The sequence below is a fragment of the Lolium perenne genome, chromosome 3 (genome assembly GCF_019359855.2).
Source record: "Lolium perenne isolate Kyuss_39 chromosome 3, Kyuss_2.0, whole genome shotgun sequence".
NCBI lineage: Eukaryota > Viridiplantae > Streptophyta > Magnoliopsida > Poales > Poaceae > Lolium > Lolium perenne.
This window is the reverse complement of record NC_067246.2, coordinates 88,209,595-88,281,683: the sequence shown is the minus strand read 5'-3', so window position 1 is coordinate 88,281,683 and position 72,089 is coordinate 88,209,595. Positions and strand designations below refer to the sequence as shown.

At 45.6% G+C, this 72,089-nt stretch overlaps 3 protein-coding genes across 5 annotated transcripts; 1 reads left to right on the top strand and 2 right to left on the bottom strand.

Annotated features, from left to right (window-relative positions):
* Positions 1 to 29,536: 29,536 nt before the first annotated feature.
* Positions 29,537 to 31,577, bottom strand: LOC127321331 (cytochrome P450 710A1). Its single transcript, XM_051350360.2, has one exon. It carries the CDS (start codon positions 31,354 to 31,356, stop codon positions 29,710 to 29,712), a length of 1,647 nt encoding a protein of 548 aa, XP_051206320.1. The 5' UTR covers positions 31,357 to 31,577; the 3' UTR covers positions 29,537 to 29,709.
* Positions 31,578 to 45,872: 14,295 nt separating this feature from the next.
* Positions 45,873 to 46,226, top strand: LOC127336691 (uncharacterized). Its single transcript, XM_051363533.1, has one exon. It carries the CDS (start codon positions 45,873 to 45,875, stop codon positions 46,224 to 46,226), a length of 354 nt encoding a protein of 117 aa, XP_051219493.1.
* A 5,800-nt stretch (positions 46,227 to 52,026) lies between these two features.
* Positions 52,027 to 57,309, bottom strand: LOC127321312 (phospho-N-acetylmuramoyl-pentapeptide-transferase homolog). 3 transcript variants are annotated; one of them, XM_051350338.2, is made up of 8 exons: positions 56,980 to 57,309; positions 56,341 to 56,418; positions 56,023 to 56,246; positions 55,287 to 55,737; positions 55,136 to 55,200; positions 54,458 to 54,651; positions 53,406 to 53,614; positions 52,027 to 52,636 (listed from the first exon to the last, which is right to left on the bottom strand). In XM_051350338.2, exons 1-8 carry the CDS (start codon positions 57,133 to 57,135, stop codon positions 52,454 to 52,456), a joined length of 1,560 nt encoding a protein of 519 aa, XP_051206298.1. In that variant the 5' UTR covers positions 57,136 to 57,309; the 3' UTR covers positions 52,027 to 52,453. The 3 variants fall into 3 exon arrangements, with proteins under 3 accessions (XP_051206298.1, XP_051206300.1, XP_051206308.1); XM_051350340.1 differs by lacking the exons at positions 56,341 to 56,418; positions 56,980 to 57,309 and having other exon boundaries at positions 55,287 to 55,597; positions 56,023 to 56,163; XM_051350348.2 differs by lacking the exons at positions 56,341 to 56,418; positions 56,980 to 57,309 and having other exon boundaries at positions 55,287 to 55,594; positions 56,023 to 56,161.
* Between the last annotated feature and the right edge of the window lie 14,780 nt (positions 57,310 to 72,089).

Below are 72,089 nucleotides of genomic sequence, written 5' to 3'. Positions count from 1 at the left end.
CACCAAGGTGCGCGACCCGGAAGCTAAGACCTCCCAGTGCCACCCCGGCGGAGCCCAGTCCCGGACCTCCCCCATCTGCTGCATCTCCTCTAGAATAGTCATACCACGACGCGGCGGCTGTCGCGGCATCGTAGCTACGAAACAAAATCATATATGACTAATATAAATAAAAAAACATGATATTGTGCTAAATAAAAAAACTTCACTACCTTTGTACTAATAAATATTTCTAACATATAATGTCACGACCGCGTTCGGGCCGGTTCGGGGTCGACGCCGCGTTCCACGACCCCGGATCGATCGATCCGGATCGGGGGTCGGGAACGACAGCGGGAGCGGTAGCGGGAATTGAACGACCCTGTTTTGGGGGCGTCGGCAAGGGCGCCGGCAGTACCGGCACCGCCACGGACTCGGCGCTCCTCCTCGCTCGCTCTTTCTCTATTTCGCGACCCTAACTCTATGTCGTGGCGGCACCGCTATGGACTCGGCACCGCCACGGTCTAGGTCGTCGGCGTGCGCGGGGGCGGTGCCGACACAAATGAATCTAACTATTCTGTAACTTTTTTTTCTAATTAATAACTACACTAATTTAAATCAAACTAACTATTTCTAACTAATTGACTAACTATTTTTGTAACTATTTCTAACTATTTCTAACTAACTTACTAACTATTTATAACTATTTCTAACTATTTTTGTAACTAAACTAATTAATCTAACATAAAAACAAAAAAAACAAAAAAAAATGCAACTAATTGGCCGCGGCCGCCGGTCGGCCGACCGGAGGAGGGAGAGGGAGGGCGCGCCATACCTGCGGTGGCGGCGGAGGACGGCGAGGAGAGGCGGAGGCGCGCTGTGGCGGCGGCGGTCGAGGAGAGGCGCGGCAGACGCGCCGCGGCGGGGCGCGCGGCCGACGCGTGCGCGCGCGGGAGAGAGAGGAGGGCGGGGATGGCGCGGACAGCGCGGGTGGCGGCGGCGGCGATGGCACGCGGGAGGGCGGCGGCGATGGCGCGCGGCGTCGGCGGCGATGGCGCGCGGGAGACGAGCCGGCGGCGATTTGGGCAGCCTGGCGGCGTCTCTGTGCTCGTCTCCGCGGGATTGATCTCCGCGGAGATGAAGCGGTGAAGTTATAATTGCCCCCCAAAGGCCCCCCTTTGGTCCCGGTTTGTAATACAAACCGGGACTAAAGGCCTATTTTGCGCGCTTGTAATACAAACCGGGACCAAAGGCCAATTTTTTTTAAAAAATTCGTTCCCGCCTTATTTCAAATCAAAAACAAACCACGTACTGGCCACCGTCGTGCCACACGTGTCCACCGCCGCCGCCGCCATGTACTGGCCACCGCCGTGTACTGGCCACCGCCACCGCCATGTACTGGCCACCGCTGCCACCGCCACCGCCGTGTACTGGCCACCGCCGCCACCGCCACCGCCGTGTACTGGCCACCGCCGCCACCGCCACCGCCATGTACAGGCCACCGCCGCCACCACCGTGTACTGGCCACCACCGCCACCGCCATGTACTGGCCACCGCCGCCACCGCCGTGTACTGGCCACCGCCACCGCCATGCATGTACTGGCCACCATCGCCACCGCCACCGCCGTGTACTGGCCACCGCCGCCACCGCCACTGCCATGTACTGGCCACCACCGCCACCGCCGTGTACTGGCCACCACCATCACCGCCATGTACTGGCCACCGCCGCCGCCGTGCCACACATGTCCCTTCCCCGTGCCACGTGTCGCCGCCGCTTCCACGTGCCTCGCTCCGTTGCCGCCGGCGTGCGATGTGTAGATGCCGCTTCCACGTGCCACGCCCGCCGCTTCCCCGCGCCACCTGTCGCCGCCGCTTCCACGTGCCTCGCCCCGCCGCCGCCGGCGTGCGACGTGTAGATGCCGCTTCCACGTGCCACGCCCCGCCGCTTCCCCGCGCCACCTATCGCCAAACTTGACGTGTCGCTTCATTTGCTATAAAGCGTCGCGTGCGCGCGCAACAACACGTCGCCGTCGCCTCCGCTCATTCGTCGCCGGGATGCCACCGCGCCGTCGCGGCTCGTCCAGCTTCCGTGGCGTCTGAGCGCGTCCGAACGGTAGGTTCTACACCGAGATGCGCGACGGTGGCTTCCGGCTCACGCTCGGCACGTACAACACCCCGGAGCTGGCGACGCGCGCTTACGACGCGGCCGCATGGCAATTTCGGCGGCCACGGCGCGACATGAACTTCCCAGACGTCGAATCGCTAGAGGAGGCGGAGTTCCTCGCGCCGACGCCGTGCCTCATCGACGACGAGGACCGTCGCCGCCACCGCCAGGTGCATCGCCGGATCGCCATCGCCGAGCAAGACGAGGAGTTGATGCGCCAGTGGAGGGCACAGTTCCCTAACGACGTCGACAACACTGACGCGTTCTTTGCTGACCACCGGGCACATCGCAGGTCCAACAGGCGCCACCGTCGGGCCGTTGTCGAGTTCGAGCTCGACAACCCGAATACAACTTGGGCCGACAACGACCCTCGGTGGGACGACATTTGGACCGAGACAACCTCCGACGACGAGTAGATCGACTAGACTAGTTGTTTATCTATTTTAATTGTATTTTCAATAAAGTCATTGTGGCAGACGCTGATGATGAGAAAAGTTTCCCGCCACGACGGCGCACGGAAGCAAAAGGGCGGGAAACAATGGGCGGAATAAAAAATTATTACGATTGAACTGGAATTAAAGTACAGAGCTCAACTGAAAATTAAGATACATGGCCAGATTCGACTGTTCGAGTCATTCAGTCATACTCGTGCCTAGCCCTATAGTACTCGCCACTGTAGTCATCGTAGTCGCCGTCATCATCGTCGCTGGCATCGGGGTCGCGGTAGTCGAACCTCGGCGGGAGAGCAGGCGTGGGCTGGGACTGAGGGTAGCGCAGGCGGGGGCCACGGTAGGCCATGACGCCCTGGAGAGTCCGGCCGCGCCACCACAGCCGACGGCCGGCCTCGTTGAAGTTCGAAGGAGGCGGGCCACCCTCCTCGTGCCTGGCAAGCGCCCTCTCACGCCGATTGATGAAGAAGCTTTCCCAAGTCGGGCTGTAGTCGGGATGCCACTGGGGATTCCTCCGCTGCTCTGGCATGAGCTCGAAGTAGTAGTGGTTCGTGATGGCCATCTCGCGCGCCACACCTAGAGGGACAGGAGGGACCGGTACGCCTCCGACGCTCAGCAACCAGCCGGTCGGGACGCGGTAGCCCGGCGGGCAGGGGTAGTTCGACGCGCAAAGCGCCTCCGCCTCCCGGAGGGTTAGATATACGATGGAAGCCATGGGACAGAGTGATCAGGTTTGCAGATATGAGTCTAGATGTGATATTTAAATGGAGGCCAAGCCTACATATATATAGTGAAAAAATGGCGGGAGGACGGAGGCGGGAAGCAGTGGAAAGCGCGGGAAGAAAAATAGGCGGGAACGCAGTGGCGCCGAAAACTTATCTGGGGGAGGCTTATCTGGATTCTGCATTATCTGGGGAGGATTAGTCAGGCAAACATTAGTCCCGGCTGGTGGGTACAACCGGGACTAAAGATCCTTTTTTTGTCATCTAACAGAACTGTCGGTGGGATAAGGACGTGTGGGTAACCTTTAGTCCCGGCTGGTGGGTACAACCGGGATGAAAGATCCTTTTTTGTCATCTAACAAAACTGTCGGTGGGATAAGGACGTGTGGGTAACCTTTAGTCCCGGCTGGTGGGTACAACCGGGACTAAAGATGTCGGCAGGATAAGAACGCATGGGTGGACGCACTGCTCGATGAGATAAAGCATGTAGCGCACGACGCCCTGTCGAAGGACCAAGACAAAGTAGAAGAGGTCCCGTGCCTATAAAAGGAGCATCGATACACCTTGCCAAGCAGATCAACAAGCCAAGCAGAGTTTCATTCCCATGGATGTATGAAAGGGTTGGGAAATCTCCCGTGGCGCAGCTTCTCGAAGATGTCATTGGTGCACACGCCCTACGACATCTTCGGAAGCTGCTCCTCGGAATTTTTTCCCTGCAAGCCCCTGAACGACTACATCTCCTCAAACAGTGTTGGGGAAAGGGTTGGGAAATCTCCCGTGGCGCAGTTTCTCGAAGATTCGTTGGTGCACACGCCCTACGGCATCTTTGGAAACTGCGCCTTGGAATTTTTTCCTGCAAGCCCCTGATGACCCACAAGTATAGGGGATCGCAACAGTCTTCGCGGGAAGTAAAACCCAATTTATTGATTCGACACAAGGGGAGACAAAGAATACTTGAAAGCCTTAACAAAGGAGTTGTCAATTCAGCTGCACCTGGAAACAGACTTGCTCGCAAGAGTTTATCAGTAGTAACAGTTTTATAGCAGTATCAGTAGTGAAATAACAGCAGCAGAGTAACAGAGACAGCAGTAGTGATTTTAGTAAACAACAGGATTAAAATACTGTAGGCACAGGGATGGATAACGGGCGTTGCATGGATGAGAGAAACTCATGTAACAATCAAAGCAGGGCATTTGCAGATAATAATAAAATGGTGTCCAAGTACAAAGCAATCCATAGGCATGTGTTCCGTATATAGTCGTACGTGCTCGCAATGAGAAACTTGCACAACATCTTTTGTCCTACCAGCCGGTGGCAGCCGGGCCTCTAGGGAATCTACTGGATATTAAAGTACTCCTTTTAATAAAGTACCGGAGCAAAGCATTAACGTTCTGTGAACACATGTGATCCTCACATCACCGCCTTCCCCTCCGGTTGTCCCGATTTCTGTCAGTTCGGGGCCTCGGGTTCCGGACAGCGACATGTGTATACAACTTGCAGGTAAGATCATAAAACAATGAATATCATCATGAAACAATAACATGTTCAGATCTGAGATCATGGCACTCGGGCCCTAGTGACAAGCATTAAGCATAACAAGTTGCAACAATATTATCAAAGTACCAATTACGGACACTAGGCACTATGCCCTGACAATCTTATGCTATTACATGACCAATCTCATCCAATCCCTACCATCCCCTTCAGCCTACAGCGGGGGAATTACTCACACATGGATGGGGGAAACATTGCTGGTCGGTGGAGAGGCGTCGGTGGTGATGATGGCGATGATCTCCTCCAATTCCCCGTCCCGGCGGAGTGCCAGAACGGAGTTTCTGGTCCCCGAGACGGAGTTTCGCGATGTGGCGGCGTTCTGGAGGGTTTCTGGCGACTTCGACTTCCTGCCTCGCGTTTTTAGATCGAAACCTTTTAGTAGTCCAGAGGAGGGCGTCGGAGGCCAGCCGAGGGGGCCACACGCTAGGGTGGCGCGCTCCCCTCCTGGGCCGCGCCGGCCTAGTTTGTGGGGCCCTCGGGCCTCCACCTGGCTTGCCCTTCTGGCTCCATGAGTCTACTGGTAAAATAGGCCCTTTGGTATAAATTTCGAGGATTTTCCCGAAAGTTGAATTTCTGCACAATAATAAGACACCAGAGCAATTCTGCTAAAAACAGCGTTAGTCCGTGTTAGTTGTATCCAAAATACACAAATTAGAGGCAAAACAACAGCAAAAGTGTTCGGGAAAGTAGATACGTTTTGGACGTATCAACTCCCCCCAAGTTTAGCTTATTGCTTGTCCTCAAGCAATTCAGTTAACAACTGAGTGCGATAAAAGAACTTTCACGAACACATTTTCTCATATGATGTAAATATTCTCATGATATGGCTAACACTTAGGCAGTTCATAATAAGATACATGCAAATAAGATCATCTAATAGCTATGTCAATCATGGAAAGGTACCAACAATTAATAATAAGCATCATGAATCATGTCTATAAGCAGGATTGCAACGTTCATATAAGGATATGATAAAGTGGTACCTCGCTTGCCCGTATTTGATCAGCAAAACATAAATGCTCAGGCACCTCTGAGGTTCATAGAAAGACTAGAAATAGAGATTGTCAAAGATAAAAGCATCAAAGTTATACCACAGTCAATCATATTTTGGGACAAGCATATTGTACTAAGAATGACAGCTGTGCTCTCAAGAAAGTGCTCAAAGAAAGAATGGTGACACAACATGAAAGTAAAAGATTGACCCTTCACAGAGGGAAGCAGGGATTAACATGCGCTAGAGCTTTTCATTTTAAAACAGGAGTAAAATTATTTTGAGAGGTGTTTGTTGTTGTCAACGAATGGTAATGGGTACACCAACTACCTCGCCAACCAGACTTTCAAGAGCGGTGATAACCCACAAGTATAGGGGATCGTAACAGTCTTCGCGGGAAGTAAAACCCAATTTATTGATTCGACACAAGGGGAGACAAAGAATACTTGAAAGCCTTAACAGCGGAGTTGTCAATTCAGCTGCACCTGGAAACAGACTTGCTCGCAAGAGTTTACCGATAATGATTTATAGCAACGATGTGTAGTGAAACAACAGCAGAGTAACAAAGACAGCAGTATTGATTTTAGTAAACAACAGGATTAAAATACTGTAGGCACAGGGATGGATGACGGGCGTTGCATGGATGAGAGAAACTCATGTAACAATCAAAGCAGGGCATTTGCAGATAATAATAAAGCGGTGTCCAAGTACAAAGCAATCCATATGCATGTGTTCCGTATATAGTCGTACGTGCTCGCAATGAGAAACTTGCACAACATCTTTTGTCCTACCAGCCGGTGGCAGCCGGGCCTCTAGGGAATCTACTGGATATTAAGGTACTCCTTTTAATAGAGTACCGGAGCAAAGCATTAACACTACGTGAACACATGTGATCCTCACATCACTACCATCCCCTCCGGTTGTCCCGATTTCTGTCACTTCGGGGCCTTTGGTTCCGGACAGCGACATGTGTATACAACTTTCAGGTAAGATCATAAAACAATGCATATCATGATGAAACAATAACATGTTCAGATCTGAGATCATGGCACTCGGGCCCTAGTGACAAGCATTAAGCATAACAAGTTGCAACAATATCATCAAAGTACCAATTACGGACACTAGGCACTATGCCATAACAATCTTATGCTATTACATGACCAATCTCATCCAATCCCTACCATCCCCTTCAGCCTACAGCGGGGGAATTACTCACACATGGATGGGGGAAACATTGCTGGTCGATGGAGAGGCGTCGGTGGTGATGATGGCGATGATCTCCTCCAATTCCCCATCCCGGCGGAGTGCCAGAACGGAGTTTCTGGTCCCCGAGACGGAGTTTCGCGATGTGGCGGCGTACTGGAGGGTTTCTGGTGACTTCGACTTCGTGCCTTGCATTTTTAGATCGAACCCCTTAAGTAGTCCAGAGGGGGGCGTCGGAGGCCAGCCGAGGGGGCCACACACTAGGGCGGCGCCCCCCCCGGGCCGCGCCGGCCTGGTGTGTGGGGCCCTCGGGCCTCCACCTGGCTTGCCCTTCTGGCTCCCTGAGTCTTCTGGTAAAATAGGCCCTTTGGTATAAATTCTGAGGATTTTCCCGAAAGTTGAATTTCTGCACAAAAACAAGACACCAGAGCAATTCTGCTGAAAACAGCGTTAGTCCATGTTAGTTGTATCCAAAATACACAAATTAGAGGCAAAACAATAGCAAAAGTGTTCGGGAAAGTAGATACGTTTTGGACGTATCAACTCCCCCCAAGCTTAGCTTATTGCTTGTCCTCAAGCAATTCTTTTAACAACTGAGTGCGATAGAAGAACTTTCACGAACACATTTGCTCATATGATGTAAATATTCTCATGATATGGCTAACACTTAGGCAGTTCATAATAAGGTACATGCAAATAAGATCATCTAATAGCTATGTCAATCATGGAAAGGTACCAACAATTAATAATAAGCATCATGAATCATGTCTATAAGCAGGATTGCAATGTTCATAAAAGGGTATGATAAAGTGGTATCTCGCTTGCCCGAATTTGAACAGCAAAACATAAATGCCCAGGCACCTCTGGTGTTCATAGAAAGACTAGAAATAGAGATTGTCAAAGATAAAAGCATCAAAGTTATACCACAGTCAATCATATTTTAGGACAAGCATATTACACAAAGAATGACAGTTGTGCTCTCAAGAAAGTGCTAAAAGAAAGGATGGAGACACAACATAAAAGTAAAAGATTGACCCTTCGCAGAGGGAAGCAGGGATTAACATGCGCTAGAGCTTTTCATTTTTAAAACAGGAGTAAAATTATTTTGAGAGGTGTTTGTTGTTGTCAACGAATGGTAATGGGTACACCAACTACCTCGCCAACCAGACTTTCAAGAGCGGCTCCCATGAAGGACGTTATTTCTACCATCAAGGTAGATCATCCCTCTTCTCTTTTGTTTACACATGTACTTTAGTTTTATTATGGGCGACACTCCCCCCAACCTTTGCTTACACAAGCCATGGCTAACCGAATCCTCGGGTGCCTTCCATCAATCTCATACCATGGAGGAGTGTCTATTTGCAAAATTAAGTTGCTTACTGATGAATCAGAGCAAAACATGTGAAGAGAATTATTAATGAAGTTATTAGTTGGGGCTGGGCACCCCGTTGCCAGCTCTTATTATGAAAGTCCGTCAAAAGCAAATGACAAGGTCAAAAGATAAGCAACACATACTTCCTCATGAGCTATAAAACATTAACACAAATTGAGAAGCATTTTGAAGGTTTTAAAGGTAGCGCATGAGAATTTACTTGGAATGGTTTGAAATGCCATGGATAGGTATTTATGGTGGACACTTTGGAACAACTTGGTTTTCAGGGGTGTGGAAGCACGAGCAGCGTTCCCACTCAGTACAAGTGAAGGCTAGCAATAGACTGGGGAGCGACAAATCAAGAGAGCAATCACTGCCATAATCATGCTTGCGGCAAAATAAATTAACGGAGGCATAAAAGTGATACAAGAACTCTGAAGGAATGTAAATCATAGAGGCTTAATTGACTTTTGTTCAGTCATATGCATGCGTGAGCATGTGCCAAGTCGATTCAAATGAATTATTCAGAGGAGGATACCACAATGTCATACCTACTTATGAATAAAACAATGCAAGCAAACATCCATGACATGCTACTCATATTAATAAATTGGAGCTAAACATGAGAGATCATGAACTACTAGACTTTCTTAAATGACATATACCTCACATGAACCAATTAAGCATGCTCACATGGATGAGTATATGTACAAAAATGAAAACAAATAGAGTTCATACCAGCCTCTCACCACAATCCAATTATCCTAGATCATCATTATTGCCTTTCACTTGTGTAGCTTGGATAATATGAAATGAAAACCACGCTCCAGCCACCGAAGACCATTGAACTCATAATGAACTTTACAAAACTAAAGAAGAACAGCAAATATTTTTGGTGTTTTCGAATTGGAAACAAGAACAAAAGAAAACAAGCAAACAAAGCAAAATCTTTTTGGATTTTCTTATAGCAAACCAACAATAACAAATAAAGCAAAATAAATGCAAGAAACCAAAATAAATGAATGGTGAAGAGAAACAACAGAAATATTTTTGTCTTTTTGTGTTTTAGGAAAGAAACAAAGCAAAAACAAGAAAATGGAGACTAGAAGAGTCACATAAACACAAAGCAGCAGAAATTCGTCAAACTTGACAATAGTACAGTAATCGATTTTTAAGAAATTCTTCCACTGCTCAAATCGAAAAGTGTTCAACTAATGAAAGTTAGATAACAACCTGGGGAACATGCAAAAAAATTTGCTTCGCAAAATATCGTTCTGGCTATTTTTGAGAATTTTTTTGGTAACAGTCCAGAATCTGTTTTCAGGCAGCACTTCCCCAAATATCATCTCCCTCTCATTAGAAAACAACTTAAAGAAACTAAACAAGTATATACAAGTATCCAGCAACCATAATATGCAAAGAATGAGTGATGCCGGTATACCTCCCCCCAAGCTTAGGCTTTTGGCCTAAGTAGAGTTCAACCCCAGCGAGGGTCGCTGTTCCATGCCGGTGGATCATACATGGCATAGTCATAGTGAGGTCCCGATGCAGAAGAAAAGCGTGGAGGCTCCACATGCCCAAAATGTTGATGCGAAAAACTTGCTGCATCGGATGACGAGTCGAGGTGTTCCTCGGCCTCCTCCGTGTTGTCTCTTGCATGATGGCCTCCTCCCTCCATGTATGCATTCAATGCACCTTCCGTGACTGACCAATCCTCCATGGAATCAAGGTTAAATAGAACAGGTGCAGACAATCCTACTAGTTTTTCAGTTTTCTTAGTTGTTCTCCAAGTCATCTTGTAAAATGTTATCTTGTAAGATAGGTTACTCAAGTTAGATGAATCAGAAACAAATTCATGTTTAATCATGGAGACTATGTCAAGTTTCTCTATGGGAAGTTGAATATCAAGATGGTGAGGTTCTACACCATGCAAAAGCTAGTAAACGAGAGGCGATGAGACCTCCACAAACTCTGCCCTTCTCATGGTTAGTAGCAAGTCTATAGGCTATCAATGCACCCAAATTATACGCCCTATTACTTTGCAGTGCAGCAGCTAGAAAAGCTAAATCCTGGATAGATAATTTACTACCATTCTTTCTAGCAAGAACGCACTTAGTAACGAAATAAGCAAAGTAGCGGATAGCTGGGAGTTGACTGCTACTGATTTTACCACCATCCTCTGAGAAGCTCCTTCCATGACAAATCATCTCGAAGAGGTTTAAGAGCTCTCGCGGCGATCCCCTTATCTTCTCGCATGATCCCCATTGCGGTACTCTAATTGCTGTACAAAAATCATTGAATGGCAAGTTGACAGTTTTATTATAAATTTTGTACTGAACCATGGGGTTAGATTGCGACCAATTGAACTTAAAATCCTGCACAACAGACATAGTCAATTTTGCATATTGGCATGGTTCTTCGTCAACAAAATCATTCAACCCTGCACGAGAAATTAGATTCTGAACATCTCCCAAGATTCCTGCACTTCTCATGAAATCTGTGCACGGGTAGTAAGAGGGGTATACTCCCTCTTCGCGGTTCACTCTCATGACTTGTTGCACCTCCAATTCTTTTTGGTTTAGCTGATGTCTATTCCACTCTATTTTCTGAAATTTTTCAACAAACATTATAAAATTTGATTTGGTGACATATAATTGAGGGAAACTACTATAGGAACTTGCTACAGTACTAATCATGCATCAAAACTAGTTTATACAACTTAGAACAAGCATGCAAGCTCACTGAACATGTTACCTATAGCAGCAAAATATTCAAGATATACTCAACCAAACAAAATTCTACTTGGATAATCGGAGGAGTCACATACCGGAGAGTAAATGTGCCAAATTTCAGACAGAAATCTGGGCTGAGCAAAGAGATCGAGAAATCTTGAGCTCTTGAGCAGAAACGCGAGTGAGAGGAAACTGGTGCTGGTTTTTTGGGGAGAGAGAAGAGTGTGGGAGGAAGAGATAAAGAAGTGGGGCAAGGGGGAGCCCACACACCAGGGTGGCGCGCCCCCCTTCCAGGCCGTGCCGGCCTGTGGGGTGCCACCCTGGGGTGCCCCACTGGTCATCCCCGGGTGCTCCCAGGTGCGTCTTCGAAAAATAGGACCAACGGTATAATTTTTGTGAATTTTTGAAAACTTTGAAAATTGCACATTTCTGGGTATTAAGTTTATTATTACTGGACAGGAAAAGATTTTGAAATCTCTAATTAACTAAGGAACTTTGCAAAACAAAAATGCTACAGCAAGTAGAACAAGTGGAGGAAGAAAGAGAAGTTGTTTACCTCCTCTATGCATATAAAAAGTATTTGTTAACAAGGTCGATCAAGTCTTGCCACCAAATAAATTTTACATAGCATAAGAAGAAATAAACCTCAAATCAATCATGTTACCTTGAATTGTATTGATATGGATCCAATCATAAGATTTTGATATCCCTCTTTAGGATCATATATAGGACAATCAATAGTTCCAACTTTGATAGTTCTCATGTTAGAAATGGTATTAACTCCACATACTTTATCAATCCTCTTGGGAAAATAGACGGTATGCTCCTTATCATCAACATTGAAAGTAACTTTTCCTTTATTGCAATCAATAACAGCCCCTGCGGTGTTAAGAAAAGGTCTCCCAAGAATAATAGACATATTATCATCTTCAGGCATTTCGAACACAACAAAATCAGTTAATATCAAGCAGTTATTAGTAACTTGAACAGGAACATCCTCACATATACCAACAGGAATAGCAGTAGATTTATCAGCCATTTGCAAAGATATATCAGTAGGTATCAACTTATCTAGATAAAGTGTCTTATAAAGAGAAAAAGGCATAACACTAACACCGGCTCCCAAGTCACATAGAGCAGTTCTAACATAATTATTCTTAATAGAACAAGGAATAGTAGGTATACCTGGGTCGCCCAACTTCTTTGGAACTTTGCCATTGAAAGAGTAATTAGCAAGCATAGTGGAAATCTCCTCATTGGGGATTTTCCTTTTGTTAGTGACAATATCTTTCATATACTTTGAATAAGGAGGCAATTTAATAGCATCAGTCAAAGGGATTTGCAAGAATAAAGGTTTCATCCAATCACAAAATTTATTATAGTGTTCTTCTTCCTTTGATTTTAGTTTCTTAGCAGGAAAAGGCATTTGCTTTTGCACCCAAGGTTCCCTTTCATTACCATGTTTCTTAGCAATAAAATCTTCTTTAGTATACTTTTTATTTTTAGCATGCTTTTCAGGTTCATCTTCAACTTCTTCTTTATCAGAAGCATCGTTCTTATCATTATCATTATCATGTTCATTACCACTTTCAGTTTCAGCATCGGAAATAGAAATACTATTAGGATCATTAGCAGGTTCAGAGGATTCTACAACATTTTTATGTTTCTTCTTCTTTTTCTTAGAAGGGGCACTAGTTTCAATTCGTTGAGAATCTTTTTCAACTCTTTTGGGGTGCCCTTCAGGATATAGAGGATCCTGGGTAGAGACACCGCCTCTAGTTGTTACTTCATAAGCATGTTTCTCTTTAGAATTATTTTTTAACAAGTCATTTTGCACTTTAGTGAGTTGATCAATTTGAGTTTGAACCATTTGAAAATGTTTAACAAGCATCTTAACATCATTGGAGGTTCTCTCCACAATATCATGCAAATTGCTAATAGCTTGAGAATTTTCCATTAGATGATTCTCTACTCTCATATTAAAATTTTCTTGCTTAACAATATAATTATCAAACTCATCTAAGCATTGAGCAGGAGGTTTCGAATATGGAATATCTTCCCTAGTAAAGCGTTGAAGGGAGTTTACCTCAATCATGGATGAAGGGGGAATTATCTCACATATATCTTCTATGGGAGGTAGATTCTTCACATCTTCGGGTCTAATACCTTTCTACTTAAGAGACTTCTTGGCTTCCCTCATATCTTCATCATTCAATTTAATTAAACCCCTCTTCTTCAATATTGGCATCGTAGTTGGTTCAGGTGTATTCCAATCATCATGATTACGGCCTATTTTAGCCAATAATTCTTCAGCTTCATCTGGAGTTCTTTTCCTGAAAACACAACCAGCACAACTATCCAAATATGCTCTAGACTCAACGGTTAGTCCACTATAGAATATATCAAGTAAATCATGCTTTTCCAAATCATGTCTAGGATTAGCCCTGATAAGAGAGCAAAATCTTGCCCACGCTTCAGGCAATTTCTCTCCATCTTCCTGGTCAAAGCTATAAATTTTCTGTAAAGCAGCATGTTGAGCACTAGCGGGAAAGTATTTCCGAAAGAAAACATCAAGCAAATCACCTGGACTTTTAATAGCACCAGGAGGCAAATTATTATACCAAGTTTTAGCATCATCCTTTAATGAGAAAGGAAAAAATTTAGCAACAAAATAAGTACGCATCTTGACATCATCAGAAAACAAGCTACTCATAGAAGAAAGTTCATTCATATGTTCTACAGCACTTTCTTTTTCAGTACCACAAAAGGGTGTTTTCTCAACAATAGCTATATGAGATAGATCAAGAGAAAAATCATAATCTTTATCCTTAATGCATATAGGAGATGTGGCAAATTTAGGATCAGGAGATAGCTTATGTCTAACAGTATATTTTGCGAGAAACTTTTTAATTTTTCTTGCATCAGCAGTAGCATTGCATCTATTAATAAAATCATCATTAAGCTCCACATAATCCTCATCAGGATCATCACTAGAATAATCAAGTTCAGGTGAATTAACAGGTGTAGAAGCATTTTCATTAGGAGTTTTAGCATTTTCAATTTGTCTAGACCTAGCAATTGTAGCATCTAGAAAAGATCCCAATGAACCACTATCATCAAGCACAGCAGAAACATTATCAATATTATGAGAGTTTTTAGATTCAGCAGAAGTACCAGCAAGTGAAGCTTGCGGCGGTGAAATAAGTTGACTTATCACAGATGGTGAATCAAGAGTAGCAGAGGTACTCAGAGTTATACCTTTTCTTGTAGTGGATGGTAATATGGTGACTTTAGGATCGCGAGATTTACCCATGATGGAGAATTTGCAGCGAACAATATCAATCCAAGTGAACCTCCAAATAAAGCTATGCTCCCCGGCAACGGCGCCAGAAAACAGTCTTGATAACCCACAAGTATAGGGGATCGCAACAGTCTTCGCGGGAAGTAAAACCCAATTTATTGATTCGACACAAGGGGAGACAAAGAATACTTGAAAGCCTTAACAGCGGAGTTGTCAATTCAGTTGCACCTGGAAACAGACTTGCTCGCAAGAGTTTATCAAGAGGTAACAGTTTATAGCGATAGCGATGAGTGAAATAACAAAGAAATAGAGTAACAGAGACAGCAGTAGTGATTTTAGTAAACAACAGGATTAAAATACTGTAGGCACAGGGATGGATAACAGGCGTTGCATGGATGAGAGAAACTCATGTAACAATCAAAGCAGGGCATTTGCAGATAATAATAAAATGGTGTCCAAGTACAAAGCAATCCATAGGCATGTGTTCCGTATATAGTCGTACGTGCTCGCAATGAGAAACTTGCACAACATCTTTTGTCCTACCAGCCGGTGGCAGCCGGGCCTCTAGGGAATCTACTGGATATTAAAGTACTCCTTTTAATAAAGTACCGGAGCAAAGCATTAACACTCCGTGAACACATGTGATCCTCACATCACCGCCTTCCCCTCCGGTTGTCCCGATTTCTGTCACTTCGGGGCCTTTGGTTCCGGACAGCGACATGTGTATACAACTTGCAGGTAAGATCATAAAACAATGCGTATCATGATGAAACAATAACATGTTCAGATCTGATATCATGGCACTCGGGCCCTAGTGACAAGCATTAAGCATAACAAGTTGCAACAATATCATCAAAGTACCAATTACGGACACTAGGCACTATGCCCTAACAATCTTATGCTATTACATGACCAATCTCATCCAATCCCTACCATCCCCTTCAGCCTACAGCGGGGGAATTACTCACACATGGATGGGAGAAACATTGCTGGTCGATGGAGAGGCGTCAGTGGTGATGATGGCGATGATCTCCTCCAATTCCCCGTCCCGGCGGAGTGCCAGAACGGAGTTTCTGGTCCCCGAGGCGGAGTTTCGCGATGTGGCGGCGTACTGGAGGGTTTCTGGCGACTTCGACTTCGTGCCTCACGTTTTTAGATCGAACCCCTTAAGTAGTCCAGAGGGGGGCTTCGGAGGCCAGCCGAGGGGGCCACACACTAGGGCGGCGTGCCCCCCTGGGCCGCGCCGGCCTGGTGTGTGGGGCCCTCGGGCCTCCACCTGGCTTGCCCTTCTGGCTCCCTGAGTCTTCTGGTAAAATAGGCCCTTTGGTATAAATTCCGAGGATTTTCCCGAAAGTTGAATTTCTGCACAAAAACAAGACACCAGAGCAATTCTGCTGAAAACAACGCTAGTCCGTGTTAGTTGTATCCAAAATACACAAATTAGAGGCAAAACAATAGCAAAAGTGTTCGGGAAAGTAGATACGTTTTGGACGTATCAAGCGGCTCCCATGAAGGACGTTATTTCTACCAGCAAGGTAGATCATCCCTCTTCTCTTTTGTTTACACATGTACTTTAGTTTTATTATGGGTGACACTCCCCCCAACCTTTGCTTACACAAGCCATGGCTAACCGAATCCTCGGGTGCCTTCCATCAATCTCATACCATGGAGGAGTGTCTATTTGCAAAATTAAGTTGCTTACTGATGAATCAGAGCAAAACATGTGAAGAGAATTATTAATGAAGTTATTAGTTGGGGCTGGGCACCCCGTTGCCAGCTCTTATTATGAAGCTCTGTCAAAAGTAAATGACAAGGTTGAAATATAAACACCACATACTTCCTCATGAGCTATAAAACATTAACACAAATTGAGAAGCATTTTGAAGGTCTAAAGGTAGCGCATGAGAATTTACTTGGAATGGTTTGAAATGCCATGCATAGGTATTTATGGTGGACACTTTAGAACAACTTGGTTTTCAGGGGTTTGGAAGCACGAGCAGCGTTCCCGCTCAGTACAAGTGGAGGCTAGCAATAGACTGGGGAGCGACAAATCAAGAGAGCAGTCACTGTCATAATCATGCTTGCGGCAAAATAAATTAACGGAGGCATAAAAGTGATACAAGAACTCTGAAGCAATGTAAATCATCGAGGCTTAATTGACTTTTGTTCAGTCATATGCATGCGTGAGCATGTGCCAAGTCGATTCAAATGAATTATTCAGAGGAGGATACCACAATGTCATACCTATTTATGAATAAAACAATGCAAGAAAACATCCATGACATGCTACTCATATTAATAAATTGGAGCTGAACATGAGAGATCATGAACTACTAGACTTTCTTAAATGACATATACCTCACATGAACCAACTAAGCATGCTCACATGGATGAGTATATGTACAAAAATGAAAACAAATAGAGTTCATACCAGCCTCTCACCACAGTCGAATTGTCGTAGATCGTCATTATTGCCTTTCACTTGTGTAGTTTGAATAATATGGAATGAAAACCACGCACCAGCCACCGAAGACCATTGAACTCATAATGAACTTTACAAAACCAAAGAAGAACAGCAAATATTTTTGGTGTTTTCGAATTTGAAACAAGAACAAAAGGAAACAAGCAAACAAAGCAAAATCTTTTTTGGATTTTCTTACAGCAAACCAACGGTAGCAAATAAAGCAAAATAAATGCAAGAAACCAAAATAAAAAAATGGTGAAGAGAAACAACAGAAATATTTTTGGTATTTTTGTGTTTTAGGAAAGAAACAAAGCAAAAATAAGAAAATGAAAACTAGAAAAGTCACATAAACACAAAGCAGCAGGAATTCGCCAAACTTGACAGCAGTACAGTAATTGATTTTTAAGAAATTCTTTCGCTGCTCAGATCGAAAAGTGTTCAACTAATTAAAGTTAGATAATAACCTGGGGAACATGCACAAAAATTGGCTTCGCAAAATAACGTTCTGGCTATTTTTGAGAATTTTTTTGGTAACAGTCCAGAATCTGTTTTCAGGCAGCACCTCCCCAAATATCATCTCCCTCTTATTAGAAAATCACTTAAAGATGCTAAACAAGTATATAAAAGTATCCAACAATCATAATATGCAAAGAATGAGTGATGCCGGTATACCTCCCCCCAAGCTTAGGCTTTTGGCCTAAGTGGAGATCAACCCCCGCGAGGGTCGCTGTTCCACTCCGGTGGATCATACATGGTGTAGTCATAATATGGTCCCGGTGCAGAAGAAAAGGGTGAAGGCTCCACATGCCCAAAATGTTGATGCGATGAGCTTGCTGCATCAGATGACGAATCGAGGTGTTCCTCGACCTCCTCCGTGTTGTCTCTTGCATGATGGCCTCCTCCCTCTATGTATGCATTCAGTGCACCTTCTGTGACTAACCAATCCTCCCTAGAATCAAGGTTAAATAGAACAGGCGCAGGCAACCTTACTAGTTTTTCAGTTTTCTTAGTTATTCTCCAAGCTTTCTTGTAAAATGTCATCTTGTAAAACAGGTTATCCAAATTAGATGAATCAGAAACAAATTCATGTTTAATCATGGAGACTATGTCAAGTTTCTCTATGGGAAGTTGAATATCAAGATGGTGAGGTTGTACACCATGCAAAGCTAGTAAACGAGAGGAGATGAGACCTCCACAAATTCCGCCCTTCTCACGGTTAGTAGTAAGTCTATAAGCTATCAACGCACCCAAATTATAAGCCTTATTACTTTGCAATGCAGCAGCTAGAAAAGCTAAATCCTGGATAGATAATTTACTTGCATTCTTTCTAGCAAGAACGCACTTAGTAATGAAATAAGCAAAGTAGCGAACAGCTGGGAGTTGAATGCTACTGATTTTACCACCATCCTCTGAGAAGCTCCTTCCATGACAAATCATCTCGAAGAGGTTCAAGAGCTCTTGCGGTGATCCCCTTATCTTCTCGTGCGATCCCCATTGCGGCACTATAATTGCTGTACAAAAATCATCGAATGGCAAGTTGACAGTTTTATTATAAATTTTGTATTGAACCATGGGGTTAGATTGCGACCACTTGAACTTAAAATCCTGCACAGCAGACATAGCCAATTTTGCATATTGGCATGGTTCTTCGTCAACAAAATCATTCAACCCTGCACGAGAAATTAGATTCTGAACATCTCCCAAGATTCCTGCACTTCTCATGAAATCTGTGCACGGGTAGTAAGAGGGGTATACTCCCTCTTCGCGGTTCACTCTCATGACTTGTTGCACCTCCAATTCTTGTTGATTTAGTTGATGTCTATTCCACTCCATTTTCTGAAATTTTCAACAATCATTATAAAATTTGATTTGGTGACATATAATTGAGGGAAACTACCATAGGAACTTGCTAGAGTACTAATCATGCATCAAAACTAGTTTCTACAACTTAGAACAAGCATGCAAGCTCACTTAACATGTTACCTACAGCAGCAAAATATTCAAGATATACTCAACCAAACAAAATTCTACTTGGATAATCGGAGGAGTCACATACCGGAGAGCAAATGTGCCAAATTTCAGACAGAAATCTGGGCTGAGCAAAGAGATCGAGAAATCTTGAGCTCTTGAGCAGAAACGCGAGTGAGAGAAAGCTGGTGCTGGTTTTTTCGGGAGAGAGAAGAGAGTGGGAGGAAGAGATGAAAAAGTGGGGCAAAGGGGGACCCACACGCCAGGGTGGCGCGCCCCCCTTGCTGGCCGCGCCGGCCTGTGGGGTGCCATCCTGGGGTGCCCCACTGGTCATCCCCAGGTGCTCCCAGGTGCGTCTTCGAAAAATAGGACCAACTGTATAATTTTTGTGAATTTTTGAAAACTTTGAAAAATGCACATTTCTGGGTATTAAATTTATTATTACTCGGCAGGAAAAGATTTTGAAATTTCTATACAACTAAGGAACTTTGCAAAACAAAAATGCTACAGCAAGTAGAACAAGTGGAGGAAGAAAGAAATGTTGTTTACCTCCTCTATGCATATAAAAAGTATTTGTTAACAAGGTTGATCAAGTCTTGCCACCAAATAAATTTTACATAGCATAAGAAGAAATAAACCTCAAATCAATCATGTTACCTTGAATTGTATTGATATGGATCCAATCATAAGATTTTGATATCCTTCTTTAGGCTCATATATAGGACAATCAATAGTTCCCACTTTGATAGTTATCACATTAGAAATGGTATTAACTCCACATACTTTATCAATCCTCTTGGGAAAATAAACGGTATGCTCCTTGTCATCGACATTGAAAGTAACCTTTCCTTTATTGCAATCAATAACATCCCCTGCGATGTTAAGAAAAGGTCTCCCAAGAATAATAGACATATTATCATCTTCAGGCATTTCCAACACAACAAAATCAGTTAATATCAAGTAGTTATTAGTAACTTGAACAAGAACATCCTCACATATAGCAACAGGAATAGCAGTAGATTTATCAGCCATTTGTAAAGATATATCAGTAGGTATCAACTTATCTAAATAAAGTCTCTTGTAAAGAGAAAAAGGCATAACACTAACACCCGCTCCCAAATCACATAGAGAAGTTCTAACATAGTTATTCTTAGTAGAACAAGGAATAGTCGGTATACCTGGGTCGCCCAACTTCTTTGGAACTTTTCCATTGAAAGAGTAATTAGCAAGCATAGTGGAAATCTCCTCATTAGGGATTTTCCTTTTGTTAGTGACAATATCTTTCATATACTTTGAATAAGGAGGCAATTTAATAGCATCAGTCAAAGGGATTTGCAAGAATAAAGGTTTCATCCAATCGCAAAATTTATTATAGTGTTCTTCTTCCTTTGATTTTAGATTCTTAGCAGGAAAAGGCATTTGCTTTTGAACCCAAGGTTCCCTTTCATTACCATGTTTCTTAGCAATAAAATCTTCTTTAGTATACTTTTTATTCTTATTTTGCTTTTCATGTTCATCTTCAACTTCTTCTTTATCAGAAGCATCATTCTTAACATTATCATTATCATGTTCATTACCACTTTCAGTTTCAGCATCAGAAATAGAAATACTATTTGGATCATTAACAGGTTCAGAGGATTCTACAACACTTTTATGTTTCTTCTTCTTTTTCTTAGAAGGAGCACTAGGTTCAATTCGTTGAGAATCTTGTTCAACTCTTTTGGGATGCCCTTCAGGATATATAGGATCCTGGGTAGAGACACCGCCTCTAGTTGTTACTTCATAAGCATGTTTCTCTTTAGAATTATTTTTTAACAAGTCATTTTGCACTTTAGTGAGTTGATCAATTTGAGTTTGAACCATTTGAAAATGTTTAACAAGCATCTTAACATCATTGGAGGTTCTCTCCACAATATCATGCAAACTGCTAATAGCTTGTGAATTTTCCATTAGATGATTCTCTACTCTCATATTAAAATTTTCTTTCTTAACAATATAATTATCAAACTCATCTAAGCATTGAGCAGGAGGTTTTGAATACGGAATATCTTCCCTAGTAAAGCGTTGAAGAGAGTTTACCTCGATCATGGATAAAGGGGGAATTATCTCACATATATCTTCTATGGGGGGTAAATTCTTCACATCTTCGGATTTAATACCTTTCTCCTTGAGAGACTTCTTGGCTTCCCTCATATCTTCATCATTTAATTTAATTAAACCCCTCTTCTTCAATATTGGCGTCAGAGTTGGTTCAGGTGTAGTCCAATCATCATGATTCCGGCCTATTTTAGCCAATAATTCTTGACTTAAATGCGGAGTTCTTTTCCTGAAAACACAACCAGCACAACTATCCAAATATGCTCTAGACTCAACGGTTAGTCCACTATAAAATATATCAAGTAAATCATGCTTTTCCACATCATGTCCAGGTCGAGCTCTGATAAATGAGCAAAATCTTGCCCAAGCTTCTGGCAATTTCTCTCCATCTTCCTGGTCAAAGCTATAAATTTTCTGCAAAGCAGCATGTTGAGCACTAGCAGGAAAGTATTTCCGAAAGAAAACATCAAGCAAATCACCTGGACTTTTAATAGAGCCAGGAGGCAAATTATTATACCAAGTTTTAGCATCATCCTTTAATGAGAAAGGAAAAAATTTTAGCAACGAAATAAGTGCGCATCTTGACATCATCAGAAAACAAGCTACTCATAGAAGAAAGTTCATTCATGTGTTCTACAGCACTTTCTTTTTCACTACCACAAAAGGGTGTTTTCTCAACAATAGCTATATGAGATAGATCAAGAGAAAAATCATAATCTTTATCCTTAATGTTTATAGGAGATGTGGCAAATTTAGGATCAGGAGATAGCTTATATCTAACAGTATATTGTGCGAGAAACTTTTAAATTTTTCTTGCATCAGCAGTAGCATTGCATCTATTAATAAAGTCATCATTAAGCTCCACATAATCCTCATCAGGATCATCACTAGAATAATCAACAGACTCAGGTGAATTAACAGGTGTAGCAGCATTTTCATTAGGAGTTTCAGCATTTTCAATTTGTCTAGACCTAGCAATTGTAGCATCTAGAAAAGATCCCAATGAACCACTATCATCAAGCACAGCAGAAACATTATCAATATTATGAGAATTTGCAGATTCAGCAGAAGTACCAGCAAGTGAAGCTTGCGGTGGTGAAACAAGTTGACTTATCACAGATGGTGAATCAAGAGCAGCAGAGGTACTCAGAGTTGTACCTTTTCTTGTAGTGGATGGTAATATGGCGACTTTAGAATCGCGAGATTTACCCATGATGGAGAATTTGCAGTGAATAATATCAATCCAAGTGAACCTCCAAATAAAGCTATGCTCCCCGGCAACGGCGCCAGAAAATAGTCTTGATGACCCACAAGTATAGGGGATCGCAACAGTCTTTGTGGGAAGTAAAACCCAATTTATTGATTCGACACAAGGGGAGACAAAGAATACTTGAAAGCCTTAACAGCGGAGTTGTCAATTCAGCTGCACCTGGAAACAGACTTGCTCGCAAGAGTTTATCGATAATGCTTTATAGCGATAGAGATAGTGAAATAACAGCAGCAGAGTAATAGAGACAGCAGTAGTGATTTTAGTAAACAACAGGATTAAAATACTGTAGGCACAGGGATGGATAACGGGTGTTGCATGGATGAGAGAAACTCATGTAACAATCAAAGCAGGGCATTTGCAGATAATAATAAAACGGTGTCCAAGTACAAAGCAATCCATAGGCATGTGTTCCGTATATAGTCGTACGTGCTCGCAATGAGAAACTTGCACAACATCTTTTGTCCTACCAGCCGGTGGCAGCCGGGCCTCTAGGGAATCTACTGGATATTAAGGTACTCCTTTTAATAAAGTACCGGAGCAAAGCATTAACGTTCTGTGAACACATGTGACATCACCGCCTTCCCCTCCGGTTGTCCTGATTTCTGTCACTTCGGGGCCTCGGGTTCCGGACAGCGACATGTGTATACAACTTGCAGGTAAGATCATAAAACAATGAATATCATCATGAAATAATAACATGTTCAGATCTGAGATCATGGCACTCGGGCCCTAGTGACAAGCATTAAGCATAACAAGTTGCAACAATATCATTAAAGTACCAATTACGGACACTAGGCACTATGCCCTAACAATCTTATGCTATTACATGACCAATCTCATCCAATCCCTACCATCCCCTTCAGCCTACAGCGGGGGAATTACTCACACATGGATGGGGGAAACATTGCTGGTCGATGGAGAGGCGTCGGTGGTGATGATGGCGATGATCTCCTCCAATTCCCCGTCCCGGCGGAGTGCCAGAACGGAGTTTCGGGTCCCCGAGACGGAGTTTCGCGATGTGGCGGTGTTCTGGAGGGTTTCTGGCGACTTCGACTTCCTGCCTCACGTTTTTAGATCGAAACCTTTAAGTAGTCCAGAGGAGGGCGTCGGAGGCCAGCCGAGGGGGTCACACGCTAGGGCGGCGCGCCCCCCTCCTGGGCCGCGCCGGCCTAGTGTGTGGGGCCCTCGGGCCTCCACCTGGCTTGCCCTTCTGGCTCCATGAGTCCTCTGGTAAAATAGGCCCTTTGGTATAAATTCTGAGGATTTTCCCAAAAGTTGAATTTCTGCACAAAAACAAGACACCAGAGCAATTCTGCTGAAAACAGCGTTAGTCCGTGTTAGTTGTATCCAAAATACACAAATTAGAGGCAAAACTATAGCAAAAGTGTTCGGGAAAGTAGATACGTTTTGGACGTATCAGCCCCTGAACGACTACATCACCTCTAACAGTGTTGGGGAAAGGGTTGGGAAATCTCCCGTGGCGCAGTTTCTCGAAGATGTCGTTGGTGCACACGCTCTACGGCATCTTCGGACACTGCGCCTTGGAATTTTTTCCCTGCAAGCCCCTGAACGACTACATCTCCTCTAACAGTGTTGGGAAATCTCCCGTGGCGCATCTCCACTTTTAATATCTTACATACAGTTAAATGATTACACAAAAATAAATGGGAAATTGATTGCCATGTTGAGATACTCATTTGTGCCATGAACATTCTTCAATTAACTTGATGATGGAGCATCTTCATCATTTAACCTTCTTCGGCCGTAACCATGGAGCATCTTCATCATTTAACTTGATGCTTGGATCAATGTTCACTCTGAAGGGTGGAATTTCATCAAACTTATTATAATCTTCTGACATCTCTGTCTTGTCCTCCACTCCCACGATGTTTCTTTTTCCAGAAAGAACTATGTGGCGCTTTGGCTCATCATTTGATGTATTTGTTTCCTTATGTTTCCTTTTTCTTGGTTTAGTAGACATATCCTTCACATAGAAAACCTGGGCCACATCCTTGGCTAGGACGAATGGTTCGTCTCTATACCCAAGATTGTTGAGATCCACTGTTGTCATTCCATACAACTTGTCTACCTGAACCCCGCCTCCTGTTTTGTTGACCCATTTGCACCTAAACAAAGGGACCTTAAAAGAAGGTCCATAGTCAAGTTCCCATATATCCTCTATGTAACCATAATATGTGTCATTTGGGCCTTCATTCATTATTGCATCAAATCGGACACCACTGTTTTGGTTGGTGCTCTTTTTATCTTGGGCGATCGTGTAAAATGTATTCCCATTTATCTCGTACCCTTGGAAAGTCACTACAGTCGAAGATGGTGTCTGGGCCAGCAAGTATAGCTGATCTTCAATATCGATGTTATTCAGGAGATGTTTTTGCAACCAACCGCTGAAAGTCGACATGTGTTCACGTCTAATCCAATCGTTCGACTGCCCCGGGTTCTCGGAGCGTACAAAGTTCTTGTGGTCACCGATATACGGAGCCACCAAGGTGGAACTTTGTAGAACTGTGTAGTGTGGTTGAGTCAAAGAAATCCCGTCCCTACATATCATTGATTTCCTTCCTAGCGTGCCTTTTCCACTTAGTCTCCCTTCATGCCGCGATTCAGGAACACCAATCGGCTTAAGGTCAAGAATAAAGTAAACACAGAATTCAGTGACCTCCTCTGTTCCATAGCCCTTGGAGATGCTTCCTTCTGGCCTAGCACGGTTATGAACATATTTCTTTAAGACTCCCATGAACCTCTCGAAGGGGAACATATTGTGTAGAAACACAGGACCAAGAATGGAAATCTCATCGATCAGGTGAACGAGGAGATGTGTCATAATATTGAAGAAGGATGGTGGGAACACCAGCTCAAAACTAACGAGACATTGGACCACATCATTCTGCAACCTCGGTAGAATTTCTGGATTTATTACCTTCTGAGAAATTGCATTGAGGAATGCACATAGCTTCACAATGGGCAGTGGAACATTTTCCGGTAGAAGCCCCCTCAATGCAATCGGAAGCAACTGTGTCATTATCACGTGACAGTCATGAGACTTCAGGTTCAGGATGTTTTCTTCTCCATATTTATTATACCCTTTATATTGGAGGAGAAGCCAGACGGGACCTTGATACTGCTCAGACATTCAAAAAATATTTCCTTCTCTGCTTTTGTAAGAGCGTAGCTGGAGTAATGATGTCCTTTATCTCTCTCATGCAGTTTTTTGGGGTCTTTCCTACGTTGCTGGTCCTCCCGTGCTTCTGGTGTATCTTTTGTCTTCCCGTACACGCCCAGAAAGCCTAGCAGGTTCACGCAAAGATTCTTCGTCACGTGCATCACATCGATTGAAGAGCGGACCTCTAAGACTTCCCAATAGGGTAGATCCCAAAATATAGATTTCTTCTTCCACATGGGCGCGTGTCCGGCAGCGTCATTCGGAACAGACCGTCCGCCAGGACCCTTTCCAAATATTACATCTAGATCCTTGACCATACCAAATATATCAACACCATCACGATGGGGAGGCTTCCTCCGGTGATCAGCCTCACCGTTGTAACTTGCCTTTCTTTCTTACGGGATGGGTATACCTAAGAATTCGACGATGCCCCAGGTACACGACCTTCTTACATTTTTCCAAATAATCACCTTCGAGCTCATGTAAATAGTGCGTGCATGCATTGTATCCCTTGTTTGACTGTCCTGAAATGTTACCAAGAGCAGGCCAGTCATTGATGGTTCTGACGGCAGCTCGTAGGTCAAATTCCTCCTGCTTGTGCTCGTCCCACACAGGTACACCTGCTATGGACCACAGCTATAGAAGTTCTTTGACTAATGGCTTCAGGTACACATCAATGTCGTTCCCTGGTTGCTTCGGGCCTTGTATGAGCACTGGCATCATAATGAACTTCCGCTTCATGCAAAACCAAGGAGGAAGGTTATATATACAAAGAGTCACAGGCCAGGTGCTATGGCTCCAGCTCTGCTCTCCAAAAGGATTCATGTCATCTGTACTTAGACCAAACCTTAAGTTCCTTGCATCTTGTGCAAAGTTTGGAAACTCTCTATCGATTTTTCTCCATTGGGATCCATCAGCAGGGTGCCTCAACATCACGTCTTTCTTACGGTCTTCTTTGTGCCATCGCAACAACCTAGCATGCTCTTTATTTGTGAACAAGCGTTTCAACCGTGGTATTATAGGAGCATACTACATAACCTTGGCAGGAACCCTCTTCCTGGGGCGCTCGCCCTCAACATCACCAGGGTCATCTCGTCTGATCTTATACCGCAATGCAGTGCACACCGGACATGCATCCAAATTCTCGTACTCACCGCGGTAGAGGATGCAGTCATTAATGCATGCATGTATCTTGTGCACATCTAATCCTAGAGGGCAGACAATCTTCTTCGCTTCGTACGTACTGGCGGGCAATTCGTTACCCCTTGGAAGCTTCCTCTTAATTATTGTCAGCAACTTTCCAAATCCTGAGTCAGTGACACCGTTCTCTGTCTTCCATTGCAACAATTCCAGTGTGCTGCCTAGCTTTTTATGGCCATCTTCGCAACTAGGGTATAACAATTTGTTGTGATCTTCTATCATCTTGTCGAAGGCCAACCTTTCCTTTTCAGTTTCACATTCTCTCCTTGCATCAGCAATAGCCCGACCAAGATCATCATCAGCAGACTCATCTGGTGCCTCTTGATCTTCTACTTCATTGTCTTCATTGCCTTCTGCAGTATCATCGTATTCAGGAAAATTGGGATAGCCGTCATCATCCTCTTCCTCTTCTTCATTGTCTTCCATCATAACCCCTCTTTCTCCGTGCTTGGTCCAACAATAGTAACTGGGCATGAAACCGGATCGCAGAAGGTGGCCGTGAATGGTACTCGAGTGAGCGTAATTTACGGTATTCTTGCAGTCAACACATGGACAATACATGAAGCCACCATGTTTGTTTGCCTCCGCCACGGCCATAAAATTACTCAGGCCCGAAGTGAACTCGTCAAAGCGTCGGTCAATGTACATCCATTGCCGATTCATCTGCATGATATAATTAAGCTGATCAAAACCATTACAGAACATCACGATGTATATATACACATGCATTTTATCAATTACAGATGAAAAGGATAAAGTTGTTAACCTCGATGGAGAAGAAAAAAGCAAGTTAAGTGTGGCTTGATTTGTGTAAACTCAAGTGGCAAATCCTCTTAAGCATTTCATCGAACACCTCTTGTGCATGTGAAGAAGAGAGCAAAGCAATACACCCCTCTTATGAAGAAAGTGAAAAAATGGCTAAGTGTGGCTCACACTTGGGCAGGGGCAAGGTTATATAGCCAGATTGGGGACTTTGTCCCGGTTTGTAATACAAACCGGGTCCAAAGGGTGGGCCTTTGGACCCGGTTTGTATTACAAACCGGGACTAAAGGTTTCCCACGCCTGACACGGTCTGCCGCGCCCTGCCGCCGACCCTTTAGTCCCGGTTTTTAGTACAAACCGGGACCAAAATCCGCTAACGGACAGGCTCCAGCGAGTGGGGTCGCCCTGGGCCAAATGAACCGGGACCAATGCCTCCCATTGGTCCCGCTTTGGTTCAGAACTGGGACATTTGCTCCCAGGGGCTTGGGGCCAAAGGCCTCTTCTCCACTAGTGGTGGCTATCACTATGATTTCAAACGTAAAAAATAAGTCTGTGATCGGTTTGTTTTTGTTTTGTTCCTACACGGGCTACTACATGTGTGTCATCGATTTGTTTTTCCTACAGAAATTTTGTTATCTGAAACAACACCGTGATCTTGTATAGTGCCTGTGACTTTCCTAGTTGTGGTTTTAAGCCCAAACGTTGCTTCTATGTGTTTTGTTTGATCCTATGTTTGGATCGATATGCACGGCAATGACCATGCGTAGCTGGCAGTCCTCAATGCTTCTTCAGATATAGCTTACCTGCTTATTTTATTGGGCTTAGAGCTGGTAGATAAATAATCAACGCTTGGAAATCTGCCTCGAGAGAGACATAAGATGAATTTGACAGCAAAGGGATTCTTCCACCTCCGAAATGTAGGCCTTTCATGTCTGAAAACTTTAGCATTTCTAATCAGCCATATATTCGAGCAGGCAGTAATCAGAACCTCCAGAAAGAAAGGATGACCAAAGCTTTTCGTAGCACCAGATATCACTGTCTGCAAGTCAGGATCCCCATTTCCATTTCGATTGATTTGCAGGTAGTTCCAAATTCTGCAACTGAAGTTGCACTTAAAGAACAGATGCATTCTATCCTCATAACACCGTAAAGGACATAGAACACAGTGTGTATCATCCGTCACCTTCTAATGTCAACGTTGCAATAAATCTCCAGTATTGAGCCTATCTCTCCTATCTATCATCCACACCTTCACTATGTGTTATTTATATTTTTAGTAAAACAAAGCATGAACTGCCCCTTAGTTTTAGTTCTGAACGTATGTCACTTACTGGTTCTGTCGCGGGTCTATCTATTGTTTTGTTTCATTGTCTGCATTATGTCATTGTCTAATGTTTTGTTTCTTTCAGTTGATTTGATATAGTATATATCAGATGAGTTGCTTTGAGCCGTTTTCAATGGTGATATGGTAAACCTCTGCTTTAGTGACTTCCAGAATCTGTGTATTATATGGAATCCACAAAGTAGTATATGCTAGTCTGTGTTTAACTAAATCCTTCCGAGAATGCATATATGGAACATGGGGGCATGTGAACCCACTTTTTGAAAAGTTCCGTTTGTGATCTCAAAATATGTTTTAAAAATCGAAACACAAAATGATTTCCCAGATGATCTCAAATATGTGCCCTGGACATGAGTTTCGTGACGAAAAAATCTTTTATTTTATCTCGGCAAAAAAGTAAAATTTTGCAGGGCTATATAGCAGTATATATGTGACGTATTTTGTCTTTTTTAGATTCTGAAATAAAAAAGTGGTTTCTCCGCGAAAACTTTCTACGCACACATGAAACATGCGTACGTACCCGGATATTTTTATTTCAGAATTTTTTAACATTTTAAAAATGCATTTTCAACTAGGGTTCACATGCACCCAGGTTCAAACCGGACTTTTCCAATCCTTCACACTTATCATAAGTTGCCTGTTTGAGTAGCATAGCGATTCAAAATATACGTGTGGATCACACTTTTGTGGTCCTGACACAGTGAGCTGCAAAGTTCCATTTCAGATATGACATCTTGAACCCTACTATCAGCAGACACGGCACACCACATCTGCTACCATTAGAGCAATGACAAATGAAATAATTTGATGAATGGTCCAATGGAATAAACTAACACAAGAAACACCGGGTCCTACTCAACAGATCATCACTCGACGTACACGACCAGATGAAGGAAAGAAGCAGAGAGAGACAAATGAGGAGGACGGAATAATGGGACAAGGACGACCAGCTCAGACGACTTCAGAAGGCTGGGAAGCTTGCGCAGCGTTGCTTGAGGTAGACGGAGCAGCCGTCCCTGGGGACGATGGTGGGCATGTACACGGGGTCGTCGCATCCGTCCGTCGTGTTCCGCTTGAAGTCGGCGACGGAGACGAAGAGCGTGAGGAAGAGCACGACGTGGTTGAGGGCGTAGCGCTGGCCGACGCACTGGTGCGCGCCGGCGCCGAATGCCAGGAAGTTGCGCTTGAACGCGACGTCCTCCCTGCGCGCGTCGGAGAAGAAGCGGTCCGGGTCGAAGGCGTCGGGCGCCGGGAAGCCCTGGAAGGAGGACTCGTAGACGGACGGGAACACGATGGCGCCCTTGGGCACCGTGTACCACTCCGTGAGCTGGAACGGCTCGCCGGCGATGTGCGGCACCAGCGTCGCCGGCGGCCGGTACCGGACCACCTCGCGCGCCACCGCCTGCGTGTACCTCATCCCCTGGATCTTCTCGGCGGTGATGGGCTCGCCGGACTCGGGCGACCAGACGGCCGCCACCTCGGCGCGCACGCGCGCGAGCACGTCCGGGTGGGACTCGAGCGCGGAGACCGCCCAGCAGAGGGATGACGTGGACGCGTCCTGCGCGGCGAAGAGGAAGTCGAACAAGAAACCCCCGAGCTCCTCGTCGTCGGTGTGCGCGGGCGGGGGCCTCCCCGCCGTGGCGGCCTCGTCCGTCTCGCGCACCGTGTCCTGCATCCAGTAGTCGACGAGGCACTCGGGGTCGGCGCCGGCGCGCATGCGCGCCTTGCTCTGGCGCGCGCAGTCCCCGAGCGTGCGCACGAGGCGGGCCACGGCGAGCCTGGCGCGGCGGAAGGCGAAGCCCGGCAGGTCGACGGGCATGGCCATGAGGCCGACGTTGAAGAGCGCGTAGTCCTTGGCGAAGCGCTCCCGGGCCTTCTCGGAGAGGTATGGCCCGACGAAGACCGTCTGGGATGTCTCGAGGTTCATGTCGCGGCAGGGCACACGCAGCGGCATGGGCTCGCTGTCGGCGGCGGCGGCCTGGTCGTCGAGCCAGCGGCGGAGGTGGGCGAGGATGACCCGCTGCTGGAGGTGCGCGTAGGTGGAGAGCGCGCGGGGCGTGAAGTTTGGCGCGATCCTGCGGCGCAGGTCCTTGTGGTCGTCGCCGAACATGTAGATGAGGTTGTGGTCGCCGAAGAGGCGCTTGCCGAAGGGGTGGCCGATGAGGTGGAAGGCGTCGGGGCGCACGTTGGCGAAGACGCGGTGGGAGAGCTCCGAGTCGCGGATGAAGACGACGAAGCGGCCGATGAGGAAGTCGGCGGCGAGGCCGGAGCCGGACTCCCTGGCGCGCGCCGCCTGCGCGTCCCAGAACCCGGCCGGGTCGCGGACCATGTGCGCGACGCTGCCGAGGAACGGGACGACGAGGGACGGGCCTGGTAGAGGGCCCTTCTTGCGGAGGTAGGACAGCTGCTCGAGCAGGAAGTAGAGCGCCACCGCCGCCGCCAGGTACGGCGCGGCCGCCCGCAGGTCCGGGAAACCGGTTGATGGCGGGAGGTCTACCATTGCGTCAGGGCAATGCTGTGTCGCTCGCTCGCTGAGGTTAACGTGGAGCTCGGGGTGTAGACTATGAAGACGAGTATTGTCGTGGGATTGGTCCATGGGAGGAGGCATATTTAAGCCAGAGGAGAGGGGCCATTGGTGGTCAAATGCAGGCTGGCTTGGGAAAACGAAAGGAGGCGGCCGTGTTGTGTTGTGTTGGGCTGGCTGCAAGAGCTCGGGCGGATTGGCTGATGGCTACTGCGCCTGCTGCGCGTGGCCGGCGGCGAGGTGAAGCAAGCAGAAGCAGCTGGGGAAAGCGTGCTCCCGCGCTGTGGATGGATTGGGTTTATTCGCGGAAAGGGGATAGGCAAGTACGAATCCCGCGGGCGCGGGTAGGTGACGACGTGGATGGACTGCCCGCGCACACTGGCACGCACATTAGCCGGTTTTTTGAAAAAGGCCAACTTTGGCGCCCGAAAGTTCTTCTTCCACAGACTGAGCTTTGTTTCTAGACGAGGAATCGTATAGACGACACATGGAAGTGTGTCGATCGATATTCCTCAAAGAACAAGACGTCCATTAAGCGATTGCAATACAAATGCATGATTTCGGTGGAATTATTATTCTTCGATCCACACTAGGATCAAATTCCATTATCACATAAATGACGGAATTACAACCAAAAGCAACCCAAGGAGCTAGAACTAGGAAAGTAAAGCGCCGCATACCGCTAGCGTTCAAAGGAGCAAGCTTCACGAGTTTTTAGGAGTGTAGGCAAGAGTGACCCATACATACAACCAAGGGGGGGGGGGGGGGGGGGGGGGGGCACCACACACAGCTGGTAGCAAAAGCAACATGTCACCGACAAGTTTCGAACCAACACAACGAACAATCAACCTTTTCCATAACCAATGTTGTTAACATCCACATCGTTTTCTGCCCTTGTTCATCATGCGTCCGCAGGAGAGGACGACCTACTCGTTGTGCTCCACACACTCTTTCCAGCACATTTCCTTGCAAAATACCAGCAGCAGAACACAACATCTCTTGCTCTTCACATGGATGTAAACCTGCCCAGTAATTGATGGAAACACCTGCAAAGCAAATGAAATGAGATCGACATGATAAGTAATAAGTTTTTTTTCTCTCAAAGCATGCATGATTCTTTAGCGTCTAGATTGCCTAACAATGCCTAGAGAGCGGTAATGTTTTAGCTAACATGATGAAACTGAGGTATCCACGGAAAGAATTGTGAGAAATTGCTAGGTCTGGTTATGGCTCCAATTGAAGTTGCCACCACACTCCAAACATACTTGGCCGCCACACATGTCAAGAAAAGATGATGCATTGTGTCATCCTCATCACAAAATTTGCATTTGGTATTTCTCGCTCAAACCTTTTTTGTCATGTTATCTTTTATTGCAATTCATGTGATTTTAATGGAATAATTAAGTTTTAAAAATCTTGTTGGATGACCAAGATGCATTGATAGATAAACAAAAATGTGTACAAACCCAAAAGGGAGGCACGCATGAAATCACAACACCACACCCCTAAGAGCAAACCTCCTCCTCAGAGAACGGGCAACAAAAACTCTTGAAAGATAGGTATAGGATAACTCGCATTGCTCAATTGTGGTAAGGAGTGTGTTGAAGTAATCACATATTATCTTGGCCATGGCCGCATGATCACTGCACCATCAACCATAAGGCAAAATAATGATGCAAAAGAATGAGCGGGACGAAGTTCCCGAAGAATAAGAACGTGAAAGAATGGTGTGGGAGAAGAAGGGAGAAAAAGGGTTGAAAAGGATAAAACAAAGTAAGGCTGGGAAAGCAAACAAATGCTTTCTCCCCGGTGGTAATATCATCATCATCATTGTCATCGCCAGTGGCGACATGAAGGAAGAGACTCGTGTGGTCAGGTTTGCCTCAAAGAAATCAGCAAACAATTTTAGCTAGGTGCACGTGTGAAAACTCTATACACGTGTGATGTATCTAGCTAGGTGCATGTGTGAAATGCGACTCCGAGTCCATGTAAAATTAAATCCATGCATACACAATCATCCACACCTTCACTATGTGTTATTTATATTTTTAATAAAACACAGCGTGAACTATGTGTCCCCGATTGGTTACAGCTTAATCTAATGTTTACCTTCATTGTCTACGACGTGTCATTGTCTAATGTTTTGTTTCTTTCAATTGATTTGATAGTATCTATCAAAGGAGTTGCCTTGAGCCGTTTTCAATAGTGACCTGGTATCAAACTATATCCATGTGGCGCACATTAGCCGTTTTTTTTAAAACGGCCAACTTTGGCGCCCGAAAGTTCTTCTTCCACAGACTGAGCTTTGTTTCCAGACGAGGAATCGTTTAGACGACACATGGAAGTGTGTCGATCGATATTCCTCAAAGGACAGGACGTCCATTAAGCGATTGCAATACAAATGCATGGGTTTCGGTGGAATTATTATTCTTCCACACTAGGATCAAATTCCATTATCACATAATAAATAACGGAATTACAACCAAAAGCAACCCAAGGAGCTAGAACTAGGAAAGTAAAGCGCCACATACCGCTAGGAGCAAGCTTCACGAGTTTTTAGGAGCGTAGGCAAGAGTGACCCATACATACAACCAAGGGGGGGGGAAGCAACACACACAGCTGCTAACAGCCGCTAGCAAAAGCAACATGCCGCCAACAAGTTTCGAACCAACACAACGAACAATCCACATAAACAATTGTGAGAAATTGCTAGGTCTGGTTGTGGCTCCAATTGATTTTGCCACCACACTCTAAACATACTTGGCCGCCACGCGTGTGAAGAAAAAGGATGATGTATTGTCTCATCCTCATCACAAAATTGGCATTTTGTATTTCTCGCTCAAATCTTTTTTGTCATGTTATCTTTTGTTGCAATTCATGTGATTTTAATGAAATAATGAAGTTTAAAAAATCTCGTCCGATCACCAAGATGCATTGGTAGATAAACAAAGTTGTGTACAAACCCAAAAGGGAGGCACGCACGAAATCACGACACCACACCCCTAAGAGCAAACCTCCTCCTCGGAGAACGGGCAACAAAAACTCTTGAAAGATAGGTATAGGATAACTCGCATTGCTCAACTGTGGCAAGGACTGTGTTGAAGTAATCACATATTATCTTGGCCATGGCTGCGTGATCACTGCACCATCAACCATAAGGCTATGGACATATTCTTCTATTTCGTGTAGGTGGTGTTGGTACATTGAAAATGTATCCATTAACTTTGGTTTTATTTATATGATATTTCTATGATATATGATGCTCGCAACATGTTTTACATTGATTTCTAGGATTTTCCACAAAGTCCCCATTTATTTGGTATTTAACTCTGTAGGACAGGAAACCTTATTTTGTGTATTTTTTAAGTTCCACAAACCTTCACGAACTCAAACAGAGCTAGGATTTTTGCCACATCATTTTTTTCTGAAAATGAAGGAGTGTGCTCGGAGGAGGGAGAAAAAAGCCATGAGAAGGCCCAGAACAACATCATGGTGTAGCCCTGGTGTCGCCAAAGCAAGGTTTTGTAGGCTTGAGGTCCCTTTTGTGTCAATATTCGTGCCACAGCCTTCGTATTGACCTAAAACAATCTACGAACATCTATTGGGATTTTATTTCGGGATGGAAGAAGGCAAAGCTGAAAAACCATGAAACATGGACCCTACAGTTTGCCGCCAGAGTAAGGTTCATGGGTTGGGGTAACCGCTACTGAAGTTGTCTTTGGAAGGGTGAAACGATATTGAGGGATATTCCCTAGTGACAACATAGGCCTAGTGTAAGTGACCATAGCACTATCTCTGTGTCGCATCTAGAGATAATGGACAACATGTACTTGGGGCCAAGTGACAAATACTAGCATGCTAGTATCAAGCAACATATTGGCGCTTTCCTTCTCAACTTCATGTTTTATGACATGTTGCCTATATAAATTTCTAACCTTAAAGCATGACTATTATGTGTGCATTTTATCTATGATTTTCATGGTTACCAATGAGAGAAAGATAGAGAGAGAGAGAGAGAGAGAGAGAGAGAGAGAGAGAGAGAGAGAGAGAGAGAGAGAGAGAGAGAGAGATCAAGTGTACCCATGTATTGCTCTGCTTGCTTTTATTTTTTACTTTCATCTCTAATAAAAACCCAAAATGCATAGGTTGCCTTAAACTTGAAAACAACCCATCATATTTTGCATGTTTAAATAATTTAGTGCATGGATTTTTTTTTACTTCCTTGCTTCTGTGTTTCAATACCCAATACTTCCACACTGATAGGTGCTACATCGATCCCTGCACTTCGGGGTAATCAAGGGTGATTGGGAATAACGATTATGTACTCGTCTTCCTCACGCCACCAGAAGATCTTGGATTGTTGACGATCCATGGTCTTCTCAAGAGATTCCACATCAAGGTATACATGTTTGAATTGTGCCTTGAGCTCACTTCAGCCTCTATGAGTTGCCTGAAATCCATGGCAACATCGAAGGGGAAGATAAGTCCATGCGTATTCATAATAAAGCCAAACACAATCATCCCATATCATCTAAACCTCCAACACAATCCGATCGACGAGCAACTCTTCACACTCAAGAATGGGACAATGATTGGAGTCGATGGTGTGCGAGGCAACTCACGAGCGGTAGTGGTGCAACTCATCCCATCCGATAGTGTTGATAATAGGATCAAGCTTGACAAGCGTTGGGTTCCGCGTTCGTTACGCCACATGTAACGGTGGCCATAGAGGGATAACTCCTTGAACCCATGAGCATTGTGTAACTGTACAAAAAAATCCAATCATGCGTTGATGGATATTGGCGTTGCTCTCAGGGTGAACCATGTTGGGGTCCGCCACGGTCAGCATATATAAACATCAGCCAGTACGTCACTCCTCTTGTAATTGAATGAGTAAATTAATTTCATCTAGTCATCGTGCGTTCCTTTCATACAAGTCAACCGTAAGGAGAGATAACCAAAGCCATGTCAACCTCCAAGAGCTGCTTGGATTTCATCGCCACATCAAAGGGGAAGAGAAATCCCCCCGTTGTCATAAGATGAAGCCTAAAATTGTCAACCCGCCCATCAAACCCATCTCACTGAACCCCTCCAATGTAATCCCACCGCCAGGAAGTTCTTCGCACTTAAGAATGGGACAATGATCGGAGATGATGGTCGAGGGGCAACTCGTGAGCAGCCCATGACCATTGTGGAAGCCTAGAAAACAACCCAATCATGCGTTGATGGAGATTGTCGTCACCCTTGTCCACATCAAGGTGAACCGTGTCGAGGTCACTGCAAATAACCATGGGCCCACCGGTTACGTGACGTCACTTAACTCGACGAGCAAAGCAAATCCAGCCAGGTCATCATGCCATCATTAGATACGAGTCAACCACGAGGTGTTACCTCGGGGAGAGGTAACCCAAAGCAAAATAGAATTAACAAACACAATGTTCTTTTAGTTTATCGTTCTAAACAGTTCCAGAAGTAACCTTTTCCGTGTACAATTCAAATCCTCCAGAAATTAAGTACTCATTCGTACTAATTCGTTCGTCTGTCTTGCACGCAACATCAAAGGAGGTTGAACCTGGTACTACAATGTTTTCCTTCGTCAATCGGCTCAGCACATACGCCGCGCATGACGACGAGCCAAAGCCGACAAGTCTGCCCTGTCGTCCAACCGATTGGCTCCTCGTGCTGTGTCATGCATGGCGTCTCGCCGGGAAGACAAATCCTCCAGCGCCCGTTTGGTCAATCGAGGTGGAGCAGCACTGCAGCGGCAGCGATGACAGTCGACAGCAATCGCCGCCGGCCGGACGATTGGCACCTGGTTGGTTGGTTAACGGTCGCCAATCCCGGTGGTGGCAAAGTTGGTCTTGGCGCCGGTCGGATGATTCTGACGGAGGACGACGTTCTTTTTCTAATCTAGAGTAATGTTCATTTTCAATGTCGTTGATTGGAAATGTGGAGGAGTAGAACGTTCCTCCTAGACGTTGAAAACCAGCCGAACGTTCTGGAGCGGCCGGGCGGCCGGCGGCTTGACGTGAAGCGGTCAGAGCTAAGCTTTTGAAGTTTTAGAGTTTTGAGTCCTGTTCGCTCCACCTACCTGTCATGTCCGGGCCCCTGCCTTCATCCATTGATGCATATCCTCCAAAACGGGTCAAACGGAGTATCGCTTTCTAATGATTTTAAAAGTGGCATAGTTTACTCGATTTGTTCTCCTTAAGGAAGGATAGTTGTTTCTTGTTTGTTTCTTCACGGAATAGGAAAATGGCACCTGGTGATTGGAGGCTGCTGCTATGCGAAGCCGTGACGAAACGATGACGTGCCACTGCCACGAGCGGCGTTGAGAAGAGAAGAGAGCATGGCCAAATTATAACAATTGCAAGAGAAAACAATGGAGTCGGCAGCACACCTCTTTACGAATTGTAGATACACCATCAAAGTTCAGGGTCTCATCTCATCCAAGTTTGGCTTGTGATGTACCACCTTGATCTCTTGGCCAACTCAAACCCCTCGATCAATAAATAAAGAAGTGAAACTCGATCCCTTGATCAATAAATAAAGAAATGGTACATAATCCCTCCATCGATTAAAAAAAAAAGGATACTCAATCCAGGAGCCGATCACAGCAAAGATTGAGGGTTTGAGTTGGACAAAGGTGTGGATCGAGAGGATGATACAGTTGTGGACTAGCATGACCGGCTCCTCAACTCCGGTTCACAAAAGCCGTTGCCTCCCTAACCTTGTTCACATCATAGGAGATTTGGAACGGGTGAAATGGTCACGTCTTTCGTCGGCGTCTTGCACCATTCGTGTAGTGTTCTTTAGTCATCTTCAAGAGAATAAAGAAAGATGCAAAACTTTAGGTTACCGTGGGCGCCAAACGGTTTTCAATTCACTTTTAACACTCCCGCACCCCCGCACCCCCAACCCTAACCTCTCCCGCACCCCCACCCTCCGCCACCGCCGGTAGCGCCGCCGGGGCAAAGTCCCTCGGGGCGTGGCGGCGGCCCTTCCTCGTCGCTGCGTGGAGATCGGCGACCGGATCCCACCTCCTCGATGCATGGCGGAGCAGACGCGCGTGGGATGGGCGACGACGGCGGCGGCCCTCCTCCCGTCGGCTGTCCCCTGGCGGACCGGCCGGCGCGGTTGTGATGGGCGGCGCCGCGGTCTCCCTCCTCTCGTCGGCTTCCCGCAGCACTCCGGCAGGGGCTGGTGGTGGGCGGCGGCCAGGCCCTTGGTCTGTGCCATGCCATCCACCCCCGCCTCTCGTTGGTGCGTGGAGGCAATCTTGGGCATCTTCCGCGACACGAGGGCGCCCGGGGCAGCAGTCTTGGGTTCGACGGAGGAGGTGGCCTCTTTTTCCCCGGAGAGGGTCGGCTTGCGGTTGGTGGTGGTGGATTTTTGATCTATCACCGCCATCCGGCGGTGAGATGGAGGTGCATGGAAGCCGGCGATGGTGTCGCCGGTGGAGGGTTGAGTTGGCCAGCCCGGGATGGTCGCCGACGTGGGGGTCCGACCTGAATAAAGGTGCCGGTCCTAGGGCCTCTCTTGCGTGAATAGGAGGACATAACGGAGGCCTGGACTCGTGATCTGGCCGGAGGGTTAGTTCCGGAAGTTTCCTCTGACGAATGTTACAGTACTTTGCTTGGAGTTTGCTGGATCGGAGGTATTCGGTCGTGCGCACCCATGCGTTTATTTCGACTGTTTGGTTCTGGACAGGGGCGGAGCTAGCAATATGGCGAGGTTTGGCGCCCGCCATACCTAAACTTTTGCAACAATACTGGTATATATATGCTCCAGGTTCAGTCTCTGTCGATGGGCACCGTTGTTATCCGCTGTGGATCAGAAACAACGAACCAGTAAAGGATCACACGACCAATCCCGTGTTGGGCCTGGCTAACTAGGCCCTAGCAATTGTTGGGCTTGATCGCAATCTAAAAAGCACAGGGGCATGGTTATCATGACTCACGAACAATCGACAAAGGATTCTTATGTCGTCGTGCCGATCAAAAACGTCCCTGTTCGTCTTGGGGGAAACCTTCAGGAAGTCGTGGTCGTGCGGGGGCAAGAACTGCCGCCGGCAGCCGACGAGAGGATCTTAGATTCTTAGGCCGTGAGGGCGATTAGGCGAGTGATGATATGACGCCGAAGAAGAGCACCAATTACTTAACGCAAGGTATTTGATTTCATTGCTAAAATTACAATTCGAATTCTGAAATAAATCTCGTTGTTGACTGAAATAAGCGCAGTTCAAAATCTGTAGTACCATGAAGCCTCAATAGTCAATTGATTGGTTTTCTGATGTCTCCCGTGATTTTGTTGAACTGTTAAACACGAGTAAAATTTATCTAGTGAAGTATTGTATTTTCTCATTTATCGGCTTCGCCACACCTCAAATTTATTTCTGCCTCCGCCACTGGTTCTGGAGGGAGCGGCGCGAAGCTCTTTTTCTGTGTTGACATCAAGTGACTGTGGATCCATGATGAAAGTCGGAAGAAGAGAATTTCATGAAGGCCGGAGGGGAGGACTAGCTAAGGGAGGTTCAATTCTCCGTGCTGTTGAGGGGTTTGCTTGGTGTCCAGGCTTCACAACAGCGGTATGAAAGTGGAGGCGAAAACACATGTGAAGCGCAGAGTCATACCTTTCAGGGTGAAAACCCAATGTTTGGCCTTAACTGGTTGTGCCTGGCAGTGACCTTGGTGGAGGCATTGTTTTGAGAGTGGGGACTATCTCCAGGGTGAAAACCTAAGATCTTTGATCAGGCGACGACGGTGTTTGAGCACTGTTCCCTTCTTGGAGGCGTCGTTTTTTGGAGAGTCTGTAATTCAGGTGTTGTCATGGCGGTGGATGTATTGTTGTTGTTAGGCCCGAGATACTGTAGCGGTACTTTTGTTCCTTAGTTTTCTTTTCCTTTTTTTTTGGTTGTGTGCATTCGTAGTGCCATTAGCGTGGTGCGTTGTTGCAGAGGTTGGGTGTAATCGGTATCTTTTGATATTAATATATTCCCTTTATCAAAAAAAAAATATAATGTTTTTCATTTGGTAAACACTATCAAACTACTACTTGATTAATAGCATGAAGTAAAACCTTTTTCCTTACGTTTTCAGATTAAAAAAAGAGAGTGCCATAGCGGGCTCCGCGGCGGCATGCGTGATCACAGGGCGGGGCTGGCATGCATGTCTGCACGTGTGGCAGACACACGCGCCAATACCACATCGTGCACACGCACCAACACAAGCTCTGCTCTGCCGCGCAGCCGCAGCCATCGGGTCAGACCGAGGCCTCATTCAGATCAGTGGGGTTGCCTCCTGTTCTACTCCCTCCGTTATTAAACAAATAGATATTTAGCCTCAATTTAAGCGTATCTTTAGTGCATCTACAACGGAACGACACAAACGGACAAAAAACGCGCTCCAGCGGCTAGACGTAAAACGTTCGTAGCGTTCGTCCTGACGCAAAAGTGGACCAAATATGCGCCAGGAATGCATCTGTGCGGACGCGTCCGCGCATCCGTTTGCGTCGGTTTGGTCTGCATGCAGCCCCTTTCTCCTCCTTTAATCACGCATGCGGTCATTCATAGCCACACAAATAGAATCTTTTTCTCTCTCTCCTCTCTAATCACGCATGCGGTGAAATAAATACGTCCCTGCTGCTGGAGAAAGGGCAGACGCATGCGGACAGGCGGACGTTTTTTTGTGTTCGTGCCCGACGCAAATGAACATAAATATGCGTCGCCCCGTTGGAGATGCTCTTATGTTTCCAATGCACTTTAAAATAGCAAAAAAATATCTCTCATCGCATGGAAATCAAATCCGATAATATTCAGCACGCGTTATCTTTAATTTTCTACGTGCACTTAGTTTATTGAAGGTAGAAGAATTAAAGAGAAGAGAGATGTTAATTAACATCTTCCCAATGCAATTATCTCTTCACTTGATAATCTCTCTTGAAAAACTCGCATGTCCACTTATTTATGAACAGAAGGAGTACGCATGCATGGCCCCTAACTGGACACTAGGCCGGTCGTGGGAAAATTGTACCAAGATGCAGCCCCACACTCTTCCCAAGGCCTTCCCAATTTTATACTAATTTAGAGTATTGGGTGAAACTTCTGTTGTCATCCAATTCCAATAAAACTCCATCACTAACCCACTAGGTAAGAGTAGAGTATTGGAAATTGAGAAAAATACACTATAATTTAGGAAAAACTGGGGATAAGCGAAAATTAAACTCGCTAATACTTTAGCAACAAACATGTATTTAAAATAAGTGGAAATTTGAATTTTGGCGGGGATTATCCACAATATTTCCCACTAAAACTCTAGTGCCAAAACAAGGCCTAATCATTTCATGCAATGTTCAATCAGGCTTTCTACAGTGAAATCTGGACATGACAGCGTGTGTGAAGCAACACAATCAAGTACGTGATGTTTCAGGCTCAACGGATCTGCTCGCGAATCACGTTTTTATTTTGACAAATTGGACCTGGGCAAACCTAATGTCTCTTCTATCTTGAAATATAACACGTGAGCTCGGCGCAACGAGAATGGAATCGAAATTTTGAAGGTCGGCATGAAGAGCATGGCCTCATGGGTTCGAGGCCGACCTAGCTTTGGTGACAGAAATCCTTGGCGCCAACCTCCGTAACTTCGGCTTTATCCTCGTTGACGCCAAAGCTTACGTCAGATTTTAAAATCGTTTCGCCGTGATCAGATGAGTTTAGAGGATCATTGTCTGAAAAAACAGACGAATTACACGGCGCATAGGATTCCAGAACTGTGGTGGCCAGTCGGTCAGCCAGGAGCCATGACGCGGTGGCTGCACGTGAGTAGCGTGCAAAGAGGGAAGTACTATTTCTGGATGATCATCTGATCTGATGTACGAGTATGAATGTCCTGTCAGGGTACGTGCGTGCATGCAGAACCTGTCGAAGCAGTCCTCGTGTGCCTGTCAGCTAGCTTTTCCTCTGCGGGTGCTTGTCAGCTAGGTACATCGAAATGCATATAATCGTACGGGCTCGATCGGCCTTGGCACCGGAACGTGGCCTGTTTGCCAGAACATATTGGTGATACCATCCACTGAATGATATCATGGTATGAGTTGAGAACCAATTTGAGGTTGGGTGGTTAGAAGGATAGTTGTACCCACACTCCACCAGAGTTTAAATCTCAGATTTAACATTTGTGTGTCTCATAAAGGAGTGGGAGACGACGTTCTCATCGACAGCGAGGTGCCTGTGGTGACTTCGTCAATTTCAAGATCCAATATGTCGGTTCAGTCTTCCGGAGGTACTCATCGGGGTAGGGTGTGCCTGTGTGCGTTCATAGGGGTGAGTGCATGCGCGTGTATGTGAGCGTCTGTGTTTGTACAATATTTCTCAAAAAAAATATTTCATGGTATCAATTTTTAAAATCAAAATTTCAAGTTTCTAAAGAATCCTAAAATAATTATGAGTAGTTCATAATATGTGTGTTTACAACTCCTAAAATTTTCAGAAGCAAATTCGAAACACAAACAGGGAAACAAAAATGACAAATACAACATGAATAATGTCAAAAAAGACAAAACCATGAATGACACTATTCACATGTCAATTTGTCTTTTTTGTTTTGCACTCTGTGTTTTGATTTTGGTTCTGAAAATTATAGGGATTATAAACACACATGTGAATACACACATAACTTTTTCAACATTTTTAAAATTTTGAAATTTAAAATTTTAACAAATGATATCATGGTATCATTTAAGGGTTGGTATCACTAGATATTTTCTCGCCTATTTGCACCATTACAAGCAGCCGGAACCAAGATCGATCTACAGGATGCATCGGAGTGACAACACGACAACAGGAACCTCTAACGTGAAGGACGAAAGTGCGATTTTTTTAATAATACACTTTTTATTATTAATTTCAGGAATAATATTCGTTTTTAGAAATTTTCAGAAATAATACACCGTCGGGGAGGACGAACCTGAATTTGCAATTTCTGGTTTGAGGAACCTGAAGCGGAGGGAATCTGGCGGACACAACCAATTTCGGGTTTGGCGAGCCCGAAACGGCGTTGTCGGCCACGCGCGGCCACGGTCGGGCTGTCTCCTGGCCAGGAGCAGGCCGTGTCGGGGAGAGCCATCCCGAGGCACGAAAGTTCGCGCCCGTGACCCCGATTCGGGAAAGAGGAGCCCAAAATTGGGCGCATTAAAATTGCCCGCGCCGCGCGGCTGGTCGACGCGCCGGGCCGAGTCTCTTCTTCCTCCTCCAGCTCTCAGTTCATCAGTTGTCTCTCACTTTTGCTCTCAGCCCAGCAGCGTTTTCTCTCATTTTTGAGCGATTTGTCCAGTCATTTGTTGTAGTTTGACCACCAAATGTTGTAGAATCACCTGATCTATAGATGGGTTAGTTTTTGAGGCGTTTTGGTGGAGGTGCTGGTGGTGGTGGTGGTCTTTGGTGGTCTTTATTCTTTGCTTGCTTGTTCTTTGCGTGGTGGTCGCTTTCTTTGCGGGGTGGAGGAGCTGAGCTGCTGACGGAGGTGTTTGGCACGCTTCAAGGGTAAACCCTAATTCCTGATATTAGATTGTGTAATCATGTATGTTGCGTTCGTTAGCTTCGCAGATTAGTTAATGAAATATGTACCGGGTAGAAAGTATTTATTTAGGACTATAAGTGCTAGATTTTTATTTATTTCAGAGTGTAAGTGCTAGATTTTTTGACGAGTCTGTAATTTGTATAGGTGAGCAAATATGTCAGATAGAGTAAAATTCGTTGTTTATTTCGGTCACGGCACGGTCCGAACAACTCCGATGGGAGCTGATCTGAGTGAGTTTCAGTATGAGGAGTTGCATCTGTCAAACCCAAAAACATGGCGAGTTTGTTAGTTGAAGGAGTGGTTGACCGTGAATTTCAGGCTTAATCCCGAAGCATACAGTGTTGGTGTGCATGCTTTGTGGAGCAGCTCAAGTACCCAGATTTTCTGGCGGTTGAAGCCGATTCAGCGGACCTCTCAGTGGGTGCACTGGTTAGAAGCGTGCGAGCGCAGGGGAACTCACCCCATCGCCTTAATGCTTCCCGAGGCGAAGGAGGTGAATTCCCAGGAAGGCGAGGGTGAGTTCCATCCAGGCCAGAGCAGTCAAAGTTCAGATGCTGGAGGCAGTAGTTTCCAATCCGGGCAGAGTAGCCATGCAGCTGGTGGTCATGACGGTAGTGTCGAGCTTCAAAGCGAGGATGAAGAAGAAGACCAGATGCAGAACATGATGGACGAGGAAGACGAGGATGTAGTCGACTATGAGCTTGACTCAGATGAATCCGGTGGATCCGATAATTCAGATGACAACAAGGAGGAGGATCCGATCCCCTCTTCTTGGAACCATGATTTGTCGGAGGCAATGATAGTGGATGACCGGCACGATTTTGCCTGGGAGTACAACATGAACACCATCTCAATTGGTGCTAGATATGCTGATAAGAGACATCTGCAGGAAGCAATCACTTAGTGGGCAATGAACACGCAAAGAGTATTCAGAACCACCGTTTCAAGTCAGAAATTCTTGACAGTGGTGTGCAGCAATGCTAGATGTCCAGCAAGGGTGCATGGGTACTGTCCGAAGTATGACACAACATGGGTTGTGAGCGACTTCGTGCCCCACACCTGTGTCATTAAGAGTATGCCGAAGGATCACCGAAACCTTACATCCACTCTGCTTGCTCGCCTGTTCTACAAGGAGATTGTAGAGAATACATCGATGGGGGTTAAAGCCATCCAGAAAAGAGTTCACCTTCAATATAAGTATGAAATTTCATATGGCAAGGCATGGAGGGCTAAACAGACGGCACTGGAGAACAAATTCGGGACCTTCTATGATGCTTATGATGGTGTCGTCCGTCTCCTGCAGACATTGAAGAACCGAAATCCGGGCACCCATGTGGACATACAAGACTTTCTGATACCAGAGTTACCTAATGTCAGGGTTCTACATAGGGTGTTTTTCGCATTCAGCATATGCATCGAGGCTTTCATGCACTGTCGTCCGGTGATGTGTGTAGATGGTACTTTTCTGACTGGGACAGATTCTGAAAGCCATTGGAGTGGATGGCAACAATCGAATTGTGCCTCTCGCATTTGCATTTGTTGAGAGCGAGAACACTGCTAGCTGGTTATGGTTCTTCAGGCAGTAAATACCTTGGCCTACCTCTCCACTTTCGACGCCTCCGAAAGGTCGACCTGCAGCCTCTGATCGACAAGATTGCGGAAAAGTTGCCGGGATGGATGGGCAAGAACTTAGTGCGGCCAGGAAGAGTCATCCTTGCTAAGACGGTCCTCATGGCTACCGGTATATACCACACTACGGTCATACCGCTGCCTAAAAGGGCTAGAGACGGGATCAACAAGATTGCCAGGACCTTCGTCTGGGCGGGGGACGAGGGAGAACATGCGGCTCAAGGGAAAGCCCTCGTGAATTGGAAAACGGTGTGCAGGCCGAAGACTCTGGGGGGCTTGGGAATGCCGGATATTGAAAGATCTGGAAGAGCTTTAAGGCTCCGCTAGCCTTGGCTCCAATGGACTGACCCTGAGCGTACGTGGGCGGGATCAAAGCTTCCCTGTGACGAGACTGACATGGCGCTTTTCAGGGCCTCCACCAAGATCACTATTGGCAACGGAAAGCTTACCTCCTTCTGGCACGACAACTGGTGTGGACGGGGCCCCCTTTCGACTTGGGCGCCTGACCTTTTCAAGATCGCCTCCAGGAAAAACCGCACTGTTGCCAAAGAGTTGAGCGACAACAACTGGATCCGCTCCGTCAACATGATAAACACACCCACGCAGCTGGCGCAATATTTGGAGCTTTGGGACATCATCCAAGCCGTCAACCTGGCCCCTGAGCAACCAGACTCCATTTTATGGACTCTCACTACCGACTCGACTTACAGTGCCAGCTATGCTTACAAGGCACAGTTCTTCGGTGGTTAGGCTAGATTTCTCGCAAGAAAGATATGGGCTGCTCACGCCGAACCGAAGTGCAAGCTTTTTGGATGGCTTGCCCTGCACGGAAAGCTGCTAAGTGCTGATATGCTCGACATTAGGGGCTAGCCACATGAACCTCTATGTCCTCTATGTCTACATGCGCCCGAGACGGCCAACCACCTATGCAAAGATTGCCCCTTCACTATAGCCATTTGGAACCTGATGAAGACCTGAGACAACGATGACAGCCCTGATAATCGCCACGTCCACCAATCCATCACTGAGTGGTGGGATGACTTGATCTCTGGAAAGGCTACAAAGGAACAAAAACGCATCAGCGGCCGGTTCCTATATGTTCTTTGGAATGCTTGGAAGGAACGAAACAGACGCATTTTCACTAGGCGCCGCCTTGCCTATCTTGAGGTTGGCGATATCGCAAAGGAAGACGTCCTCCAGAGGGATCGTGCCATCAACGGCTTCGAGCCGGCCATACCGGCCGAACCTGACTGACCTTTTTCCCTCTTCTTCTTTTTCTTTTTTTCTTTTTTCTTTGCATTGTTTTCTGGGGCATATTCCCACCTTAATCTAAATATGCTCTCTCATGTACACTTTGGTCGATTTTTCCCCCTTGCTTAATGAAAAGGCAGTGCTCCTGCCGGTTGCTCTAAAAAAAACTAGAGAGACCTCACTGTATGCGAGTAGGGCCGGATTGTCCAGATCACGGTACCATCCGTTGGAAGTTGGAACCCAGTGCATAAACGTGCGTGTCCTACGTACGATGCGTGCCACAAGAGCAGTAGGACAAGAAGGGGTGGAAGGAGAAGCACCGCACACACACACGCACACACGACAAGCTCGCGATCTCGTTGGCGGGTTGCATGTCGTGTCGCGGTCTCCCGTGAACAATGCGATCCTGATAAGGATTTCGTGTTGGTGCGTCGGCTTCAGTGGAACTGTGGAAGTACTAGCAAGTACAGGAAGGAGGGTCCCGCGCGCAGGGGATGCAGTGCTTAATATTTGTGGAGGTAGACCGAATGGAACCTGGGTGCGCGCGCATCCATTTACGAAAAGTTCAAAAAAATGCTATTCAAAAATTTCCAAAAATGTCAATTAAACTTACTCGTCTGTGTTTTCACGGAAAAATACCATTGTGTGTGACCTACACAAAAATGACAAAATGCAAATTCCTATTCCTGTGAATAGTACAAATTCCTGTACACTATTCTCGTTTGGACATTTTATCATTTTTATGTAGGACACACACAATACTATTTTTTCGTGAAAACTCACACGAGTAAGTATCAACATAATATGTACATGCAAAATTTTACTTCATATTTTTTTGAAACTTTTAAATAGCATTTTTTTTGAACTTTTCGTAAACGGGTTCGCGTGTACCCATGTTCCATTCATCCGGGTCGTAGACCGAAAATGTGGAGGTAGACGCGCTACCTAGTTAAACGTTTTATTTTACTGATTTTTACACAAAAATTAGCTTGCCCAGCTGCCATCTTCCCCTTATTATTTTTCCTTTGAGATGAGCAGCCAGCTTCCGTAATGTGAGTATATGTGACTTGTCAAGTTCACATGCGTCTGCTCTTCCCACTTCCACGTAGCACAGTATACGTGATATGCGATCTTAAAACAACCAATACTATTTATCCGGACCACCCACACCGGTTGGTCCAGATATACGTAGCACAGTATACGTGATATGCGATCTTAAGACAAGTTGTATAGCTGTTGGAAAATAGCCTCGATGTCACGTTGGTGATGATTATCGGCGTCCCCCTCGTCCAGAAGTAAATGCAAACTGACCCTGAATAGCAATAAGAAAAGACACAAAACACCTCTGACAGTCCGATTCCATAATGCAAAACTGTTTTGGCTTCTAGTTTGCTCAAACGGCTTTACATTATGGAACAGAGTGACACCTTGCATGCATATATAACTTGTGTTTTTACAAAGTCTCCGACGATAAGTTCGAATAAGAGTCCATAATAATAAGATATCACCTCCGTTTCTGAAATGTAGTTGTTTTGAAAACATATTCCATCTAATCCAAATTAATCGACTCATTTTTGTCTGGATAAAACTGAGTTGATTAATTTAGGATGGAGGGGTACTATATTTTTGGAACGGGTAAACTACTATTAGATTGTTTTTATGAATAATCCACTGATTTATTTATAATTCTCAACAAGCAGTACAAGGAAGCTTAAAAGTAATAACTATGTATTACAAAAAGTTCTTTAGACCAGCTACCAACAACACCTTTCATCATGGGGGCCCCGGCCCCTCCGACGTGGCGTCCATGAGTTAACAATGCTCCTCCTTTGGAACTTATTTGTGATGTGTCGAGGCCCGTTAAAACTAGTCGCCATTGTTCAAAAACTAGGCCGAATCAACAATTAATAGGCCAATTAATCACTACTAGGAACATGACCATGTCGAAGACCTCTAATTCCTTGTGTTAGAGCATCTCCAGTCGCGTCCCCCAAACCGTCCCCCAAAGGGCGCCGGATCGAGCGTTTGGGGGACGTGTTTTGTTCGTGCCGCGTTTGGGGGACGTCGCTCCCCAGCCGCGTCCCCCAAACGCCGGCCCCAATCAGAAATTCAAATAGATGCATTCAAAAGAGATCGTTCCCGCCGATTCGTCGCGATCAGAGTAGCGGCGATCGATCAAAGTACTGGGCGCGCGATCATAGTACAGACCGGTGGTGCATGCAAATTAGAAGAAGGGGTTGGTCGACGGCGTCGTGTCCTGAGTCGACGCAGGCCCGTCGAGCACGACGACCTCGTCGCGATCTGCCTGTTCCTGTGCATGGTGCGTCTGCTCCGTCGCCGACGCGGAGGCCGACGCAGGTGTAGCGATGAAGACGCGTCGGCTTTGCTCTTCTTTGCGCTGCCGCTGCCGCCGATGCCGATGCCGCTGCCGGGGCCGCCGCGTCCGCCGCCGCCATTTTGGCTTCGATCTCGTCGAGGATCTGGCCTTTGAAGAAGTTGTGCGCCGCTCGCGTCCGGGAGACATTCCCTCGTCGACGTTCTCGGCGGGGACATGTCGTCCCTGCGTTTCTTGAGCTCCAGCTTCTCCTCTTGCCTCTTGAGCAGCTCGGCCCACCTTTGGTCGGCCTTCTTGTCGCGGGAGATAAAGGTCGAGGAGACGTCGGCGAGGCATTTCGTGATCGACGCCTGCGTCTTCTCAGACGACGCAGCGTCGGCCAAGGCGGCCTTGGCAGCCATGTTGCCAGTAGGACGCCCTGTCGAAGTTGCCAGCGGCGCGTCCAGATCAATGGCGTCCTTCCCCTTGGACAGCGACAGGCGCGTCAGCCGCCATTTCTCATTCACTTTGAGCTTGCCATAGCAATGCATCAGCGCGAACGGCTTGTGACCTTCCGAGTGCCTCGAGTACAATTCCATGGCCCTATCAAACTAACCAAAGGAAGCAGTCATTTCATCGAACACAATGTAGGCGCTACGGATTATGGAAGAAAGAGTCGTACCAGTTGGGCGACGTCGGCGCCGCTGTCGCCTCTGGTCTCTAAGTCCTGATGGTACCCATGGAAGGAGTTCACCGACGCCTGGATGATGGCCCATCGCGTCGACATTGCCTTCTGGCTCCTCTTCATTGTCACTTTCTGGTACTCGCTGTTGATGAGCTTGCGCTCATCGAACTCGGTCTTGATCCTCGCCCAATACTTCCCGCCTTTTTGGTTGGCGCCGATGATGGAGTCATGGCTCACCGTCGCCCACGACTCGCACAGGCAAAGATCTTCCAGAGGCGTCCACTTCGGGCCTCGTGTGCCCGACGCCTTCTTCTTCTTCTTCTTCTTCGTCCTCACGCCGTCCGCGTCTACCTCCACGAGATCATCGTCACCGGCACCCTCGTCGTCCTCTTCGTCGCCGCCCTCTTCGTCCTCATCGTCGTCCTCCTCGTCGTCCTCCACCCCCTCCTCTTCCTCGTCGTCCTCCTCAACCCCGTCGTCCTCCTCAGCACCGGCGCCGTCGTATTCGAACGGACCCCTGCGGCCGGTGAAAGGGTCGCCATCCGGACCGGGGCCTGGCTCGCGCTGCTCGTACGCCGGGGAGTAGAGGTTGTTGGGGTTGAAGCCGCCGTGCGGCAGCGCATCCTGGTAGTGCGGCGACAAGTTAGGCGTCACGCACCCGGGAGTGGCGGAGGGGCCGTCGTTGTAGAAGGCGGCTTGCGACGGAGAGATCACTCCGGGAACGTACACCGGCATGGACGTACTCCATGGGCTCGCGTTGGTGGCGGCGATACACCCGGCCATTACGTCTTTGGTCCGGCGCGCCGCCTGAGCCTTCTTCTCCAGCTCCACCGCCCTCCGTCCTTTCCGCTCCGCCGTCGATAGCTTCCGGCGCAGGCAATCTTGCTGACTTTCATCGTCGGTCATTCCTTCAGGCTTCTTCTTCGCAGCCGGCGCCTTCCGCGGCTTCGCGAACGGCGCTTTCGCCCCTATCGTCGCATTGCCCGGCGGCTTCTTGGCCGCTTTCTTCGCCATCTTTTTGGGGGCTGTCGGCGGCGCCATGGAATGGGGAGAGGGTAGCGGCGGCGGGTGGACGGCGGGAGGGAGAAAGAAATCGGCGGGATAGGAGAAATGAATCGGCGGTGGGATGTGTTTTGGGAGGCCTGTGCGCGGCGGTATAGGCGCGATTTGGCGGGAGCGGCGGGATTTGGCGGGAGTGTGAGACGAATTTTCCCTGTGCCGCTGACGCGTCGGCCCCGCGCCTCCTCGCCTCTCATTTCGTTGTGTCCGGCGTCCCCGGAGCGTCCCCTGTGGGACGGGGACGGGCTCGGGGCGCCGGACACCGTATGGGGCCGCGCCGGACAAAAATGGGCTTTGGGGGACGCGGCTGGAACGCTTTTTTTGTCCGGCGTGCCCCAAATCCCTTTGGGGGACGCGACTGGAGATGCTCTTAATCCATTTGCCTGATTAATTGCATGTACAACCGATTACTAGGAATGTTTTTGATTATTTAGTCCACTTTGGTCAATAAAGTTGCAAAATTTTCAACACAGATCGTCCGTCCAGCCGCTACCCCATCCAAATCAAGTAGGTTTGCGAAGCTCCAGCTCGATTCTCGCCGCCGTTGCCGGCCAGACATTGGATACATGATCTCGACTTCCTTGAGGAGCTTACCGAAGAGCTCCAGGACGCCTTCAAATAAGGTAGGTGGTTGAGGTGCTAGAGGGGCCCTGGTTAGGTGGTTGGAGAAGAGAAACTTCATAGGGCAAAAGAGGAGAAGCGAAAGGAAGAAACATGTTAGCGGCTGGTGGCTCCTTAGTCACTCCTGACCTCAAAAATTACATCAGGAAGGAAAAGCGTACATGTTTTAATTAGATTTTGAGCCCTAGAGAAGTAGAACAACCATGAGAAGCGTACATGTTTTAATTGGATTATGAGCCCTAGAGAAGTAGAACAAGCATATAGACATCTATATACTATATACTACTTCTTTCTTTCTTATATAGTCCTATTTTGAGTGCTAATTTGTGTAGGTTACATCAATTAATAGCTGATCAATTAAATCAGTCAATCGTCTAAATTTCGATTATTCACTACACTCGAGCCCACGGAGCAAGTTAACGATTACTGATGTCGCACACAAAAAATCCATGCTACTTAGTATGTTGTGTTGATAGTAACTGTTCAAATCAACTATTGGAGATGATCTTACAAGCGCCAGGTTACAGCTCACCGAAGCTTCATACTCAAATCTCCAGTGATACATAGTTCTTACCCACGCACATCTTATTTTGATTTATCATTGAATTATGGTACATCCGTACAAGTCAACAATCCATTGATATTTCCAAACTCAAACGAAAAAGTGCACACTGCAAGCCTCTTTTCATCACAACATCCTCGATCCGTATTTTTTTTTCTTAAAACTGTTGTGGAAACTCTTTTGTACTCCATAAGTCCGTAGTACATTGTATAGCAACAATTGTTCAATGTACAGGTACGCTGCAGTTTTGTGCAGGTCAAAGGATACAACATCCCATGTTATGACCATATTATACTGCAAGGTTTCTTTTGATGTGTCCTACAAACTCACACAGAACATTAAAAAAAAAAACTCTGCACGGCAAAATTCCATTAACTCTATATATCAGTGAACCTTAGGCTCGGCAACGCTGAAGTGTGTACCATTCTAGAGGCACAGCACAACGAAATATAAGTAACGAAAGAATGATGACCTAAGCTTTCTATCTACGCCGAGACGAGACCAAGGTATCCTGCCAACACCGTTAAGAAGCATGACATTATGTATGCACCCGTCACGATATAAGGCTCCTTTATGCCCCACAATCTAAGATAGTAATGTGAGGGAAGAACTCTAAGGAAATATCTGTTTGTCCCATGGATGTGCTTCCGGGTCATATTTAAAGGAACCTGAGACGGAAAATGGTAAATTAAGATCCTGCCAGCTGAAATGCTAGAATCAAATAAATGATCACTTGCAAAAGATACAGAATCAAATAAATGATAAAGGCCATCATACTTGATTCTGAGTAGACCCGAAATATAGTTCTCACTGCACTATTATGTGTTCTTTACAAGACTTAAAGGTGAAAGTTATAGAAAATGCATTGTACAAATAATTCATAGCAGGAACTTTTTTTTAGGAAAGAAGAATAAACTGGGAGTATCAATATGGAATTATGGACCACGGAAGTAAAACTAAGTCCACCTAATTTTTTTCCATGTAATGTTTCATTGTTCACGAACTGATTGTTTAGTGAGAAAGAGTTAAGCATGCAAATTGCCAAAATATCAAAAGGTCTTCACAAAAGGCCCTTGTTCAGTACTTCTCATTTCACTTCCACTCAGTGGTCTAGCACATAGGATTCAGAAATTCAGGCCAGAAAGACACATAGGATAACACAAACTAAAGGGTTTACTGGTGCAGGATCAGAGCAAATATCAATTATGGCCAGATACAGGTTCAGGATAAAAGGTCTAAAGAATATCCATGCACATTCGACAGAGAAAGGGTGATCAGTAATCAACTCGTTTAACCATAATCCACTTAGCAAATAAATATCATAACTTATGAAGTTCACTGCAGATGCAAATGGTGTATAACATCAACCAAAAGGTGTCAACAATAAGCACATATAATAACTATTGAGATAAAATAAGAATATAAACAGTACTATACCTGCAATATTACCAAGAGCAACTCGAGAAAGAAGACACTACATGCAATTAACATAGGAATGAACATTCCACTACATGCTGCAATTGTAGCAAGTGCTCCTCCAAGCGCAAAAGAACCAACTCGGCCCATAACTATTGAGGCCCTATACCTGTTATGAAAAAGAAAGCCAGTGCAAGCGCCAGACATTGATGCTCCAAAAACACTCAGTTCTGCAACAATTGTGAATAGTTGCTTTAGCCAAAACCTTATTAGAATCAAAGCTAAGTATTAAACTTGCAACCAGTAGTGTTTTTTCTTACATTTAAGTACAAGATGAATTAGACAAAGTCAACAGGGGTAGTATAAACTTAGGTGATCCCTTTGCCTCATATTATGGACAGGTTCAGTTCTGAACTTCTGATACGCCATCTATCATTTCTAATGACTACACATAATATTTACTTGAAACTTACTTTCCCCTTTTGTTTTCCATATTATACACTGCAAGGAGATTGCACTGAACCATTTTCAGCAAAATGGAGCACAGATCCTTCAAAAGGTCCAGACGGAAATAAATGGGTACTGACACGTGTCATGAGTTCACTTTATGATTCGTATTTTACCCAATTAATATAATAAACAGCACTTCCTCTGTTACGAAATAATTGAAGTTCTAGGAATATCCTAAATCAAATTACTTTAAGTTTGACAAAGTTTATAGGAAAAATATATAGATACCTAAAACACCAATTTAGTTTCATTAGATTCATCATAAAATATATTTCCGTAACGTATAGATCCGACATCGTAGATACTGGCACATTTTTCTATAAACTCTGTCAAACTTAGAAAAGGTTAACCTAGGGCAGACCTAGAACTTCGATTATTTTGGAACGGAGAAGGTGGGAGCCTCTCCTACTATGTTTTGGTCAAATCAATGCGCCTTGAGTTTAAGAGGTTTGTTTGATAACATGAGCAGAAGCTAGTATAAAAACGAAATGTGTTATAAGGAATTATGTATGGTAGGATTACTAACTTCGGAAATACGTTAACAAGCTGAAGTAACGAAGTACCTGAGCAAACTGGGAGAGCAGCAACAGACAATCCAGCCAGTGCTAAAGCAGCAACGCCACCAGCCAAACCATCAAGGCCATCAACCAATGTTACTCCAGTACCCATGGAAAGAGAACATATTGTAGCCAGAACTAGATAAAGTTTTCCCATGAATGCAAGACCAAATGGAGGAGGTAGAGGTACAAGGAATTTCCTTCATGAACAATGTGGAGTCAGTAATGTTGAGAACATCCAAAAGCACTAGAGTGGAGTATTAGTTAGCATGAACAGTACAAAACTGGGATGGTCTCATATATCTGTTCCTTGCAATATGCCTGGTCAGAGGTATACCAAGATATAAGCTAGGAGTTAGACAATTTCAAAGTATTAACTAGCAAAGCACCCATTAGCTCTAAAATTAGCATGTAAACATTTACTAGCTACAGACTGAGTTAAATAAACAGTATTAGTTGTCTAAATTGGCAGTAATATAAGGTGACATCACAGAAGGCCGCAGTCCACAGAAACAATGTTGTACGAGCTGTACTCTGTGTGAATCCTTTAGGCAATTAAGAAAGATTTTGATTTTTATGTTACAGAGACCAACTCGAAAGCCGGCCACAATACACAAGATAGCATAACTGATCAAGAACTAAATGTATCTGCACCTGACTTCAAGGCACATATCAGTTGCTTACATGTTATATGGTGTTGAAATATTTGCAGAACCCAACCAGATAAAGAAGTAAATTCCAGCAGCAATCTGCAAAGTAAGATTTGCTTCTAAGTTGCATTTAACATAAAATGCAAATGGAATCGTATATTCTGATTTGAGAAAGAACCACTTACCTGAACCAAAACTCTTAGCCATTGAGGTATTTTATGATCATGATCCATGACAAGGTTTGAGATATCATCAAGTAACCCAACTATTGCAAATATGAGGGTTATTATAGCTGCTCCATTTACTCCACTTGAGTTGGAACCAACATGTCTTCTTGCAACTAAAATACCAATAGGGATGAAGAAGAGCCCTCCCATTGCTGGGGTTGGCTTTCCATAGGATGGAGAAATAGGCTTCCCTCTCCTCCGGAAATGATGGATCTTCATGCTATCAGCAATTGGTGCAAAAATAAATCCAGCTACTGTTGACAGAACTGCTGATATTAAAAAAGGGCGTGTCAAATAAAACGAGTCCAGAGGTAGCCTAACAATCCTCCATGAACACCAGTCGACAAACAAAAGTAACATTGCTAGGAAAGCAATCAGTCCAAGATTATTCATCAGCCCTTGTTGAGTTCTGGGAATTGATGTAAGAAACTTTAGTCAGAAACTAGCCAGCACAGTTCTAAAAGCCTATATGTTCTTATTTGATCGATAGCATTTGTGTTACATTGAGCACGAAAAACAAGGACTACAAAATCTTTCGAGCACTACGTTAATCTTTCTAACAATTTGTTGCAAAGTAATGCTGGCGCCTAGTCATATTCCTATGGTGGTATAGGATTTATGTCCATACAGGCAGCTACTTTAGTTAGCTACACTTGTTTGTATTCCACTTGATCTGAAAAGCTAGATGTCGTACCTGCTCTTCCTATGCCCTTTGTCAATGGTGGCGAGCCTATGTGCAGCAACAGTTATCGCACCCTCTGCCCCCTTGAATCGCCTGTCGGTCATCATTGGCAACTCGACATCCCCAAGAGCTAACACAACATCATCATCGCTCCAGTCACTCTCACTTGAATACAAATCAAGACCAAACACATCATCATCCCCGTCGTCATGGACCAGCGAGAAATCCCCGAAATCCTACACCAAATCAATTCAGCTAGTAAAATAATCTGAATCACGGTGTACCGGTGCAGCACAGTTCTCTGAAGAAAACAAATGTCGCAGTACATACATCATCAAATGATGTGGCAATCTGAATGGAACCACGCCTGCGTGCAGGTCTTGATGCGGTGATTCCGAATCGGGAGTCCTGCAGAAGGGCAATGGCTGTGAGATCAGTTCCAGCGCACTTCCATCTGGCGTTATGCCATAATCACCTGCATTAGCCTGAACCGAAGCACACACCTATTCATACCACTACCGCCCAACAGCCTGACTGTTTCGAACAAAAATCTGAATAAATGGCACCGAATCTAAGACGAGCAACCTCGCCAACACGTGCACTCGCTAATGGTATGCAAGTGAACCAGAGTCACCGGCATTTTTCTGAACTGAAACACACGCCTACTCGTACCACTACCGCCCAAAAATCCCTGATCCTGTATACTCAACCAACTGCTCTGACTATATTCGAATCAAAATCTGAAAAAATGGCACCGATTCTAATGGCACAGGCAACCTCGTGAACACTTGGATTGGCTAACACATTGCGAGGGATAATTACTTGGCGACACAACGGGTACCGCGCTTCGATGATCGATGAATAACAGAGAGGCGACAATAACGAGGCGAAATATTAACTGTAGAACAAACGGACGCCGCGAGGGATCTAGGAGCTGACCTGACCAGTCAAAAAAAAAAAGGAGCTGACCTGCGGAGCGGAGGGTGGGCGGGAGGACGACGAGGAAAGGCGTAGCCGCGGGGCAGGCGGCGGCCGGAGAGATCGCCGGAAGCGTCGGCGCGGTTGGTGCGGTGCTGGGCAAGAGGAATAGTAGGAAGAATAGGAGGAGGAGGGCGCGGAAGACATGGCATATGGCTCGTCGGCGGCGAGGTGAGCAGGAGATGGCCGGAGAACGGAGATGGAGGAGTATTTTCAGACCGCGACCGGAGGCGGCGCGAGGTGTTTGCTAGATCGCTCTTGTTTGGGCGCCCAATTCCGGCGGCTTTTCGGTGGTCGCTTTCTGCGCGGTGGAGCTGGACACGTTGGAAATGTCGGAACAGAGCTTAGTGGAAACATATGTCTTTGTTTTCCACTTCTACGGAGTACTAAGCTTAGCGGAAAAGGAAAGGTTTTGTTTCTCTCTTCTACTAACCTGTGCATGTACAATGCACTTGCCATGTCAGATTTTTTTTTTTTTTGCTTAGTTGGATAAAAAATAATGGAGAAAGAGAAATACATCTTTTTTTTTTTTTTGCTAAGAGATGATCTCTTATAAAATTTGAAACACTATTTTTTTCATTACACCATTTGTATACTAAAATTTAATTGCTTCTTCACGTGCCCTCACGTCGAAGTTCTGGAACACGATTCAAAGGATCAAGTGGTATTTTAAGCTGGGAGCCAAGCACAAAGTAGGGGATGGGAATTGCACCTACTTCTGGCTCGATTGGTTGACGGGATCACCCTTGCTCTGCGAGCGATTCCCGCTGCTCTTCGGCTATTGTTCCTCGCCCTTAATCACGGTGAGGGCAACCCGTGATGCAAATGGATGGCGGGTGCTTTTCCGCAGGACCTTTTGCATGGCTCGAGGGTGCCCAATATCTGCAAGTTCTTCTTGCAGCTGGTTTCGCGAAACTGATGTTGGACGGTAGACAGGTTGCAGCGTAGAGGCGTTCATGTCCCTCCGGTGTGCCCTCTTTGCGACCAGGAGCCAGAGACGTTGCATCACTTGCTCCTTGGCTGGGTGGTTGCCCGTGAGGTCTAGTCCTGGACTCTTCACTGTTGGGACAAGGTGGACTGGCTACTTGCGATCGACTCGGACATTGTGGATTGGTGGACCAGCGGCACACCAGCGGGACCTATAGATGGGAATCATTCTGGTGTCTTGGTGCATTTGGAGGCATCGAAATGACGTAGTCTTCAACGGGGCAGTCAAGGAGAATATCAAGGAGGAGTTCGATAAGTGGCGGCTCATGAAACTCTTCCATAGTTCCTCTTTTGTTTTTCCGGAACCCGTTGTAACACCGTGATAGTTAGTAGAGTAGGCTTATGGTGAGCAGTTGCCACCTCTTGTTGGCAGCAACTTTGTCTTCTTTGACACTCTTCTATGTGATCGTGAAGAAGTGTATTTTCAAAAAAACTTGGAAATGTTAATATACGTAAAACGTATTCATAAACTTTATTATCATATTAAAATTCTTAATATTTAGAAATTTTATTATATTTAATTCGAATAAACCTATTAATAGTTGCGAATGGACCAAGCAAATTTGTAAACTAGACTCAAGTGATCATTTTGGTCCAAATCATCCCCACTTACGTTGGCCGCCTATACGTGGCAACCACTTGGAAATGAGGCACCTGAACTACTCCCCGTGCCACATCAGTTTTTTTCGTGTGGAAAGAACCCTTTCTGTCTCTGAATTGCATCACACAGTTATTCTCCTATTTCCATCTCTATTCAGAACCTTAGGTGATTCCTGGATGACGCTAATAGTATCTTTAAGGCTTGATCAGTTTTTTTTGAAAGGAATACGGTAGGAGAAATCCCTACAGTGATTTTGTTTTTAAATAATAAAAACCCAAATTCGTGTCTTGGAGGATTTCTCTAGATGGCTGGGTTGTACATCCACTTCCTTAATCAATTGAGCTAGGCTCACTTCTCTGGAGCTTGATCAGTTGCCACCTCTTGTTGGTAGCAACTTTGCCTTCTTTGACACTCTTCTATGTGATCGTGAAGAGGTGTATTTTCGAAAAAACTTGGAAATGTTAATATACGTAAAACGTATTCATAAACTTTATTATCATATTAAAATTCTTAATATTTAGCAAATTTACTATATTTAATGCGAATAAACCTATTAATAGTTGCGAATGGACCAAGCAAATTTTTAAACTTGACTCAAGTGATCATTTTGGTCCAAATCATCCCTACTTACGTTGGCCGCCTATACGTGGCAACCACTTGGAAATGAGGCACCTGAACTACTCCCCGTGCCACATCAGTTTTTTCGTGTGGAAAGACTGTCTCTGAATTGCATCACACAGTTATTCTCCTATTTCCATCTCTATTCAGAACCTTAGGTGATTCATGGATGACACTAATAGTATCTTTGAGGCTTGATACGTCTCAAACGTATCTATAATTTCTTATGTTCCATGCTAGTTTTATGACAATACTCACATGTTTTATACACACTTTCCATCATTTATACGCATTTTCCGGCACTAACCTATTAACAAGATGCCGAAGCGTCAGTTCCTGTTTTGTGCTGTTTTTGGTTTCAGAAATCCTACACAGGAAATATTCTCGGAATTGGACGAAATCAACACCCAGGGTCTTATTTTTCCACGGAGCTTCCAGAAGACCGAAGAGGATACGAAGTGGGGCCACGAGGTGGCCAAACCATAGGGCGGCGCGGCCTAGATGGGGCCCACGCCGGCCTATGGTGTGGGCCCCTCGTCAGCCCTCCGACTCTGCCCTTCCGCCTACTTATACTCTCCGTCGCGAAAACCCTATTACCGAGAGCCACGATACGAGAAAAGTTCCAGAGACGCCGCCGCCAATCCCATCTCGGGGGATTCAGGAGATCGCCTACGACACCCTGCCGGAGAGGGGAATCATCTTCCGGAGGACTCTACATCACCATGATCGCCTCCGGACTGATGTGTGAGTAGTTCATCCTTGGACTATGGGTCCATAGCAGTAGCTAGATGGTTGTCTTCTCCTCATTGTGCTATCATGTTAGATCTTGTGAGCTGCCTATCATGATCAAGATCATCTATTTGTAATGCTACATGTTGTGTTTGTTGGGATCCGATGAATATGGAATACTATGTCAAGTTGATTATTGATCTATCATATATGTGTTGTTTATGATCTTGCATGCTCTCCGTTGCTAGTAGAGGCTCTGGCCAAGTTGATACTTGTGACTCCAAGAGGGAGTATTTATGCTCGATAGTGGGTTCATGCCTACATTGAATCTGGGACAGTGACAGAAAGTTCTAAGGTTGTGGATGTGATGTTGCCACTAGAGATAAAACATCAATGCTTTGTTTAAGGATATTTGTGTTGATTACATTACGCACCATACTTAATGCAATTGTCTGTTGTTTGCAACTTAATACTGGAAGGGGTGCGGATGCTAACCCGAAGGTGGACTTTTTAGGCATAGATGCATGCTGGATAGCAGTCTATGTACTTTGTCGTAATTCCCTAAGTAAATCTCATATTAGTCCTCATGATATGTATGTGCATTGTTATGCCCTCTCTATTTGTCAATTGCCCAACTGTAATTTGTTCACCAGACATGCTATTTCTTATTGGAGAGACACCACTAGTGAACTGTGGACCTCGGTGACATAGGCATCCCCAATGGGTCTGCTGAAGCTGGTACCCGGGGTTTACTGAAGGCCCACGACCCGAAGGATAAGAAGAATCGGAAGCCCAAGTTGCTAGTTAAGAAAATCTAGAGTTGTATTAGGAGAGAACACTTGTAATATTGCGGGATGAGTTAGAAACCTTCCCGGACTCTGTAACTTGTGTATCACGAATCCCTCGGCTCCACCTCCTATATAAGGGGGAGCCGAGGGACAAAGAAAGCATCGATTCATTGTCTCACAAACCCTAGTTTTCATATCGTCGAGTACTTTTCGGCTGAAACCTTCGAGATCTACTTGTCCTCTACTTCTAGCTAAAACCCTAGTCTACAACCCGTAGGCATTGACAAGTTAATCCCTTGTCAATTGGCGCCGTCTGTGGGAATTAGAGGCGTCAAGGATCTGATCTCGATGGCACGTTCAAGATCGTCGACTTCGTCAACAGCAAGCAACGCGATGGATCGAGGTAAATAGATCGAAACTGGTCCTGTCGATTTTGTTCCTCACCCGCCCTCCCGTTTGGATGCATATGCGTATCTGGAGGAGCCTATGGAGATGACGTTCGGGAAGTTCCACTTTCGCGTCGAGAAAGAGGGAGCGTATCGTCTCGAAATTCCGATCTCGTCGGGATTATCGGCGGTCGATTCCGATTTTTCAAGCTCAACATCGTGAACCGAGTCAGGTGACGAGGAGACTTCATCGCCACGCTTCATCAGCACCAGGGCAAGCGAAAAGCTCGCCAAGATCTTCAGCGACATGTCCTTCGAGTCATCCGCAGACTCAGATATAAGCGATGACTCGAGCAACTTCGACAGCTTCAACTTCATCGACAGATCCACTACCGTGGGCAAGGTCTTCACCAATCTCTATGATGGTGTCACCAAACCTAGCAAGGATCCGAATTCAAAATATCATCAGATTTATGCCATCGGAGAAACAAGCTGCGATCAGGAGGAGACGTCAGAGGCTTTCGACGATTTGGGAAATCCATACGTCGATCCCTCCGACCTAAGGCGAGGTCTAGGCAATAAATACGTCGGGCCTACACCACGTGTTAGGGTTCAACTTCCACAAGCAGCATGGGATAGAGCCGCAAGAGCTATGGATGGTTCAGAACCAATGTCCACAACAGCTACGACAGAAGAGTTGCAAGCATATCAATATAGGCTCGCTCGAGCTGCAAGAGAATTGGAAAAACAGACAGCTGCTCTGAACAGGAGAAAGGAGGCAGCTTCCGCATCAAGCAGGCAAAGGGCAGAATTAAGTCGACATTCAGGAACCTCGGGAGATAGCCACAGAGAAGCTCGGAACAGGGCAAGATCTAGGCTGCAAAACATACCTAAAGCTGATATAGAAAACTTGGTTAAAAACCTCGATATGTCCTTTATGTCGATAGACACGAGAGGGAACATTATCCCTAAAACACCGGAAGCTGGGTATATGGCGATGCAAGCCTTTATCCTCGCATCCAAGCCACCTCCCGGAGATCCAAGAGAGGCATTGTACAATATGGCCATGGCAGGAGTTGGCGCCATGGGAACGACGTTTGCAGCAACGCCTCCCGAAGGAACAGCAAGGCAAAATAGTACAAGACCTGCGACAGCAGCACCAGTTCCCGAGAGAACAAGTGGAGCAAGAGACACAGCAGTGCAAGCAAGGGTGGACAGAGCACGACAAAATAGAAGAGAACATCGGCACTCCCCAGAGATAGAAGACGAGGATATGTGCGTGCTGCCGTGCTTTACAAGAAGGGTCCGAAAAACTCGAGTTCCCTCAGGGTTTAAATTACCTGATAACTTCAAAAAATTCGACGGCCTGCAAGATCCAGAGGACTGGCTAGTTGATTATCTCGAGACGGTGAAGCTGATAGGAGGAACCAGAGCAACAGCCATGCAAAGTATCCAAGTACACTTGAGTGGAGCTGCGCGATCTTGGATAAAGAAACTTCCCCCAGGTTCTATCGACAGTTGGGATAGCTTCAAGGATGTGTTCATCAAGAATTTCCGGTCCACCTGCAAAAAACCCGCATCGCTAGAAGAGTTGAGAGCATGTCGACAAAAGCCGGATGAATCAATGAGAAAGTATATCCAGAGGTGGAATATCATTAAAAACTCGGCAGAGAATATATCTGACGAGAGAGCGATAGATGCGTTTGTCGTAGGAATCCGATGAGGAGATTTTGTCGAAGACTTGGGGAGAACCAACCCAAAGACAGTGTCAGCATTGATGGAGATAGCAAACAGGTGGGCGGATGGAGAAGATGCTGTCCACAATAAAAGGCACAGGTCGGCAGAAGAGGATCGCGGTCGAAATTATCAAAATAGGCGACGATTTCCTCGGTAGTACTCGAGTTATGATGCTCCTGGGCAAATTTCGGCTGGCTTCCGAGGAAGTGCTGGAGGAAGCAATAGAGATGATTATCAGAGGAGCAACGAGCAGCGAGGCGACAATAGAGATGACTCTCGCAATAACAGACAAAATAGTGGGTCAAGGTTTCAGAGACCTTTCGTGTCCCCTGAGGAGATGATGAACGGGCCATGTCAGATGCACTTCTATCTCGATAGCAAGGAAGAGACAGTTGGGACACCTGCATAAGGATTGTCGAAATTTTCAGGCAATGCTAAGGTGGGCAGGGCACGCCAATGCCCAGACGACGAATAGAAACCCGCAAGGGCCCACGAGTGAGATCCACTTGCCACCTCCTCCCGTAATTATGGACAAAAATCGACACCAGCTCAGAATAGCGGCAGCACCAGCACCACCACCTTACGTTGATCCCAACTCCAACGGAGCAGTCTCGATGATTCAGAAAGGCAGGCCATCCAATAGAGCTCAGAAAGTAATCTCGCGACAGGTGTTCATGGCAGAGAAGATGCCTCCTCCAACAATTGAGTACCTAAATTGGTCAGGGCAAGACATTGGCTTCACAATAGCAGAACACCCGCAGCAAGTTCCTCGACCAGGACAGTCAGCACTTATATTACCAGCAGTAATCGTAGGATTCGACGTCTCTCGAGTATTCATAGATGGAGGCAGCAGTCTAAACCTTATATACGCAGATACACTCAGGAAGATGAACATATCTCTAGCAAATCTGAAACCAACTGACACACGTTTCATGGAATCACACCAGAGAAGCCGAGTTATCCGTTGGGAAAGATGAATCTCGACATTCAGTTTGGGACCCGAGAAAACTACATGATAGAGAGGCTGGAGTTTGAAGTCGTGGATTTCCTGTCGCAGTACCACGCTTTGTTGGGACGCCCAGGATATGCCAGGTTTATGGCGGTACCACATTACACATACTTGTTATGGAGGATGCCTGGACCTAAAGGACCAATCACAGTTAAAGGAAGCTTCGCGCTAGCCGATAAATGTGATAAGGATTTTCATCGGCTGTCAGAAACCTTCGGGATGCAAGCAGAGTACATGGCGTCAAGACTCACGACTGATTATGATGTGCTACTAGATGTAGGAAGGCCTAACAAAGAGTCAACCTTTAATACTGCGAAAAATTCTAAGGAGGTGCAGATTCACCCGACAGATCCAAAGAAGACGACGTCCATCGCGACAGACATGGACCTCGCATAGGAAAGCACGCTCGTCGAGTTCCTCCGTGAGCACTGGAAAATCTTCGCATGGTGTCCAGCTGACATGCCAGGAGTACCCAGGGAACTTGCCGAGCAGCACCTAAACTTGGATCCATTAGCGAGACCAATAAAACAACCTTTGCGGCGTTTTTCGGAGCCAAACCGCAAAGCTATGCTATCAGAGATTGATCGACTGAGAGAAGCTGGTTTCATCAAAGAGCTGCATACAGAGGCCACGTTGGTCGCAAACCCAGTGTAGGTTCCTAAGAAAAACACTAAAGTCCTTCGCATGTGTGTCGACTTTACGTGTCTCAACAAACATTGTCCAAAGGATCACTTTCCCCTCCCGAGGATCAATCAAATTATCGACTCCACGGCAGGATGTGAAAGTATTTCCTTCCTGGATGCATACTCTGGTTATAACCAGATCAGATTGAAAGAAAAGGACGAGGTCAAAACAGCGTTCATCACACCTTACGGCGTGTTTTGCTATAGAACAATGCATTTTGGTCTGAAAAACGCGGGAGCAACATATCAGAGGATGATGCAGAAGTGCCTAGCAACACAGATTGGGAAAAACGTGCAAGTGTACATTGATGATGTCATCATAACGTCAAAAAAGGGGGCAACGCTAATCGAGGACCTGAAGGAAACTTTCGACAACCTCGACAAGTTTTGCCTCAAGCTGAACCCGACGAAGTGTTGTTTCGGCGTCCCTGCAGGCGAACTTCTCGGGTTCCTAGTATCAGCAAGAGGGATTGAAGCTAACCCCGAAAAAATCCAAGCTATCGTAACAATGAGGAAGCCAACAAAGTTGAAAGAAATACAGCAGTTAACCGGGCGAGTCGCAGCTTTAAGCAGATTCGTCGCCAGGTTGGGAGAAAAGGCGTTACCGTTCTACGCTTTAATCAAGCAAGGAGAGAAGTTCCAGTGGAATGAAGAGGCAGATAGAGCCTTCGAAGATCTTAAACACACAATTTCGACACCACCAATCTTGGTGGCGCCGAAAGAGAAGGAACCCGTCCTGCTATACATTGCAGCCACACCTCAGGTGGTCAGCACGGCGCTAGTTGTCGAAAGGGAGGAAGAAGGAAAACTCCATGGAGTGCAGAGGCCGGTATATTTCATTAGTGAAGTTTTATCGCCTTCAAAACAGTGGTACCCGCAGTACCAGAAGCTAGCATATGGAGTGTTCACAACCGCAAGGAAATTGCGGCACTATTTTTCGGCACACCCGATAATAGTGGTCAATGAAGCACCTCTATCAAATATACTAAACAATCCAGAAGCTACAGGTCGTGTCTCCCTTTGGGGAATAGAACTTTCTCCTCAGGACATCACGTATGAAAAAAGAAAAGCAATAAAGTCGCAAATTCTGCCAGATTTCATCGCAGAGTGGATGGAGCTGCAAAACACAGGACCCCCGGATTTATCGAGAACTTGGACTATGAACTTTGATGGGTCCAAGAGGGTAGAAGGAGCTAGTGCAGGCGTGATACTTATATCACCTGAAGGCGACAAACTGAAGTATGTCCTACGGATGACGTTCCCAAACGCATCTAACAGTGAAGCAGAATATGAAGCTCTTATACACGGGATGAAGATGGCGAAAGCTTGTGGTGCAACTCGATTAAAAATCTTCGGCGATTCACAATTGGTGGCTCAGCAAGTCATGAATCAATGTGATGCAGTCAATGATAGCATGGTAGCATACAAGGAAGTGTATAATGAGCTCGAGAAGTTATTTGATGGATGCGAAGTAAACCACATCAGCAGACTGAGCAATGATGAAGCCGATGTTCTTGCACACATCGGGTCGCAGTGCCTCGCAATTCCACCAGGTGTGTTTTGGGAAGAGATAACCGAGAGATCCACAAAGCCAAAGAAGGCGCAGAAGAAGCAGGAGGAGGAGAAAACCTCGATAACTCCCAAGGAAGCACCAGAAGAAGAAGAGGACCAGGAGCTAGTGATGATGGTGCAAGTCCTATGGATGCAAGCATACGTATCATACATCTTAAGGAAAGAAATACCCGACGACCCAGTTGAAGCAAGACGAGTTATTCGACGATCCAAAGCCTTTACAGTGGTCAAAGGAGAGTTGTACAAGCGCAGTATCTCGGGTGTGTTACAAAGGTGCGTCACACCCGAAGAAGGAAGGATAATCTTAAAAGATGTACACGAGGGAATATGTGGTCATCACGCGAGCAGTCGAGCTATCGCGGCCAAGGTTTTTCGGGCTGGATTTTACTGGTTGACAGCAATCGAGGACGCGAAGGAGATAGTACGAACTTGTGACGCGTGCCAGAGATTTGCCGCAAAACCTCACTCTTCAGCAGCAGAACTGATGCCAATACCGTTGTCTTGGCTCTTTGCTCAATGGGGCCTCGATATGGTGGGAAAGTTACACAAGGCCTCGCCAGGAGGATACGAGTATATGCTCGTCGCTGTCGACAAATTCACCAAGTGGATAGAAGCGAAGCCGATAAACTCACCAGATGCAGCGTCAGCAATAAAGTTCGTGAAAAGCATAGTTTTTCGGTTTGGAGTACCTCATAGCATCGTCACGGACAATGGCAGTAACTTTCACATCCAAGGAATTCAAGGCATACTGCGCAGAAGTAGGCATCAAACTGCACTTCGCGTCAGTTGGGCACCCGCAAACCAATGGCCAAGTCGAGAAAGCCAATGGTATCATCTGCAACGGCATCAAGAAGCGTTTGTTGGGACCGCTGGAAAAAGCTCGGCATATGTGGCCAGAAGAATTGCCAAGTGTATTGTGGAGTATTCGAACAACGCCAAATATAGCGACACAGGAAACTCCATTTTTTCTGGTCCATGGAGCTGAGGCAGTACTACCGATAGAAATAGAGCATGATTCCCCAAGATTCACAGAATATGATGAAGAAACTTCTAGAAGAGCATTAGAGGACGATGTCGATGCACTTGACGAAGCTCGAGATGAAGTACTATCACGTGTCACCAAGTACCAGCAAGACTTGAAAAATTACCACAGTCGACGATTGCGGCCAAGGTCTTTTCAGGTCGGAGATTTAGTTATGCGGCTCAATCAACAGAGTACTGAAAAACTCGAGTCGCCATGGCTTGGCCCTTACATCGTCACAGAAGTAATCGAAGGAGGAGCGTACAGGATCAAAGACAAGAAGACAGGGGTTCCCGAGAAAAACCCCTGGAACGTGGCGCAACTCAGGCGGTTCTACGCTTAGAGTCGAAATATAGTCCTCCTTTGTAAAAAAATACAATGTACTGAAACGCCCGCGAGTTTTCAGACGCACTCTTTTCCTTTTCAGGGCACCGAGTGGGGCTGGAAAGGTTTTTAATGAGGCGGGCTCACGGTGCTGCAATATAGTAAAAGATATTGGTGATATACATCTTTTTTCGTCGACAGGCTCGGGGGCTCCCAACCCACGACAACAAAAAATATATATACTCTCGCAAAATAGTAAATTCATCGAGACGCAAAAAATAGTATGAGCTCCGGCCAAAGGCTCGGGGGCTTCGCAATATAGATTACACTTCACAATATAGACAACTTCATTATGACGAAGAATTCGACAAAAATACAGACATGATTTCTCGCAATATAGTACAACTCAGTTAATGCCTAATATACTATCTATGGATAGACCTTTGTTATTTGCAGCAATTGTCGTATGATCAGCATAGCTCCCTTTGACAAAGAATTCAGAGTCCATCCGAAGAAGTTCGTCCATCATTTCTTCGGCTACAGGAGTTACAGCATCATTGATTTTATCGATGTTCCTTTTTCGCTTCGACTGTTTGGCCATGCACTTGGAGACAATCTTCGTGAGGTCTAATTTTCGGTAGCAGATCTGTATCATAATCATGGCGAATCTTGCTCCAGCAGACAATTGAGCTCGCACAAAGTTATGGATACGAGGGGCATCCCGAAATTTTTCCATCAGATCAAGAAGAGTGTCGGGTGTCTCGTTCCGAGGAAACATTGTCTTGTAAACCAGGGACAAGGTTCTGGTGCAGAAATCAAGGAACTCGCGAACCTGACAGGCGCGGTCTTGAAACCTGACAATCTGTCGGGTACGTTGCAGGTGGCCCCGGAACGTAGAACCATGGTCAAGAGAGAGGTTAACAAGGAGATTTGTCCTTGCGTCTACCCTTTCGTCTTCAGCAGCAGTGTCGAGAAAGGAACCTATTTGGCGACAGCACAATATTTTCAAAACAAAGGAAATAGCGGGAAAACAGAAGAAGTTTTGGTTTGCAAAAGCATACCGGACATATCCACACTGGCTTCATTCATCAAATCGAGCATAAAATTCTCTCGAGTGGTCGCTTTTTCAGCTTCAGAAACGGCGACTTCCTTGGCAGCTATGGCTTCTTGAGCTTGCTGTAGTGCAATTTTCTCTTTCTCGGATGCCTTGCGAGATTGTTCCATCATCACAAGTGTTTGCTTCTTTGCATACTGAAGCTGTTGACGAAGTTCTTCCAAGTCTTGCGCCAAACCCTTACTCGAGGAATCTTCACCAAGCTCACTATTAATAGGCGCTTTCTTCGAGCGAGAGGAAGTGGGAAAAACATCGGAAGGAGCAGGAGTTGGAGTATAGTTATCGAATGTCAACTGAAACAAAAGGTTCGACATCAATCATCAAGCAAAATAGAATTCCATTGATTTTCAGAATATTTACAAGACATTACAATGGAGGTTGCCCTAACAAACTACTGGGGTAAGTGTCGCCAAAGCTACTTTGGCGACAGCATCAAAAGGAAAAAGAAAAAATAAGAAAGAAAGGGTGGTCTACTTGACCTCCGGCTTGGATGCGCTTGGAGCAGGAGTTGGTTTAACACCAAGGAAGGCAAGGATCGGCTTTGAGGGAGGCTTGGCAGCTCTAATTAGAGATTGCCACTTCTTCGTCTCCATCTCCCCTATGTCGCCAACCTTGGTCCAGTCGACGTTTTGCTGGCTATCAGCAATCAGAGCGATGGTGCCTTCAACACCAATCTTCAGGCCTTCTTGGCGAAGTTTAAGCCCAAGATCTTCCGGCACGTTGAAGCTCTTGGCGATAGCAGTAAAAGTGTCGGGCTCCTCTTTCTTCGGGAAGAAATAGGGGAAAAGCTTCGACAGACCTGCTTCAGCGTCAGCAATGCCTTCGTGTGCTTCATCCCCATGGATTTCAAGAAGAGAAAGCGCGTCGATAAGCTCATCGCCTTCAGGATCCTCCACTTCGTATACTTGATGAGTTCTCCCTGAAAACACGCAAAGGAAAGCTCGTCAATAAGAATGCTAGAGATATGAAGTAACCCGAAGAAATGCGCAAGGATTCGAGCACTTACTAACAAAACATCGACTCTGCGACTGAAGGCGACTAAAAATCTCTTTTTCTCGAGAAGCTTGCTCGGTCACTTTGTCGCTTAAAGCAGTTTCTGCGTCGTGAAGTCTCTTCCGAAGATCTTCGACACCAGCAGCATCCGCCTTGGCCTTCTTAGCATCTGCTTCAGCCTTCTTACGAGCCTTTTCACTTTGCTCCAGTTTTTGAGCAAGTGCATCAGCACGCTTGTTGGCTTCCGCAAGATTTTCTGCCAAAATAGCCAAAACCAGTCAAAATCACGACAAGAAAGGAGTGAGAAATCATTTGCCAGAAGAAGCAGAAAAATATTACCTTCAGCTTTGTTAGCATGGTCACGGTACCCGACGAATTGGGCACCAAAGCGGATGAATTCCTTAATCAAAGGCTGACAAAGAAAGATAGAGAAAGAAAGCGTCAATATAGTTAAAAGCTCGACAGCACAAAGCAAAAAAGAAGCAAACAACAAAAAGTCGATAGCATCGGAAAGTACTTTGCACAAAAAAGAAGAAGGGACTTACATCATCCAGAAGAGGAGTCGTGGAGCCACCCAGCTGTAAGGCAGGCTCCGTGATTGATTCACCCCTTGCCCTTTTTGGCGAAGGGGCACGGGGGCTTGTGATGTCTACGTTCCCCCTCCTTTCCTGTAGACAGTGTTGGGCCTCCAAGAGCAGAGGTTTGTAGAACAGCAGCAAGTTTTCCCTTAAGTGGATCACCCAAGGTTTATCGAACTCAGGGAGGAAGAGGTCAAAGATATCCCTCTCATGCAACCCTGCAACCACAAAGCAAGAAGTCTCTTGTGTCCCCAACACACCTAATAGGTGCACTAGTTCGGCGAAGAGATAGTGAAATACAGGTGGTATGAATATATATGAGCAGTAGCAACGGTGCGAGAAAATAGCTTCTTTGGCGTGTAGTTGATGGTGGTAGTATTGCAGCGAGTAACGCAAAGAAACGAAGAAACAAGCAGTAGTAACGCAGCAGTATTTAGGAACAAGGCCTAGGGATTACACTTTCACTAGTGGACACTCTCAACATTGATCACATAACAGAATAGATAAATGCATACTCTACACTTTTGTTGGATGATGAACACATTGCGTAGGATTACACGAACCCTCAATGCCGGAGTTAACAAGCTCCACAATAATGCTCATATTTTAGTAACCTTATAGTGTAAGATAGATCAAAAGACTAAACCAAGTACTAGCATAGCATGCACACTGTCACCTTCATGCATATGTAGGAGGAATAGATCACATCAATATTATCATAGCAATAGTTAACTTCGCAATCTACAAGAGATCATGATCATAGCATAAATCAAGTACTAACACGGTGCACACACTGTCACCTTTACACACGTGCAGGAGGAATAGAACTACTTTAATAACTTTGCTAGAGTAGCACATAGATAAATTGTGATACAAACTCATATGAATCTCAATCATGTAAAGCAGCTCATGAGATTATTGTATTGAGGTACATGGGAGAGAGATGAACCACATAGCTACAGCAGAGCCCTCAGCCTCGGGGTGGATTACTCCCTCCTCATCATGGAGGCAGCGATGGCGGTGAAGATGGCGGTGAAGACGGCGGTGGAGATGGCTCCGGGGCAATTCCCCGTCCGGCAGGGTGCCGGAACAGAGAGTTCTGTCCCCGAATTGGAGTTTCGCGACGGTGGCGGCGCCCACAGGTCTTTCTGGAGTTTCGTCAATTGGTACTGCGTTTTTAGGTCGAAAGGGCTTTTATAGGCGAAGAGGCGGCGCGGGGGGCACACAGGGCGCCACACCCTAGGCCGGCGCGGCCTAGGCCTGGCCCGCGCCGCCATGTGGTGTGGTGGCCCCTGGCCCCTCTCCGACTCTTCTTCGGTGTTACGGACGCTTCCGGGAAAAATAGGAGGTTTGGCGTTGATTTCGTCCAATTCCGAGAATATTGCCCGAACAGCCTTTACGGAACCAAAAAAGCAGAAAACGAGGAACGCACTATGGCATCTTGTTAATAGGTTAGTTCCGGAAAATGCATGAAAATGATATAAAGTGTGAACAAAACATGTTGGTATTGTCATAAAACAAGCATGGAACATCGGAAATTATAGATACGTTGGAGACGTATCAGCATCCCCAAGCTTAGTTCCTACTCGTCCTCGAGTAGGTAAACGATAAAAGATAATTTACTGAGGTGACATGCTACCAACATAATCTTAATCATACCATTGTAAAGCATATGAGATGAATGCAGCGATTCGAAACAATGTAAATGCAATGAGTAAACAAGTGAATCATATAGCAAAGACTTTTCATGAATAGTACTTTCGAGACAAGCATCAATAAGTCTTGCATAAGAGTTACTCATAAAGCAATAAATTCATAGTAGAGACATTGAAGCAACACAATGGAAGATTAAGTTTCAGCGGTTGCTTTCAACTTGTAACATGTATATCTCATGGATAGTTGTCAATGCAAAGCAATATAACAAATGCAATAAGCAAGTATATAAGAATCAATGCACAGTT

Excerpts from the sequence above, each read along its gene's own strand:
- LOC127321312 (XM_051350338.2), bottom strand. The coding sequence starts at position 57,135 with ATGTCTTCCGCGCCCTCCTCCTCCTATTCTTCCTACTATTCCTCTTGC. Across the intron at positions 56,247-56,340 it reads TTGCCACATCATTTGATGAT|GATTTCGGGGATTTCTCGCT; the intron begins GTATGTACTGCG and ends GATTTGGTGTAG. Across the intron at positions 53,615-54,457 it reads TGCTCTCCCAGTTTGCTCAG|AACTGAGTGTTTTTGGAGCA; the intron begins GTACTTCGTTAC and ends CAATTGTTGCAG.
- LOC127321331 (XM_051350360.2), bottom strand. The coding sequence starts at position 31,356 with ATGCCTCCTCCCATGGACCAATCCCACGACAATACTCGTCTTCATAGT.
- LOC127336691 (XM_051363533.1), top strand. The coding sequence starts at position 45,873 with ATGGCGCTTTTCAGGGCCTCCACCAAGATCACTATTGGCAACGGAAAG.